The sequence below is a fragment of the Oncorhynchus mykiss genome, chromosome Y (assembly GCF_013265735.2).
Source record: "Oncorhynchus mykiss isolate Arlee chromosome Y, USDA_OmykA_1.1, whole genome shotgun sequence".
Lineage (NCBI taxonomy): Eukaryota > Metazoa > Chordata > Actinopteri > Salmoniformes > Salmonidae > Oncorhynchus > Oncorhynchus mykiss.
This window is the reverse complement of record NC_048593.1, coordinates 30,049,437-30,121,525: the sequence shown is the minus strand read 5'-3', so window position 1 is coordinate 30,121,525 and position 72,089 is coordinate 30,049,437. Positions and strand designations below refer to the sequence as shown.

At 45.2% G+C, this 72,089-nt stretch overlaps 2 protein-coding genes across 2 annotated transcripts in view; both read right to left on the bottom strand.

Moving 5' to 3' along the window:
* The window catches only part of LOC110510005 (stress-induced-phosphoprotein 1), a 7,011-nt gene extending 6,002 nt beyond the window's left edge, over positions 1-1,009 (bottom strand). Inside the window, exon 1 of the mRNA XM_021591264.2 lies at positions 710-1,009. Within this exon, the coding sequence (XP_021446939.1) occupies positions 710-718 (9 nt within the window). The 5' untranslated portion in view covers positions 719-1,009. The remainder of the gene's footprint in view (positions 1-709) is intronic.
* A 13,015-nt stretch (positions 1,010-14,024) lies between these two features.
* On the bottom strand, positions 14,025-71,338 carry LOC110510000 (leucine-rich repeat transmembrane protein FLRT1-like). Its single transcript, XM_021591260.2, has 3 exons — positions 70,703-71,338; positions 45,195-46,513; positions 14,025-20,072 (listed from the first exon to the last, which is right to left on the bottom strand). The coding sequence occupies exon 3, from the start codon at positions 19,968-19,970 to the stop codon at positions 17,877-17,879; it is 2,094 nt and encodes a 697-aa protein (XP_021446935.2). The 5' UTR covers positions 19,971-20,072; positions 45,195-46,513; positions 70,703-71,338; the 3' UTR covers positions 14,025-17,876.
* Positions 71,339-72,089: the final 751 nt, after the last annotated feature.

Sequence of the window (72,089 nt, the reverse complement as noted above, 5' to 3'; positions counted from 1 at the left end):
TAAAGGTGGTTTACTGAGTTGAACTAGCTACTGCTATATGATAGCTAGCAAGTTTGATTGCTGACTGACTTGTAGTCCTGCCCAACGCTTAACTTAACTTGCTGGTTAACTTAGCCGGTTATGTCCTAACTTAGTAGTCAGTTAGATAATTGGAAAAGCTAGCTAGATAGCCATGTTAGTAAACGTGAAAAAGTTAACTAGCAGCATTTCACAGCATGAAGTCATTCGTGCCTGCACTTTGTTTTTTTCTGATGATCGACAGACCATGCGTATGTAATATTAGCTAGGTAACTAGCTAGCTATAATAGCTGATTAGCTAGCTAACTACCGGTAGTTAAATCGGCTGGCTACTAATACACACGGTTCTGGACCAAACATATTTACCGGCTAATTAGCCAACTACAATTGAAAGCTATTTTGTAAGCTAATGTGCTAACATGACCGGTTAGCTACATAGCTAATACGCTAACATTACTGGTTAGCTAGCTAGCCAGCCAACTAGCTACCGTTACATGGCGAGCTAGTAACAATGAAGTCCGCATTGAGTAAAGCGAGGTAGAAAAATGTAACTAGTTTGCTGGCTAGCTATCAATCTTCAAATAGGACAAACGCGTTACAATTGACCAACACACACAAACGGTTCGACAATATTGTAAATATTGCAGAATAAACAGTTTTTTGACCCGAATATCGATGAGTTGCTACTCACTTTCTCCATGGTATAACCATGAGGTTCCAGAAACTACTGTGAGACGAAAGCACCGCCCCTGCACAATATGGATCTAAGTTGCCAGATTATGTCCAAAGAAAGCGAAGAGCTGAGATCAAAAATGTTTTGTGGCAGTTTCCTTTAGGATGTTTTCTATTGTTTGTTAAATATAGATCTGTGTATTAGATAATTTATCAATATAACAGTATTTATGAAGTTGATTGATAACCAAACTGTTACTCTAAGCCCCGGCTTGCATACATGGCAACCCAAGTGCTTACCCATATAGTTCAGTAATATTTATGGCTTTATGCGCACTGGTGTAGGATTGGTTCAGCTTGGTTAATCGAGAAAAGCTCAGCAAATCAAAGGCTAGTTCGAGTTGAGTACGATGAGTAAAACAACAAACGTCGAGTCAAGGAACATTACCATATTCATTCTAGTTCTAGAAGGATCGATCTGATTCATCCCTTTTCTAGAACATTCTGGATATTGGGAAACGCTTGCTGTTGTTTATATAAATCATCAGTTGAGTGTGATATGCTGTCAGTGGACCTGGTATGACAAAAGGAACATAAGGACAAAATGAGTTATGAGAGAAATCTCCCCTTAGAAAGCCATGGGTTATAATAATGAATGGAAGCTGCATACAGTGCATTCTGAAAGTATTCAGACCCCTTGACTTTTTTCACGTTTTGTTATGTTACATCCTTATTCTAAAATGGATTAAATTGTAATTTGTTCTAATCAATCTACACAGAATAACACATAATGACAAAGCAAAAGGTTTAGAAATGTTGGCAAAAAAAAAAAAAAAATTACATTTACAGAAGTATTCAGACCCTTTACTCAGTACTTTGTTGAAGCACATTTGGCAGGGATTACAGCCTTGAGTTTTCTTGGATATGGTGCTACAAGCTTGGCACACCTGTATTTGCAGATCCTCTCAAGCTCTGTCAGGTTGGACATGGGAGCGTCGCTGCACAGCTATTTTCAGGTCTCTCCAGAGATGTTTGATCAGGTTCAAGTCCGGGCTCTGGCTGGGCCAGTCAAGGACATTCAGAGACTTGTCCCGAAGCCACTCCTACGTTTTCTTGGCTGTGTGCTTAGGACCGTTGTCCTGTTGGAAGGTGAACCTTCACCACAGTCTGAAGTCTTGAATGCTCTGGAGCAGGTTTTCATCAAGGATCTATATTTTGCTCCGTTCATCTTTTACCCAATCCTGACTAGGCTCCCAGTCCCTGCTGCTGAAAAACGTCCCCACGGCATGATGCTGGCACCACCATGCTTCACCGTAGCGGGCTGTCATGTGCCTTTTACTGAGGAGTGGCTTCCATCTGGCCACTCTACCATAAATGACTGATTGGTGGAGTGCTGCAGAGATGGTTGTCCTTTTGGAAGGTTTTCCCATCTCCACAGAGGAACTCTGGAGCTCTGTCTGAGTGACCATCGGGTTCTTGGTCACCTCAATGACCAAGGCCCCCGATTGCTTAGTTTGGCCATGCGGCCAGCTCTAGGAAGAGTCTTGTTGGTTCCAAACTTCTTCCATTTAAGAATGATGGATGCCACAGTGTTCTTGGGGACCTTCAATACTGCAGAATTATTTCGGTACCCTTCCCTAGATCTGTGCCTCTACGGACAAGTCCTTCAACCTCATGAATTGGTTTTTGCTCTGACTTACTTATATAGACAAGTGTGTGCCTTTCCAAATCATGTCCAATCAAGTTGTAGAAACATCTCAAGGATGATCAATGGAAACAGGAGGCACCTGAGCTCAATTTCGATTCTCGTAGCAAAGGATCTGAATACTTATGTAAATAAGGTATTTCTATTTTTAATACATTTGCAAACATTTCTAGAAACCTGTTTACACTGTCATTATTGGGGTATTGTGTGTAGATTGATGAGGAAAATTCTTTATTTAATACATTTTAGAATAAGGCTGTAATGTAACAAAATGTGGAAAAAGTCAAGGGGTCTGAATACTTCCTGAATGCACTGTATATGTGATGTTGTTCCTTTCCTATTGTTGTAACGTTAAATAAATTAATGAATAGCAATGAAGTCATTAATAAATATAGTGGTAGCCTATAAACGATCTTAGATTCGTGTTATAAAAAATACAATTTATTTTCTTTAATTCATTAATATGAATGGATACTTACACGATAACATGATCAACTCTATTAATATTATCATACTGCTATACTTTTTTCCACAAGGGATGTTAGAGTATTAAAATATATTCAATATTTCTGAAGGGTGGATATATCATCTTTGCAGTAGACATGGAATCCATAGTAACACACAGTATAATGAGCTTGAACACCAAGTGGTAAGGATTTAATAATAATAGGCAAACAAGTAGCCTACACATATGTTTAATGTAAGGGTTAAGGTGATCTCATTCCCCTTCCATACTCACACCATGATGATTGTAATTACCTGTCCTTGTGAGATGTCCCTGCAGCACCAGAGCTGCCTGATTGAGCTGCAGCTTTTTGTTTTGGTCCCCTTGCTCAGATATTGCATGCATCAAACAATGGTTGGGTGCCACGTCATCGACTGTGTCATTGACTATCAGTTTGCCATAACATATGATGTGGTTACCTGAAACTTAAAATGCCTATCCAGACGTTGTAAGATCTGGCATGCGTCAGCGACGCCTGAGCAAAGGAACATTACCATATCAAATCACATTTATTTATAAAGCCCTTCTTACATCAGCTGATATCTCAAAGTGCTGTACAGAAACCCAGCCTAAAACCCCAAACAGCAAGCAATGCAGGTGTAGAAGCACGATGGCTAGGAAACTCCCTAGAAAGGCCAGAACCTAGGAAGAAGTGGACAGTCCTCTTCTGGCTGTGCCAGGTGGAGATTATAACAGAACATGGCCAGGATGTTCAAATGTTCATAGATGACCAACAGGGTCAAATAATAATAATCACAGTGGTTGTCGAGGGTGCAACAGGTCAGCACCTCAGGAGTAAATGTCAGTTGGCTTTTCGTAGCCGATCACATTCAGAGTATCTCTACCACTCCTGCTGTCTCTAGAGAGTTGAAAACAGCAGGTCTGGGACAGGTAGCACGTCCGGTGAACAGGTCAGGGTTCCATAGCCGCAGGCAGAACAGTTGAAACTGGAGCAACAGCACGGCCAGGTGGACTGGGGACAGCAAGGAGTCATCATGCCAGGTAGTCCTGAGGCATGGTCCTAGGGCTCAGGTCCTCCGAGAGAGAGAGAGAGAGAGAGAGAGAGAGAGAGAGAGAGAGAGAGAGAGAGAGAGAGAGAGAGAGAGAGAGAGAGAGAGAGAGAGAGAGAGAGAGAGAGAGAGAGAGAGAGAGAGAGAGAGAGAGAGAGAGAGAGAGAGAGAGAGAGAGAGAGAGAGAGAGAGAGAGAGAGAGAGAGAGAGAGAGAGAGAGAGAGAGAGAGAGAGAGAGAGAGAGAGAGAGAGAGAGAGAGAGAGAGAGAGAGAGAGAGAGAGAGAGAGAGAGAGAGAGAAAGAAAGAAAGAAAGAAAGAAAGAAAGAAAGAGAATTAGAGAGAGCATACTTAAATTCACACACGACACCGGATAAGACAGGAGAAATACTCCAGATATAACAGACTGACCCTAGCCCCCCGACACATAAACTACTGCAGCATAAATAATGGAGGCTGAAACAGGAGGGGTCGGGAGACACTGTGGCTTCATCCGATGATACCCCCGGACAGGGCCAAACAGGCAGGATATAACCCCACCCACTTTGCCAAAGCACAGCCCTCACACCACTAGAGGGATATCTTCAATCACCAACTTCAACCACCACAAGGCCAAGTATAGCCCACAAAGATCTCCGCCACAGCACAACCCAAGGGGGGGCGTCAACCCAGACAGGAAAATCACGTCAGTGACTCAACCCACTCAAGTGACACACCCCTCCTAGGAACGGCATGGAAGAGCACCAGTAAGCCAGTGACTCAGCCCCCATAATAGGATTAGAGGCAGAGAATCCCAGTGGAGATTCATATTCTACTTGAATCAGACTCCTCTGGAGAAAAACATCAATCAATCAATCACATTTATTTATAAAGCCTTTTTTAGATCAGCAGATGTCACAAAGTGCTTAAACATCAGTCCTAATCCCCAACAAAGCATTGAGTTTCAGGACAACATGTTGATGAACACATTTAAAGTAATACTGATATTTCCGATTTCACTGGATGTTTTGTTGGATTTTTTTTAAAAGTTTATGATTCATCATAAATGATCATATAATCATTACTTAATTAATCTATCTGCTTGCCATCACAGTTCAATGCAGCAACAGTGTGGATTCTCTAAAGCACATGTGATGTAGGATCCTTTTGTTATGTTGTCATTAATCCTTTGCAGTGCCTTGCTGAGTTGCAGTTACCCCTGTATGTCGGCTGATGGCAGCAGGAGCTTAGCATCGCTCAGCGTACACTGCTGGGTGTTGCCGACCCAACCCCTGCATTCTTCTTTGAAAAAATGTTGTTAATTTATGATGACCTTAGTAAGAGATACTGTATGTGTGAATGTGTGTGTGGGTGGGTGGGAAGCTGGGGTGAGCCGGACATAAACCAGCAACCGTGAACAAGGTTGTCTCCCGCTGTTACACGCCAAGTCTAAATCACCTGTCAAACTCATTCAGAGGGCCGAATGTCTCAGTGTTTTAGCTCCTCCCTTGTACTTGATTGATGAATTAAGGTCATTGGTTAGTTAGGAACTCCCCTCATCTGGTTGTGTAGGTCTTAATCGGACACAAATTGAAAGGAAACGCCAAAAACCAGCAGACACTCGGCCCTCCATGAAATGAGTTTGACTCCCCTGGTCTAAATGATCCCATCCTAAATGTGTTTTTGTGCCATTTCCAAGCCCTTTAGAAAACACACTTAATAGCTTGGCAGAAAAAAAATAATGAAAAGGGCAATGAACGTTTGGCTCTGCGTGAGAGAAATATTGTAAAATATATATATATATGTCCATGACTCTGCCTATTCATAAAAATGTCTTATGTCCCATCACCCTATGGCCCAAATGCTGCTGAATCAACCTACATAACTTTTATGTGACAGATAATGAAATTGGAGAGCAGGTGTGTGTATGAGAGTGTCAGCATAAGAACGAGTGTCTATATATACATATCCGTGTATGTGTTTGCGTGTGTGTATATTGGTGTGCATGCATTTGTGAGTAAGGGAGCGAGAGAGAGTCTTTCACAGCTCACTGCACAGCTAGATTGTCTGCAGAAGAGGTGACAAATTAGAGAGGCAGTGTCAAAAGAGAAGAGAGCAACATCACCCAAAGAAGTGGTAAGGATGGGTGGAGAGAATGTGATATGTGAAATTACATGGGATTTGATGTGATGTGATGCTCTGTAATGACATGAAGCAAACACATGAATCACTGAGAGAATAGTGAATACAGGATATTGAAAGCAGTGGTGCTGTCAGAGCAGAAGGGGCGACTGTAATGACAAAGAGGCAGACGAGAGGTCAGCCTGAGCGCTGAGGAGGTGTGGAGCGAAACAACAACAGGGAAGGTTGTGGGTAGGGGCAGGGGGAGAGTCAGTTTGTGTGGCAGTCGCATCAATTGATTTATTCCTTCTGTATCGATCAGCCGACAGCCCTGTCCATGAAGGAAAGCATGAGGATTATTGCATTGGCTTTTGTAATGAATGGGGCTCCTGGAGTGGGGAGAGAGGGGCTGGCACTAAATCAGTGTGGTGTTGATCATCCAGATGGGCCCAAGAAAGCATGAAATAGGTACAGCAAGGTGTGTGTGTGTGTGTGTGTGTATGTAAGAATGCTGTTCATAGACTACAACTCAGCATTCAACACCATAGTCCCCCCCCCAAGCTCATCAAGATGGGGGACCCTGGGACTGAACATCTCCCTCTGCAACTGGACTCTGGACTTCCTGACGGGCAGGCTCCAGGTGGTGAGGGTAGGCAACAACACCTCCGCCATGCTGACCCTCAACGCGGGGGCCCCATGGGTGTGTGTGCTTAGTCCCCACCTGTACTCCCTGTTCACCCACGACTGTGAGGCCCCGCACGACTCCCACACCATCATCAAGTTTGCTGATGACACAATGGTGGTAAGCCACTACAACAACCTTTCCCTCAACGCCAGTGAGACCAAGGAGCTGATCATGGACTGCAGGAGAATGAGGGGAGAGCATGCCCCGATCCACATCGACAGAGATCACCACTAAGGACTTAACACAGTCATGAAAAGGGCACAACAGCGCCACTTCCCCCTCAAGAGGCTGAAACGATTTAGCATGGGCCCTCGGATCCTCAAAATGTTATACAGCTGCCCCATTGAGAGCATCTTGACTGGTTGCATCACCACTTGGTATGGCAAATGCACTGCCTTCGACCGCAAAGTGTTACAGATGGTGGTGTGGAAAGCCCAGTAGATCACCGGGGCCTAGCTCCCTGCTGTCCAGGACCTCTATATCAGGCAGTGTCAGACACCTCAGCTCCAGACACCCCAGCTATAGACTGTTCACACTGATACCGTCCAGCAAACGGTACCGAAGCATCGGCTCTCGGACCAACAGGCTCTGAGACAGCTTCTACTAAATAGCCATCAGACTGCTAAATAGTGAATTAAATTGTTACCTGGACTATCTGCACTGACCATATCTTGCACTGACTATATATACATTCACAAGATTATATATGCACACTATATACACACTCACTCACACACACTACACTGACACTCACACGAACCCACACACATTCATATACACTACATACGCACACACACATAACACACACGCATACGGACACAACACAAATATACATACACACGCACACACAAATACACACACACACCATTACACTCATCATATGCTGCTGCTACTCTGTTTTTATTATACTCTTATTATCCAATGAGTGTACAAAACATTTCCACGACATAGACTGACCAGGTGAATCTGGTTAAAAGCTAAGATCCCTTATTGATGTCACTTGCTCAATCCACTTCAATCAGTCTAGATGCAGGATTGTGTACAGCCAGATCACCCATGATACAAGTCCGTATTCAACATCCATCCATGTCTGACGACGTCGGGAGATGGCATGGAAACGAGCCACTAGGGGCATCAGTGAGCTCCGTTGCCTTAATCGGTTCTGGATTTGCTACGGCGTTGTGTATGGGCGTAAGCATTTGCCTCTGATTCCAATGATTAAGGTAAGAGTTAAGGTTTGGGATAGGGTTATGAATGGTTAAGGTAAGAGTTAAGGTTTGGGATAGGCTTAAAACTAAAATCTCCAAAATGACTTTCTCTCATTGGATTTCAACTAGCAACCTTTGGAATCAGAAGCATTAACAACTTGTTTTAGATTTTCTATCCTAAACCTTAACCCTTACCTTAACCATTTTGAGTTAATGCCTAACCTTAAGATTTCTGAGTTAATGCCTAACCTTAAGATTTCTGAGTTAATGCCAGAACTTAACCCTAACCTTCAAAATTAGGAGTTAATGCCTAAACTTAACCTTAAACAACTTGAAATGTTATGTTTGCAACAACTTCTAAATTTGATGTTTGAAAATCATGGATGACTGTTTAATTCTGACGCAAAGCTGTGAGAGCTAGTTGATTGTGTATGTGTGCCATTCAGAGGGTGAATGGGCAAGACAAAAGATGTAAGTGCCTTTGAACAGGAAATGGTAGTAGGTGCCAGGCGCACCGTTTAGAGTGTGTCAAGAACTGCCACGCTGCTGGGTTTTTCACATTCAACCGTTTCCCGTGTGTATCAAGAATGGTCCACCACCCAAAGAACATCCAGCCAACTTGACACAACTGTGGGAAGCATTGGAGTCGACATGGGCCAGCATCCCTGTGCAACACTTTAGACACCTTATAGAGTCCATGATCCTGACGAATTGAGGCTGTTCTGAGAGCAAAAGGGGGTGCAACTCAATATTAGGATCGTGTTCCTAATGTTTTGTGCATATCCTGATACCTTGTCACTTTAACTTGCCTTGTTCATGTCTATCTCAAATACCCTACCCCTGCACATTGATCTTGTACTGGTACTCCCTGTATATAGCTCCACATTGATCTGGTACTCGTACTCCCTGTATATAGCTCCACATTGATATGGTACTCCCTGTATATAGCTCCACATTGATCTGGTACTGGTACTCCCTGTATATAGCTCCACATTGATCTGGTACTGGTGTAACGGATGTGAAACGGCTAGCTAGTTAGCGGTGGTGAGCGCTAAATAGCGTTTCAATTGGTGACTCACTTGCTCTGAGTCCTTGAAGTAGTGGTTCCCCTTGCTCTGCAAGGGCCGCGGCTTTTGTGGAGCGATGGATAACGATGCTTCGTGGGTGATTGTTGTTGATGTGTGCAGAGGGTCCCTGGTTCGCGAGGGGACGGTCTAAAGTTATACTGTTACACTGGTACTCCCTGTATATAGCTCCACATTGATCTGGTACTGGTACTCCCTGTATATAGCTCCACATTGATCTGGTACTGGTACTCCCTGTATATAGCTCCACATTGATCTGGTACTGGTACTCCCTGTATATAGCTTCACATTGATCCGGTACTGGTACTCCCTGTATATATCTCCACATTGATCTGGTACTGGTACTGGTACTCCCTGTATATAGCTCCACGTTGATCTGGTACAGGTACTCCCTGTATATAGCTCCAAATTGATCTGGTACTGGTACTCAAATCAAATCAAATCAAATCCCCAAAAATTATATAGCCCTTCGTACATCAGCTGATATCTCAAAATGCTGTATAGAAACCCAGCCTAAAACCCCAAACAACAAGCAATGCAGGCGTAGAAGCACGGTGGCTAGGAAAAACTCCCTAGAAAGGCCAGAACCTAGGAAGAAACCTAGAGAGAAACCATGCTATGTGGGGTGGCCGGTCCTCTTCTGGCTGTGCCGGGTGAAGATTATAACAGAACATGGCCAAGATGTTTAAATGTTCATAAATGACCAGCATGGTCAAATAATAATAATCACAGGCAGAACAGTTGAAACTGGAGCAGCAGCATGGCCAGGTGGACTGGGGACAGCAAGGAGTCATCATGTCAGGTAGTCCTGAGGCATGGTCCTAGGGCTCAGGTCCTCCGAGAGAGAGAAAGAAAGAAAGAGAGAAAGAGAGAATCAGAGAGAGCATACTTAAATTCACACAGGACACCGGATAGGACAGGAGAAGTACTCCAGATATAACAAACTGACCCTAGCCCCCCGACACATAAACTACTGCAGGATAAATACTGGAGGCTGAGACAGGAGGGGTCAGGAGACCCTGTGGCCCCATCCGATGACACCCCCGGACAGGGCCAAACAGGAAGGATATAACCCCACCTACTTTGCCAAAGCACAGCCCTCACACCACTAGAGGGATATCTTCAACCACCAACTTACCATCCTGAGACAAGGCCGAGTATAGCCCACAAAGATCTCCGCCACGGCACAACCCAAGGGGATGCGCCAACCCAGACAGGAAGATCACATCAGTGACTCAACCCACTCAAGTGACGCACCTCTCCTAGGGACGGTATGAAAGAGCCCTAGTAAGCCAGTGACTAAGCCCCTGTAATAGGGTTAGAGGCAGAGAATCCCAGTGGAAAGAGGGGAACCGGCCAGGCAGAGACAGCAAGGGCGGTTCGTTGCTCCAGAGCCTTTCCGTTCACCTTCACACTCTTGGGCCAGACTACACTCAATCATATGACCCACTGAAGAGATGAGTCTTCAGTAAAGACTTAAAGGTTGAGACCGAGTTTGCGTCTCTCACATGGGAAGGCAGACCATTCCATAAAAATTGAGCTCTATAGGAGAAAGCCCTGCCTCCAACTGTTTGCTTAGAAATTCTAGGGACAATTAGGAGGCCTGCGTCTTGTGACCGTAGCGTACGTGTAGGTATGTACGGCAGGACCAAATCAGAGAGATAGGTCGGAGCAAGCCCATGTAATGCTTTGTAGGTTAGCAGTAAAACCTTGAAATCAGCCCTTGCCTTGACAGGAAGCCAGTGTAGGGAGGCTAGCACTGGAGTAATATGATCACATTGTTTGGTTCTAGTCAGGATTCTAGCAGCTGTATTTAGCACTAACTGAAGTTTATTTAGTGCTTTATCCGGGTAGCTGGAAAGTAGAGCATTGCAGTAGTCTAACCTAGAAGTGACAAAAGCATGGATACATTTTTCCGCATTATTTAGTTTCTAATTGTTGCAATGTTACGTAGATGAAAAAAAGCTGTCCTTGAAACAGTCTTGATATGTTCTTCAAAAGAGAGATCAGGGTCCAGAGTAACAGTTTTATTTGAGATGACTATACAACCATTAAGATTAATTGTCAGATTCAACAGAAGATCTCTTTGTTTCTTGGGACCTAGAACAAGCATCTCTGTTTTGTCTGAGTTTAAAAGTAGAAAGTTTGCAGCCATCCACTTCCTTATGTCTGAAACACATGCTTCTAGCGAGGGCAATTTTAGGGCTTCACCATGTTTCATTGAAATGTACAGCTGTGTGTCATCCGCATAGCAGTGAAAGTTAACATTATGTTTTCGAATGACATCCCCAAGAGGTAAAATATATAGTGAAAACAATAGTGGTCCTAAAACGGAACCTTGAGGAACACCGAAATTTACAGTTGATTTGTCAGAGGACAAACCATTCACAGAGACAAACTGATATCTTTCCGACAGATAAGATCTAAACCAGGCTAGAACTTGTCCGTGTAGACCAATTTGGGTTTCCAATCTCTCCAAAAGAATATGATGATCGATGGTATCAAAAGCAGCACTAAGGTCTTGGAGCATGAGGACAGATGCAGAGCCTCGGTCTGATGCCATTAGAAGGTAATTTACCACCTTCACAAGTGCAGTCTCAGTGCTATGCTGGGGTTTAAAACCAGACTGAAGTTCCCTGTATATAGCTCCCTGTATATAGCTCCACATTGATCTGGTACTGGTACTCCCTGTATATAGCTCCACATTGATCTGGTACTGGTACTCCCTGTATATAGCTCCACATTGATCTGGTACTGGTACTCCCTGTATATAGCTCCACATTGATCTGGTACTGGTACTGGTACTCCCTGTATATAGCTCCACATTGATCTGGTACTGGTACTGGTACTCCCTGTATATAGCTCCATGTATTTTATTCCTCTTGTGTTGCTATTTTTGTTTTTATTATTATTTTGGGAAGGGCTCATAAGCAAGCATTTCACAAGTCTACACCTATTGTTTTCGGCACATGTGGCAAATACAATTTAATTTTATGTGCTTAGGCAGTAACAATGAGCTGTCTGTCACGATCGTCGTCAAGGAAATGACCGAACCAAGGTGCAGCGTGGTAAGCATACATTATTTTATTTTAAATGTCACCAACAAAACAAACGTGAAGCTCTGCAAGGCTATACACGCCACTAACAAAAACAACAACCCACAAATGAGAAAAGTAAAAAAGGCTGCCTAAGTATGATTCCCAATCAGAGACAACGATAGACAGCTGTCCCTGATTGAGAATCATACCCGGCCAAAAACAAAGAACCAGAAAGCATAGACTTTCCCACCCGAGTCACACCCTGACCAAACAAACATAGAGAATTAAAGGATCTCTACAGTCAGGGCGTGACACTGTCTAAACCAGCGTGCAGTCAGAACAGGCCACAGCCGTCCCTTCCCAGTGAGTCAGTCCCCATGCAGACTGCTTGCTTAGGTCGGGTGACCCTCAACCCGCCTTAGACACCAACACAGCTGATTACACACTTATTATTACAATTGCATTTGATGCAGTTGAGAACTTGTACCTGTGCTTCATTTCTCCTAATTTGACTTCTTTCCAACAAATCGTTTGCCCTGTATCTAAGAATCAAGCAAAATTGCATATCTTAATTTAATCCACGATCACAATCGCAATATGATTTGGAACGTAATTAGACACTGGATTCCATTACTTTTCCAGAGCAATGGCTTGAAGGCAGGTCCGTTGGGCTTTGCTCTGAATAAAATTGGATTGACTGATTGATTCATGTATGTCAAATGAAGGACACACACACAGACAGACAAAGAGAAATTCCACACAGAGCGAGAGAGGGAAAGAGGAGGGGAATCACGGATGGATGGATGAAGCAGAGGCAGTGGATGGGGTGGTTGGGTATAGAAAGAGACAGAGACAAATGGAGTGTGTGAGACAGAGGGAAAGAAGTGAGACGCATGCCTACTGACCTCCCCCTACTCTCAGCTAATCCATACAGAAGAGGGGAGGAGGTGGAGGGGAGGGCTGTTTGTGTCACTCCCAATAAAGATAGGAAATACAGTGACATTGGCTCGCCCCTGTCTCACTCCCCCCCACCCCTCCAACCTTTTGACATGCTTCTATTTAATATGGTGCCCTGGAAATCCTATAAAAGACATGAGGCCTGGAGCACTTAGGCTGTCCTCTAGAGGAGGGGTGGATGGGGGACACAACGTAACTCCTGTACAAATGACTGTTTCCTTGGGCCTGCATGTCTCTGTATATTTGCCCAACTTGTTTCCTTTTGCAGTCAGGATTGTTCAATGGACTAAAACCACAGTAATGCATACCGCTAATGTGTACACCTCTGCCTCAGACTATCCAATCCAAAATGGTTCCTTCCTCTTTCAGACCAGCTAGGCAGACAACTAGAGGAAAGAAACAGCTGCCTTAAAACATAAACAACATTTATTTTCCCAACTAAATGAGTTCATCGGAAGGTTCCTACTGTTCTTAGCTGCTTATTGTCCCAGTAGACTAATTCCTGTGTTACTCATAGTCAGCCAGCACTGCTGTGATAATGTCTCTTCAGTATTAGTGCATCCAGCAGCCATGGACATAGTTTAAAGACGCTCATGAACAGGCCAGTATGAATGTGAGAGCAGGTTAATGCCGGCCCATCTGTTCTAGGAGCTGCTTGTTTTTGAACAGGGGAGGAAATAAAGAACAGCGAGAGAAGACAATGAGTGCAATGGTAATCATTGTAGGTCTATCAGCTGTGTAGATGTGTGTGTGTGTGTGTGTGTGTGTGTGTGTGTGTGTGTGTGTGTGTGTATTTGCCTGTGGGATATGAGGGGGCCAAAGCAGTGGAAATCAATACATCTGTACCACAGCCAACAAGCTGCTTGCTTGGGTTTAGACCCCTGTGTGCTAGGACACAACTTTAACAAGGAACAGGTACACTCAAACAGACACAAACACACTAATGCTAGACAGACAGACTGAAACACACACAGTAACACACACACTCACTCACACAAATACATGGACTCCACACACACACAAATAAATGGACTCCACAAGGCTTTGCACATTTCCCCTTTAATCACATTGAAAAGAGACATCTTTTATACAAAATAGTTCATTTTTTCTCAGTATAACACAGAGTCCAACAAAGGAAGAGAGAGCGATGTTTCAACAGCAGCAACTTACAAAAAACACAGGAACAATATGGAGGGGTAGACAAAAAAATAACATTAAAAGGATTTTTAAAGCATAAAACCACAGACCATTGCCTTGAATTTCGTGTGTTATGCCGTGTTCATGTCATGTTGGAAACTCGGGACCTTAGAGTTAAAATTAACGTAAGTTATTTGCGTAGAACTTCCTGTTGGTTGATTCTGTATCATCTTTCTACAATGAATAAGCAAGTCGGAAATCTCAAGAGTTCCCAAGTTTCCGACATGATGTGAAAGTGGCACAAGTTGGCGCCTGAAACCTGGATCCACTCAGCATACCAAAGGCTTCCAACTCTTGTGTGGGTTGGGTGATGGGCACTCTACTAAGAGAAGGGGCATGAAGAGGGCGCACTGAATGTGGATGGGAATGTGCAATAATTGATGATAATGATAATAATGATGAGCACCATTTCACCCAGAAAGCTTTAGAAAGTGTGCTGGGTGACGGATCCCCAGCTGACCCTGTTTTTCGCTCTCTGTTATTGTGCAGCTAGCATCGATCTGAGCACAGAGAGGAGTGTTTTTTTTTTTTTTTTAGAAACACAGACTATGCAAACAGGGCCTTTCGGTGGAGCCAGGGCAGTCGCAGCAGGGAAGGGAAGACATCTGTGTTAATGGGCTGCAGGTGGAACAACTGCTGGTCTGAGTCGGCAGGAGCCACACAATCTGACACACAAACAAACACCAACTGCTGGTCGAGTCGACAGAGAAGTAAAATCGGCAGATGGTCTAAAAAAATGAAACAAAATTACCGTAAGTGCTCCCTGCGATGACTGTGATGCACACAAACTGCATACTTACTACGGTACTCTCTCTCTCTCTCTCTCTCTCTTTCTCTCTCTCTCTCTCTCTCTTTCTCTCTCTCTCTCTCTCTTTCTCTCTCTCTCTTTCTCTCTCTCTCTCTCTCTCTCTCTCTCTCTCTCAAACATACACATCTAGGCATGCAAGCTCAACTAGAAACAATAATTTAAAAAATATATATATTATCACATAGGTGCAGTGAAATTTGGTGTTTTACAGGGTCAGCCATAGTAAAGCAAATTAGGGTTAAGTGCCTTGCTCATTTTTCACCTTGATGGCTCATTTGAACCAGCGACCTCGCGGTAACTGGTGCAACCCTCTAAGCACTATGCTACCTGCCGTAATAGCTGCATACCAAATAAATACACTATGTTTTATAGGAGAGAGAGGGAGTTACAGTAAAACATGCAGGCCTGGTTTCTGTATGTAAGCTGGTTACCTGTGATATGATTCTTCCCCTCACTATTACCCATACGTGTGGTTACTTTAAAAAATAAAATATATATATTTCAACAGTTATTTGTGCTCTTACATATGGTGAAATGGCGACATTGTTGCTGTAATGTGATAGATTATACTGTATTATTACCACTCTCTGAGAATTGATTTCTAAAAGTGTACACTCAATAGGGACCCTACCACAAAAAATTTGCACACTTTTAAAAAGCTCAGTATTTCGTTTTTCCTGTAGAGACAGGTGTGGATGGTATCTCAATGTGGAAATTAGTGGATGTCATGGTAACAGCATAAGATGAATAAACTAAAAAAAAAAAAAATTATGTTTATCAATATTTTCTAAAATAAAAACCTGCCACCAACAGCATCTTTTGTTCCAGTTTCACATGTTGTATTCAAAATAAAATAAAATGAATGCTCCTTTGACATATTGTTTGACAGTCAACCTACTAGGAAATCCTAACAGACAAAACAGCCAAGGAATCACGATTGGTTTCCACCATGGAAACAGCAAAGTGATAAACAAGCAATGGAGAATATTTAAGCAATGTGGAGTAGCAGGCTATGACAAACAGGTTTATGCATGGGTTAACTCCGTCGTTCCAGAGCCATCATTTCTGTCTTCTGCATTTGAATCTGTCGCTCTCTTTTCCTCTGTGTCTCTCTAGGTCTCCCTGTCTGTCATTATCCCCTCATTCACTGCCTGTTATGTAGCTGTAAGTGCTGATTCATTTACATTTGTAGTGCTGCTGGGTGTAGGGGAAGTGGACTGAGTAGCAGGGTTGGGCTCAATTCGAAATGAAGGCAGTCAATTCAAGAAGTAAACTAAAATTACAATCAAATAATCTAAATAAGGGCATTTATTTTCAATGACTTCTCAAAAAACTGAAAAGCTATTCGAATTGAGCCCAACCCAGCTGAGCAGAGGATTATCATCAGTGCCCACACAAAGGAAAATAGAACTCACCCACTGTCGCCTCACCCCACCTCCTCGGATCCTCGACCTACTCACTCCCTCCCACAGTGCAGGTCCACAGTGTTACGGTTTGATAATCTACCTGATATCCTCTAGCTGTTTACATACTAATTTTCTGGTTCACACTTACAAGACTGCTGTGTCTGTCCACAGGATGCTCCACAGAAGTCCTCTGTCCTGTTGGGAATCGGCCCACTAGTGAACAACTACAAAGCCATCTAGTACCAAGCAGAGGACCCCCTTCTCACCAGAACACCACCACCTTCTAAGGTAACTTGATAACTACACAGAGGGAGAAATGGAGGGTTGACTCTTAAGTCTCAAAGTAGTGATTTGTCAGTCTTGGCAGGGTACTCTGTTATTAACCAAGTCTTGTAAACTGATAATGTCTCTTTTGCTTCAGATAGTTTTCATTGAAGAGGTGTACATAACATAAACATTCACGCTGGTGCAGTCAAGAGAATTCTAATCTTCAGAGTTTTTTATTTATTTTTTAAAATCTTCTTCTTGCTCAAAAATGACCTACAACAAATCCATCATCCCCATCAAGGGTGAAATTAGAGTAATTTCCCCATCAAAAATGTCAAGGCCCAGCTCCAAAAAACCGCACCGGAAACAAAACCAATAAATAAGGGTAGCAATGAGGGACTGGTCAAAGCACCAGCTTTGATTAGTGGATGTCTATCTAAGTAAAGTATCTACAAGCCTGGGCTGCATTGAATTCAATGCATTGTTCCGTTATAGAATTTAGCCAGAGTCATCAAGGATATCTTCAGGGACAGCCACCCCTGGGCCCCGACAATACCCTCACCCTGTGGAACCACTGGATCAGACTACAACTAGTCTGCTTTAAGACAAGCGGTTATGTGGGCCGTTTGAAAAATAACCATTCACAGCTTTAAAGAGCCCTGTCTTCAGGTAACTGATAGGACAAAATGGGCACATCAGGACAGTTGAGGCATTTAAACGGATGAGCCAAGAGGGCAAAATATGGCCAGTGGGCAAGGGATGCATATCAGTCTGTCTCTCTGACCCTTTCTGGACTTTTTAACCTTACAGCTTTGTTAGTGTGACGTTCCACACATATGCCCTGAAATGGAACTGTACTGTATGTGAAAATATCTTGCCGTTTCAACACAGCACATTATTTGACTATGTCTCACTGAGAGAGGGAGCAGTGATGAACAAGTACACTGACCGTTACTAACGGTGTGAAGAAGCAGTCCGTATCTACACCTGTAATGGGACGTTCGTTAGTCCCTGCTGCTGTGTACCAGGAGCGGTTTCCTGCAGGCATCCCAACCAATTCATCAAATAGTGTCAGTGCAGTAAACAGCAGGCTTAGCTGGAATGGGAGACTAGAAGAGGAAGGCACAAAAGGGGGTGCTTCAGAAGAACCCATGCGGACAAAAAAAACTGTGCATCTATACAGTACACCTAGAACAGTGTGGAACTGGCCAGGACTATCACGTGTAACAGTAGTCTATATCTGGGATCCCTCCTTCTCTATAGCCACGGTTGGTGCCATACCCTGCATTGGACACTTGGTGGGCACCTTTGTAGAGACCGGTGCCATTGGAGGGGAATATAGTGTGGATGATGTAATCCTCCCGGAGGGGCATGGGTTGCAGCGGCTGGTGGGTAACCATGGGTGTCATCTGGAACCCTGGGCCTCGGATCTCCAGGATGGTGGTGTCCTTCTTTGTGCCTGACTCAATGTAGTCATCGTAGTGCTTGCTCTTTCTGGAGCTGCCACGGCTGTATTGATCACGAGAAGACAGGCGTCCGGCCCGATGCCTGTACCAGCAAAAGACGGCAACTATGAGCGCCAGAGAGACGATGGCCGTAGCTCCTCCAATGATCCCAGCCAGAGGCAGAGTAGCCATGTGTTCAGGGTTCTGGTTGTCCTCCTGGCCCACATCTGGCTGACTGGGGTCTGACGTCTCAGCTTTAGCGCACACTGGAGCTTCATCTGAGTCAGTGTTTCCACCTGCCATGACTCCTTTACCCCCGGAGCTGGCCGCCAGGGGCACCATGCAGATGATGTAGCTGGAGTGGGGGTGCAGGGAAGTGAGCAGGTACTCTCTACGGTCTCCTCTCACCAGGGTCTCTGTGATGGAGCCCATGGCAGCGCTGGTTCCCAGCCGCAGCCAACTGAGTCTGAAGGAGGAGGTGGGCTGGGCCACGCTCCAGGTGACACGGATGCTGTCGGGGGCCAAGGGCTTGACATTCAGGGCCAGGCTCTTACCTACTCCACTGCTGCCCAGTGTGTAGTCTAGACCTGAGTCTGGTAGCCCCAGGCCGGGCCGCTTGGAGCGCAGGGTGAAGAGGGAGCCCTGTGGAGGGGCGAGGGTGGTGGAGCTAGCAGCAACCCCTCCTACTTCTGCTCCACCCCCTCTGTCTCTGGTCTCACTTCCTGTGGCCCCGACCCCAGCCCCGACAGCCACTATGCCTGGGACTTCACACTCCTCCATCTGACTGGTCAGGTCCCTAAGGGCCATGTCTCGAACCTTGTCAGGCCCCTGGCAGGTGAGGCCCCTCACCGTGATGGAGTTACCCCTAGCATGAAGCCAGTCATGTAACCAGCGCAGGTTACAGCCACAGTGCCAGGGATTCCCCCGCACCAGCAGTTGTCCCAGGTTGTCCAGGTCTTTGAACAGGCCCCGAGGCAGGGTGGTCAGGTTGTTGCCAGATAGGTCCAGTCTTTGGAGCCTCCTCATGCCATCCAGGGAGCCACGGGGAATGTGGATCAGAGCGTTGTCCTGCAGAGAGAGACGCTGCAGGTGGGTACTGGGCAGGTTGAGTGGCGGGGTCAGGAGGGAGTTACGCACCAATGAAAGCTCTGTCAGGTTGGAGAGGCGGGAGAAGGTGTCGTCTGCGATGCGCTGGTTGGCCAGGAGATTCCCGTCCAGAACGAGGCGTCGCAGGGAGGAGAGGCCACGGAAGGCGTGGGTGGGGATGGTGGAGATACGGTTGTCGTCCAGCCTCAGTTCCTCCAGAGAGGCCGGGAGCCCAGAGGGGATGCTGGACAGGTGGTTACGTGACAGGAAAAGCAGGCGCAGCCGTGGGTTGTCAACGAAGGCCTGGTCCTCGATGCTGACGGTGGAGACAGAGTTGTCGTCCAGGTGCAGCTTCTCCAGTAGAGGCATGCGGGCCAGGGTGGAGCGGGGAAGCGTACGGATGTTGTTGTCCTGCAGGTGCAGCTCCCGGAGGGAAGGGGGCAGGTGCATGGGGAAGTCATCCAGCTCGTTATCGTACAGGTAGACCACTCGGATGGTGAGTTGACGCTCTAGGGAGGTGGGGAGCCCGGCGTTGTCTATGTGGTTGTTCTGAAGGTAGAGCACAGTGGCAGAGGGGGGCAGAGGGGGGATAGAGCTCAGGCCACGGTCGTTGCAGTAGATGAAGTCCTCGTCACATCGGCAGACAGAGGGGCACACTGGGTCTCCCTCCTCATCGTACCCTGTGGCTGCAGCAATCTCCAGCACCTCGGCCAACAGAGTCAGGCAGAGCATGAGCAGGAACAGCCAATCACGCAGCTCGACCACTCCCTCAGACGCCATGGTGCTGATGACGAACGTCCTTTCCTCTCGATCTCAACTTCCTGGATCCTTGAATCCTAAGGATAAACTCAAACCAGGCCGGCTCCTTCAGCCCTAGATAGACTGAAAAGGATACAGGTTTTAGTTAACAATTCGCTCAAGTGACCAGATCACTAAGGTTTAATTGAAATTCCCAAATCACTGAAATGCCAGAATACAACAAGCTTGACAATGTACCCTTATTTCATTATGCCTAAACCATATCCCACAAATTATACATGGTCACATGGAAATTGAACCGCTACTGTATACTAATCCCTCTAAGGGTCTATATCTCGACTTCAATCCCCTTGTCATGGTGAAGTGGCAGTAATCTGCTTCCAGCAGGAGTTGGAGGAAAGGAGAGGATTTTTCTTCAAATCAATTTCAGTAAAATAAACCGTGGCCAAACCTGTTTGAAAATATTGAACATAATTAAATATATCAAATCATTTTTTTGTCAAACAGTGTTCCTAGAGGGAAATTACTATTCCAAAAATACAGTTTCTCCAGTCTGTCCACTGAAAGAATCCAAAAACTAGGGCCTAATATTCAACATAAAGTTGATTTCACATGTTTGGTGAAATCTCCTGGCCCTATAACAGTGTAATAGAGTATTTATTTGAATTCTCCCAAATACTAAGCAGATTAGGTATACAGTACATCCCACTCTTTCTGCATTCACTACGGAATATTGATAAACTAAGCTACGAGTGTGCATATGTGCATATGTGTGTATATGCATGAGCATATTGTATGTATGTGTGTATATATGCTGTGAGTGTACTATATGTGTGTGTGTGTGTGGCAGAGTAGAGTGAGGGATTGAGTGTGTTTTTTTAGTCTGAGCAGCTGTGCAAAGAAGTCCGTCAAACAGAGGGGAGTATTTGGGTCAGTTCCTTCAAAGGCAAGATAGAAGGAGAGTGAGATCGATGTGGTGGGGAGAGTGGGAGGGATTAGAGGAACATATGGAGTTGTGATTGGGTGGATTAACAAAGAATGGCACATAGATAGATCTTAAACACTTTCTACAGTTACTTTAGTTTCTCCCTCCCATGGTTACTCATTTGGCTTACACTAGCAGGGCTGGTCTAATCCACAGACATTATGACATCAATTACAGTGCCTTCAGAAAGTATTCATACCCCTTGATTTATTCAAAAGAAAAATTGTGTTACAGCCTGAATTTAAAATTGATTCAATATTTTTTTTTTCTCAGCCATTTACACACACTACCCCATAATTAGAAAGTGAAAGCATGTTTTTAGACATTTTTGCAAATGTATTGAAAATGAAATACAGAAATAACTCATTTACATAACTATTCACACCCCTCAGTCAATACATGTTAGTATCACCTTTGGCAGCGATTACAGCTGTGAGTCTTAATGGGAAGACTCTAAGAGCTTTGCACACCTGGATTGTACAATATTTGCACATTATTCTTTTTAAAATTCTTCAAGCTCCCTCAAGTTGGTTGTTGATCATTGCTAGACAGCCATTTTCAAGCCAATTTACGTCAAAACTGTAACTAGGCCACTCAGAAACATTCACTGTCTTCTTGGTAAGCAACTCCAGTGTAGATTTGTCCTGTTTTAGGTTATTGACCTGCTGAAAAGTGAATTTGTCTCCCAGTGTCTGGTGTAAAGCAGACTGAACCAGGTTTTCCTCTAGGATTTTGCCTGTGCTTATCTCTATTCTGTTTCTATTCTTTGCTGATTACAAGCATACTCATAACATGATGCAGCCACCACCATGATTGAAAATATGAAGCGATGGTACTCAGTGATGTGTTGTGTTGGATTTGCTCCAAACTTAACGCTTTGTATTCAGGACATAAAGTTGATTTATTTGACCATTTTTTTGTACAGTTTTTCTTTAGTGCCTTATTGCAAACAGGATGCATGTTTTGGAATATGTTTTATTCTGTACAGGGTTCCTTCTTTTCACTCTGTCATTTAGGTTAGTATTGTGGAGTAACTACAACACTGTTGATCCATTCTCAGTTTCCTATCACAGCCATTAAACTCTGTAACTGTTTTAAAGTCACCATTGGCCTCATGGTGAAATCCCTGAGCGGTTTCCTTCCTGACCGGCAACTGAGCTAGGAAGGACAACTGTATCGGTGTAGTGACTGAGTGTATTGATACACCATCCAAAGTGTAATTAATAACTTCACCATGCTCAAAAGGATATTCAATGCCTGCTTTTTTACCCATCTACCAATAGGTGCCCTTCTTTGCGAGGCATTGGAAAACTTCCCTGGTCTTTGTGGTTGAATCTATGTTTGACTGCTCACTGCTCAACTGAGAGACTTTACAGATAATTGTACTTTATGTGTGGGGTGTAGAGATGTGGTAGTAATTTAAAAATCATGTTAAACACTATTATTGCACACAGAGTGAGCCTATGCAACTTATTATGTGACTTGTTAAATACATTTTTACTCCTGAATTTATTTAGGTTTGCCATAACAAAGGGCTTGAATACTTGTTGACTGAAGACATTTCAGCATTTTATTTTTAATTAATTTGTAAAAATGTCTAAAAACATCATTCCACTGACATTATGGAGTATTGTGTGTAGGCCAGTGACACAACATCTCAATTGAATCAATTTTCTATGTGCCATTCTTTAAATTCAGGCTGTAACCCAACAAAATGTGAAAAAAGTAAAGGGGTATGAATACTTTCTGAAGGTATTATATGTCTATGGTGCAGATGCATTGAGGGTGTGAGTGTGTGTGTGTGGATGTAATTGTAGAGTACAGTGACAGAAGTATATAGACGTGTGTGTGCGTGAGCCAGACTGTACAGGACGCGTGTGTGTCCCCACAAATTGTTGCAGTCAAAGTTGCAGTTATCTGTATTCGGGAGATGTCAGACAATGCAGGGCTGTGTGGAGGGGATGAGGAGGGGGTTGGTGTGGAAATGGTCTGGCCAGACAGACAGTCGCCAAAGGCAGGGAGGGTACAGTACACAAAACAGCCCTACACTTTCCAATACTGGAGCAAGAAGTAGAGGATCAATTTACATAGAGAGATAGAGAGAATGAGAGAGGGGTGGTGGAGAGAGAGAGAGAAAGAGAGAGAGACAGAGAGACACTGAGAGAGAGAGAGAGAGAGAGAGAGAGAGAGAGAGAGAGAGAGAGAGAGAGTAGATCTGAAATGACAGCATTGACTGTTGCTACAGTATCTTCACCATGAAATCCACTACAGAAACCGTAACTGGCAGCACTCATATCCACATATTTATTATAAAAGAGGAAAATCCGGGAATGATTACCAAAGCGGGTGCTGGTGTATCGGGGAAATCCACTCTATTGATGGCATGGTAGAGATAACACTGGCACAAAGCTTATCTTACATGCCTATGTCCATGAATGTCATTTAAAATGTAGTGATTGGTGCTTGGGAAGGAGTGATGCAAGCAAGAGATGGCCATGGTGCTGAAGGGGATAAATGAAGGGATCAAAGGATGAATAAATGAAACACAAAAATAGAGGATGAAGAGTCTGAGGATGGAAAAGAAATATATACAAGAAAAAAATTATGACCTATTTACTTTAATTGTGCTACAATACGGCCATGCTCAATCATTGTTGTTCTATCAACTCTCCAAAATGTTATTTCCGTATATTATTATTTGTATGTATCTCAGTGTACAGTGCATTTGGAAAGAATTCAGACCCTTTGACTTTTTTACATTTTGTTATGTTACAGCCTTATTCTAAAATGAATTTTAAAAAAAAAATCCTCATCAATCTACACACAATACCCCATAATGACAAAGCAAAAACAGTTTTTTTTTTACAATTTAGCAAATTTATTAATTTTTTTTTAACGAAAATATCACATGTACATACAGTACCAGTCAAAAGTTTGGACACACCGACTCATTCAAGGGTTTTTCTATATTTTTTTACTATTTTCTACATTGTAGTATAATAATGAAGACATCAAAACTATGAAATGACACATTTGGAATCATGTAGTAAACAAAAAAGTGTTAAACAAATCAAAATAGATTTGATATTTGATATTTTTCAAAGTTGCCACCCTTTGCCTTGATGACAGCTTTGCACACTCTTGGCATTCTCTCAACCAGCTTCACCTGGAAAGGACAGATTTCTACTCGTCTAATGTCGATTGCTCGTGTTTCTTGGCCCAAGCAAGTCTCCTCTTCTTATTGGTGTCCTTTAGTGGTGGTTTCTTTGCAGCAATTCGATCATGAAGCCCTGAATCACGCAGTCTCTTCTGAACAGTTGATGTTGAGATGTGTCTGTTACTTGAACACTCTGAAGTATTTATTTGGGCTGCAATCTAAGGTGCAGTTAACTCTAATGAACTTATCCTCTGCATCAGAGGGAACTCTGGCTCTTCCTTTCCTGTGGCGATCCCCACGAGAGCCAGTTTCATCATAGTGCTTGACGGTTTTTGCGACTGCACACAAAGTTCTTGAAATTTTCCGTATTGACTGACCTTCATGTATAAAGGAAAAAATGGACTGTCGTTTATATTTGCTTATTTGAGCTGTTCTTGCCATAATATATATATATATTATTTTTTATTTTAATTGAACCTTAATTGAACTAGGCAAGTCAGTTTAGAACAAATTCTTATTTACAATGATGGCCTAGGAACAGTGGGTTAACTGCTTTGTTCAGGGGCAGAACGACAGATTTTTACCTTGTCAGCTCGGGATTCGGTAAAGATCTGTCGTTCTGCCCCTAAACAAGGCAGTTAACCCACTGTTCCTAGGCCATCATTGTAAATAAGAATTTGTTCTTAACTGACTTGCCTAGTTAAATAAAGCTTAAATTAAAATGTACAAATAAATAATAATATTATGGCAAGAACAGCTCAAATAAGCAAAGAGAAACGACAGTCCATGGACTTGGTCTTTAACCAAATAGGGCTATCTGTATACCACCCCTACCTTGTCACAACACAACTGATTGGCTCAAACGCATTAAGAAGGAAAGAAATTCCACAAATTTACTTTTAACAAGGCACACCTGTTAATTGAAATGCATTACAGGTGACTACATCATGAAGCTGGTTGAGAGAATGCCAAGATTGTGCAATGCTGTCATCAAGGCAAAGGGTGGCTACTTTGATGAATGTCAAATATAAAATCTATTTTGATTTGTTCCACACGTTTTTACGTTTTTACTACATGATTCCATATGTGTCATTTCATAGTTTTGATGCCTTCACTATTATACTACAATGTAGAAAATAGTAAAAAAATAAAGAAAAACCCTTGAAGGAGTAGGTGTGTCCAAACTTTTGACTGGTACTGTATGTATTCAGACCCTTTACTCAGTAATTTGTTGAATCCCCTTTGGCAGCGGTGACAGCCTAGAGTCTTCTTGGGTATGACGCTACAAGCTTGGTACACCTGTATTTGGTGAGTTTCTCCCATTCTTCTCTGCAAATCCCCTCAAGCTCTGTCAGGTTGGATGGGGAGCGTCGTTGCTCTTTTCAGGTCCCTCCAGACATGTTCGATGGGTTCAAGTCCGGGCTCTGGCTGGGTCACTCAAGGACATTCAGAGACTTGTCCCAAAGCCACTCCTACCTTGTCTTGGCTGTGTGCTTAGGGTCGTTGTCCCGTTGGAAGGTGAAGATTCACTCCAGTCTGAGGTCCTGAGCACTCTGGAGCAGGTTTTCATCAAGGATCTCTCTGTACTTTGCTCCATTCATCTTTTCCTCGATCTTGACTAGTCTCCCAGTCCTGCCTCTGAAAAACATCCACACAGCATGATGCTGCCACCACCATGCTTCACCGTAGGGATGGTGCCAGGTTTTCTCCAGATGTGACGCTTGGCATTCAGGCCAAAGAGTTCAATCTTGGCTTCATCAAAACAGAGAATCTTGTTTCTCATGATCTGAGAGTCTTTAGGTGCCTTTTGGCAAACTCCAAGTGGGCTGTCATGTGCCTTTTACTGAGGAGTGGCTTCCGTCTGGTCACTCTACCATATAGGCCTGATTGGTGGATTGCTGCAGAGATGGTTGTTCTTATGGAAAGTTCTCCCATCTCCACAGAGGAACTCTGGAGCTCTGTCAGAGTGACCATCGGGTTCTTGGTCACCTCCCTGACCAAGGTCTTCCCCCGATTGCTCAGTCCAACTCTAGGAAAAGTCTTGTTGGTTCCAAACTTCTTCCATTTAAGAATGATGGAGGCCACTGTGTTCTTGGGGACCTTCAATGCTGCAGAAATGTTTTGGTACCCTTCCCCAGATCTGTGCCTCAACACAATTCTGTCTCGGAGCTCAACGTACAATTCCTTTGACCTCATGGCTTCATTTTTGCACCGACATGCACTGTCAACAGTGGGACCTTATATAGACAGGTGTGTGCCTTTCCAAATCATGTCCAAACAATTGCAATTACCACAGGTGGACTCCAATCAAGTTGTAGAAACATCAAGGATGATCAATGGAAACAGGATGCACCTGAGCTCAATTTTGAGTCTCATAGCAAAGGGTCTGTATACTTAGGTAAATAAGATATTTCTGTTTAAAAAAATGTTACAATGTGCAAACATTTCTAAAAACTTGTTTTCGCTTTGTCATTATCGGGTATTATCTAGATTGATGACGGAAAAAAAAATCTATCCGTTTTAGAATAAGGCTGGAAAATGTAGAAAAAGTCAAGGTGTCTGATACTTTCCGAATGCACTGTTGGACCATTCTGCAAGACTTTTAATAGTTTAAATACTGTGTCTTTGGCAGTACTGTATATAGTCGTTTCTGTGAGAGAAAAACTATTAGAAGCAGTCCATTGTGCTTGAGTCAGCAGAGTGCAATCAGTGAGCTTCATTGCTTGTCTGGAACAGACCCTAGGCCTCTTCAAAGTCATTAGCTCTGAACTGATGTTACCGCTACTAAATCTGAATCAGCTGCCTTCAAAATGTCCAGTAGGGTACAAACCAACCTAATGCTGTAAAACACATGATTGTATTAAAAACAATTAAACTAATTATTAATGGCTTAAAAGATAATAATCATCAATTTATCAATAATGACGTTAACATATTACCTAATCCACTCAATCTATAAATTCAGAGCAGATGCTTTAATCAAAGTAACGTACAAACAGTACTGTTACCATATTGTACATCTGAAAACTCCATTAGGGCCGTATCCTAAAATGAGATGCACGCATCATAATGTAAACTTTAACTCAAATCTCCGAGGGACATCTATACATGATTTCTGTGAATGTTTCAGTAACAGCCGTGAATGTTAAATTAGAAGGTTACCCATGAGCCATTGAGGTTAAGTGCCTTGATATGAGCACTACATCACTATGACATGTTCCTCCTGGGATTTGAGACAGCATCCGTCTTGTCGCTAGTCCATTTTCCTACCCACTCTGCTGCTACTGCTACTACTGTCGCTGCTGCTGCTGCTACTACTGTCGCTGCTGCTGCTGTTACTACTGTTGCTGTTACTACTGTTACTACTGTTGCTGTTACTACTGTTACTACTGTCGCTGCTGCTGCTGTTACTACTGTTGCTGCTGCTACTACTGTCGCTGCTGCTGCTGCTACTACTGTCGCTGCTGCTGCTGTTACTACTGTTGCTGTTACTACTGTTACTACTGTTGCTGTTACTACTGTTACTACTGTCGCTGCTGCTGCTGTTACTACTGTTGCTGCTGCTACTACTGTCACTGCTGCTGCTGCTACTACTGTCGCTGCTGCTGCTGCTACTACTGTCGCTGCTGCTGCTGTTACTACTTTTGCTGTTACTACTGTTACTACTGTTGCTGTTACTACTGTTACTACTGTTGCTGCTGCTGCTGTTACTACTGTTGCTGCTGATGTTACTGCTGTTGCTGCTGCTGCTGCTATTACTACCGTTGCTGTTGCTGCTTTTACTACTGTTGCTGTTGCTGCTTTTACTACTGTTGCTGCTGCTGCCCTTACTACTGTTGCTGCTGCTGCTGTTACTGCTGCTGCTGCTTTTACTACTGTCGATGCTGCTGTTGTTACTACTGTTGCTGCTGATGTTACTGCTGTTACTGCTGCTGCTGCTGTTACTACTGTTGCTGCTGATGTTACTGCTGTTGCTGCTGCTGCTGCTATTACTACCGTTGCTGTTGCTGCTTTTACTACTGTTGCTGCTGCTGCTCTTACTACTGTTGCTGCTGCTGCTGTTACTGCTGTTGCTGCTTTTACTACCGTTGCTGTTGCTGCTTTTACTACTGTTGCTGCTGCTGCTCTTACTACTGTTGCTGCTGCTGCTGTTACTGCTGCTGCTGCTTTTACTACTGTCGATGCTGCTGCTGTTACTGCTGTTATTGCTGCTGCTGCTCTTACTACTGTTGCTGCTGCTGCTGTTACGGCTGTTGCTGCTGTTGCTGCTGTTACTACTGTTGCTGCTGCTGCTGTTACTACTGTTGCTGCTGTCACTACTGTTACTGCTGCTACTGTTACTACTGTTGCTGTTGCTGCTGTTACTACTGTTGCTGCTGTAGCTGTTACTACTGTTGCTGTTACTACTATAACTACTGTCGCTGCTGCTGTCACTACTGTCGCTGCTGGACTACTGTTGCTGCTGCTACTGTTACTACTGCCGCTGCTGCTGTTACTACTGTTGCTGTTACTACTATAACTACTGTCGCTGTTGCTTCTGTTACTACTGTCGCTGCTGCTGCTGTTACTACTGTTGCTGCTGCTGTTACTACTGTTGCTGTTACTACTATAACTACTGTTGCTGCTGCTACTGTTACTACTGCCGCTGCTGCTGTTACTACTGTTGCTGTTACTACTATAACTACTGTTGCTGTTACTACTATAACTACTGTCGCTGCTGCTGTCACTACTGTCGCTGCTGGACTACTGTTACTGCTGCTACTGTTACTACTGTTGCTGTTGCTGCTGTTACTACTGTTGCTGCTGTAGCTGTTACTACTGTTGCTGTTACTACTATAACTACTGTCGCTGCTGCTGTCACTACTGTCGCTGCTGGACTACTGTTGCTGCTGCTACTGTTACTACTGCCGCTGCTGCTGTTACTACTGTTGCTGCTGCTACTGTTACTACTGCCGCTGCTGCTGTTACTACTGTCGCTGTTGCTTCTGTTATTACTGTTGCTGCTGCTGTTACTACTGTTGCGGTTACTACTATAACTACTGTCGCTGCTGCTGCTGTTACTACTGTTGCTGCTGCTATTACTACTGTTGCTGTTACTACTATAACTACTGTCGCTGTTGCTTCTGTTACTACTGTTGCTGCTGCTGTTACTACTGTTGCTGTTACTACTATAACTACTGTCACTGCTGCTGCTGCTGTTACTACTGTTGCTGCTGCTGTTACTACTGTTGCTGTTACTACTATAACTACTGTCGCTGTTGCTTCTGTTACTACTGTTGCTGCTGCTGTTACTACTGTTGCTGTTACTACTATAACTACTGTCACTGCTGCTGCTGCTGTTACTACTGTCGCTGCTGCTGCTGCTGTTACTACTGTTGCTGCTGCTGCTGTTATTACTGTTGGGGATGCTGCTGTTACTACTGTTGCTGCTGTAACTACTGTTGCTGCTGCTGTTGCACTACTGTTGCTGCTGCTGTCACTACTGTTGCTGCTGCTGTTATTACTGTTGCTGCTGCTGCTGTCACTAATGTTGTTGCTGCTGTTACTACTGTCGCTGCTGCTGCTGTTACTACTGTTGCTGCTGCAGCTGTTACTACTGTTGCTGCTGCTGCTGTTACGGCTGTTGCTGCTGTTACTACTCTTGCTGCTGCTGCTGTTACTACTGTTGCTGCTGTTACTACTGTCGCTGCTGCTGCTGTTACTACTATAACTACTGTCGCTGTTGCTGCTGTTACTACTATAACTACTGTCGCTGCTGGACTACTGTCGCTGTTGCTGCTGTTACTACTGTTGCTGCTGCAACTGCTTCTGCTGCTGTTACTACTGTTGCTGCTGCTGCTGTTACTACTGTCGCTGCTGCTGCTGTTACTACTGTTGCTGCTGCAGCTGTTACTACTGTTGCTACTGCAACTGCTTCTGCTGCTGTTACTACTGTTGCTGCTGCTGCTGTTACTACTGTTGCTGCTGTTACTACTGTTGCTGCTGCTGCTGTTACTACTGTTGCTGCTGTTACTACTGTTGCTGCTGTTACTACTGTCGCTGCTGCTGTTACTACTGTTGCTGCTGCTGCTGTTACTACTGCCTCTGCTGCTGTTACTACTGTCGTTGTTGCTTCTGTTATTACTGTTGCTGTTGCTGTCACTACTGTCGCTGCTGCTGCTGCTACTACTGTCGCTGCTGCTGCTGCTGTTACTACTGTTGCTGCTGCTGCTGTTATTACTGTTGGGGATGCTGCTGTTACTACTATTGCTGCTGTAACTACTGTTGCTGCTGCTGCTGCACTACTGTTGCTGCTGCTGTCACTACTGTTGCTGCTGCTGTTACTACTGTCACTGCTGCAGCTGTTACTACTGTCGCTGCTGCTGCTGTTACTACTGTTGCTGCTGCTGCTGTTACTACTGTCACTGCTGCAGCTGTTACTACTGTCACTGCTGCTGCTGTTACTACTGTTGCTGCTGCAGCTGTTACTACTGTTGCTGCTGCTGCTGCTGTCACTGTCACTGTCGCTGCTGTTACTACTGCCGCTGCTGCTGTTACTACTGTTGCTGTTACTACTATAACTACTGTTGCTGTTACTACTATAACTACTGTCGCTGCTGCTGTCACTACTGTCGCTGCTGGACTACTGTTGCTGCTGCTACTGTTACTACTGCCGCTGCTGCTGTTACTACTGTCGCTGCTGCTGTTACTACTGTCGCTGTTGCTTCTGTTATTACTGTTGCTGCTGCTGTTACTACTGTTGCTGTTACTACTATAACTACTGTCGCTGCTGGACTACTGTTGCTGCTGCTACTGTTACTACTGTTGCTGTTACTACTATAACTACTGTCGCTGCTGCTGTCACTACTGTCGCTGCTGGACTACTGTTGCTGCTGCTACTGTTACTACTGCCGCTGCTGCTGTTACTACTGTTGCTGTTACTACTATAACTACTGTTGCCGCTGCTGCTGTTACTACTGTCGCTGCTGCTGTTACTACTGTCGCTGTTGCTTCTGTTATTACTGTTGCTGCTGCTGTTACTACTGTTGCTGTTACTACTATAACTACTGTCGCTGCTGCTGCTGTTACTACTGTTGCTGCTGCTATTACTACTGTTGCTGTTACTACTATAACTACTGTCGCTGTTGCTTCTGTTACTACTGTTGCTGCTGCTGTTACTACTGTTGCTGTTACTACTATAACTACTGTCATTGCTGCTGCTGCTGTTACTACTGTCGCTGCTGCTGCTGCTGTTACTACTGTTGCTGCTGCTGCTGTTATTACTGCTGCTGCTGTTACTACTGTCGCTGCTGCTGCTGTTACTACTGTCGCTGCTGCTGCTGTTACTACTGTTGCTGTTACTACTATAACTACTGTCGCTGTTGCTTCTGTTACTACTGTTGCTGCTGCTGTTACTACTGTTGCTGTTACTACTATAACTACTGTCACTGCTGCTGCTGCTGTTACTACTGTCGCTGCTGCTGCTGCTGTTACTACTGTTGCTGCTGCTGCTGTCACTACTGCTGCTGCTGTTACTACTGTCGCTGCTGCTGTTACTACTGTTGCTGCTGTTACTACTGTTGCTGCTGTTACTACTGTCGCTGCTGCTGTTACTACTGTTGCTGCTGCTGCTGTTACTACTGCCGCTGCTGCTGTTACTACTGTCGTTGTTGCTTCTGTTATTACTGTTGCTGTTGCTGTCACTACTGTCGCTGCTGCTGCTGCTACTACTGTCGCTGCTGCTGCTGCTGTTACTACTGTTGCTGTTGCTGCTGTTATTACTGTTGGGGATGCTGCTGTTACTACTATTGCTGCTGTAACTACTGTTGCTGCTGCTGCTGTTACTACTGTTGCTGCTGCTGCTGTTACTACTGTCACTGCTGAAGCTGTTACTACTGTCACTGCTGCAGCTGTTACTACTGTCGCTGCTGCTGCTGTTACTACTGTTGCTGCTGCAGCTGTTACTACTGTCGCTGCTGCTGTTGTTATTGCTGCTGCTGCTGCTGTCACTGTCACTACTGTTGCTGCTGCTGCTGCTGTTACTACTGTTGTTGCTGCTACTACTGTCGATGCTGCTGTCACTACTGTTGCTGCTGCTGCTGCTGCTGTTACTACTGTTGCTGCTGCTGCTGTTATTGCTGCTGCTGCTGCTGTTACTACTGTTGCTGCTGCTGCTGTTATTGCTGCTGCTGCTGCTGCTGTTAATACTGTCGCTGCTGCTGCTGTCACTACTGTTATTGCTGCTGCTGCTGTCACTACTGCTGCTGCTGTTGCTGTCACTACTGTTGCTGCTGCTGCTGTTAATACTGTCGCTGCTGCTGCTGTCACTACTGTTGCTGCTGCTGCTGTTACTACTGTCGATGTTGCTGCTGTTACTACTGTTGCTGCTGCTGCTGTTATTACTGTTGGGGATGCTGCTGTTACTACTGTTGCTGCTGTAACTACTGTTGCTGCTGCTGCTGCACTACTGTTGCTGCTGCTGTCACTACTGTTGCTGCTGCTGTTATTACTGTTGCTGCTGCTGCTGTCACTAATGTTGTTGCTGCTGTTACTACTGTCGCTGCTGCTGCTGTTACTACTGTTGCTGCTGCAGCTGTTACTACTGTTGCTGCTGCTGCTGTTATGGCTGTTGCTGCTGTTACTACTGTTGCTGCTGCTGCTGTTACTACTGTTGCTGCTGTTACTACTGTCGCTGCTGCTGTAACTACTGTTGCTGCTGCTGCTGCACTACTGTTGCTGCTGCTGTCACTACTGTTGCTGCTGCTGTTATTACTGTTGCTGCTGCTGCTGTCACTAATGTTGTTGCTGCTGTTACTACTGTCGCTGCTGCTGCTGTTACTACTGTTGCTGCTGCAGCTGTTACTACTGTTGCTGCTGCTGCTGTTACGGCTGTTGCTGCTGTTACTACTGTTGCTGCTGCTGCTGTTACTACTGTTGCTGCTGTTACTACTGTCGCTGCTGCTGTTACTACTGTTGCTGCTGCAACTGCTTCTGCTGCTGTTACTACTGTTGCTGCTGCTGCTGTTACTACTGTTGCTGCTGTTACTACTGTCGCTGCTGCTGCTGCTGGACTACTGTTGCTGCTGCTACTGCTTCTGCTGCTGCTGCTGTTACTACTGTTGCTGCTGTCACTACTGCTGCTGCTGTTACTACTGTCGCTGCTGCTGCTGTTACTACTGTTGCTGCTGTTACTACTGTTGCTGCTGTTACTACTGTCGCTGCTGCTGTTACTACTGTTGCTGCTGCTGCTGTTACTACTGCCGCTGCTGCTGTTACTACTGTCGTTGTTGCTTCTGTTATTACTGTTGCTGTTGCTGTCACTACTGTCGCTGCTGCTGCTGCTACTACTGTCGCTGCTGCTGCTGCTGTTACTACTGTTGCTGCTGCTGCTGTTATTACTGTTGGGGATGCTGCTGTTACTACTATTGCTGCTGTAACTACTGTTGCTGCTGCTGCTGCACTACTGTTGCTGCTGCTGTCACTACTGTTGCTGCTGCTGTTACTACTGTCACTGCTGCAGCTGTTACTACTGTCGCTGCTGCTGCTGTTACTACTGTTGCTGCTGCTGCTGTTACTACTGTCACTGCTGCAGCTGTTACTACTGTCACTGTTGCTGCTGCAGCTGTTACTACTGTCACTGCTGCAGCTGTTACTACTGTCACTGTTGCTGCTGCAGCTGTTACTACTGTTGCTGCTGCTGCTGCTGTCACTGTCACTGTCGCTGCTGGACTACTTTTGCTGCTGCTACTGTTACTACTGTCGCTGCTGCTGCTGTTACTACTGTTGCTGCTGCAGCTGTTACTACTGTTGCTGCTGCTACTGTTACTACTGCCGCTGCTGCTGTTACTACTGTTGCTGTTACTACTATAACTACTGTTGCTGTTACTACTATAACTACTGTCGCTGCTGCTGTCACTACTGTCGCTGCTGGACTACTGTTGCTGCTGCTACTGTTACTACTGTCGCTGCTGCTGTTACTACTGTCGCTGCTGCTGTTACTACTGTCGCTGCTGCTGTTACTACTGTCGCTGTTGCTTCTGTTATTACTGTTGCTGCTGCTGTTACTACTGTCGCTGCTGCTGTTACTACTGTCGCTGCTGCTGTCACTACTGTCGCTGCTGGACTACTGTTGCTGCTGCTGCTGTTACTACTGTCGCTGCTGCTGTTACTACTGTCGCTGCTGCTGTTACTACTGTCGCTGCTGCTGTTACTACTGTCGCTGCTGCTGTTACTACTGTCGCTGTTGCTTCTGTTATTACTGTTGCTGCTGCTGTTACTACTGTTGCTGTTACTACTATAACTACTGTCGCTGCTGCTGCTGTTACTACTGTTGCTGCTGCTATTACTACTGTTGCTGTTACTACTATAACTACTGTCGCTGTTGCTTCTGTTACTACTGTTGCTGCTGCTGTTACTACTGTTGCTGTTACTACTATAACTACTGCCACTGCTGCTGCTGCTGTTACTACTGTCGCTGCTGCTGCTGCTGTTACTACTGTTGCTGCTGCTGCTGTCACTACTGCTGCTGCTGTTACTACTGTCGCTGCTGCTGCTGTTACTACTGTTGCTGCTGTTACTACTGTCGCTGCTGCTGTTACTACTGTTGCTGCTGCTGCAGTTACTACTGCCGCTGCTGCTGTTACTACTGTCGTTGTTGCTTCTGTTATTAATGTTGCTGTTGCTGTCACTACTGTCGCTGCTGCTGCTGCTACTACTGTCGCTGCTGCTGCTGCTGTTACTACTGTTGCTGCTGCTGCTGTTATTACTGTTGGGGATGCTGCTGTTACTACTATTGCTGCTGTAACTACTGTTGCTGCTGCTGCTGTTACTACTGTTGCTGCTGCTGCTGTTACTACTGTCACTGCTGAAGCTGTTACTACTGTCACTGCTGCAGCTGTTGCTACTGTCGCTGCTGCTGCTGTTACTACTGTTGCTGCTGCAGCTGTTACTACTGTCGCTGCTGCTGTTGTTATTGCTGCTGCTGCTGCTGTCACTGTCACTACTGTTGCTGCTGCTGCTGCTGTTACTACTGTTGTTGCTGCTACTACTGTCGATGCTGCTGTCACTACTGTTGCTGCTGCTGCTGCTGTTACTACTGTTGCTGCTGCTGCTGTTATTGCTGCTGCTGCTGCTGTCACTACTGTTGCTGCTGCTGTTACTACTGTTGCTGCTGCTACTGTTATTGCTGCTGCTGCTGCTGCTGTTACTACTGTCGCTGCTGCTGCTGTTACTACTGTTGCTGCTGCTGCTGTTACTACTGTCACTGCTGCAGCTGTTACTACTGTCACTGTTGCTGCTGCAGCTGTTACTACTGTCACTGCTGCAGCTGTTACTACTGTCACTGTTGCTGCTGCAGCTGTTACTACTGTTGCTGCTGCTGCTGCTGTCACTGTCACTGTCGCTGCTGGACTACTTTTGCTGCTGCTACTGTTACTACTGTCGCTGCTGCTGCTGTTACTACTGTTGCTGCTGCAGCTGTTACTACTGTTGCTGCTGCTACTGTTACTACTGCCGCTGCTGCTGTTACTACTGTTGCTGTTACTACTATAACTACTGTTGCTGTTACTACTATAACTACTGTCGCTGCTGCTGTCACTACTGTCGCTGCTGGACTACTGTTGCTGCTGCTACTGTTACTACTGTCGCTGCTGCTGTTACTACTGTCGCTGCTGCTGTTACTACTGTCGCTGCTGCTGTTACTACTGTCGCTGTTGCTTCTGTTATTACTGTTGCTGCTGCTGTTACTACTGTCGCTGCTGCTGTTACTACTGTCGCTGCTGCTGTCACTACTGTCGCTGCTGGACTACTGTTGCTGCTGCTGCTGTTACTACTGTCGCTGCTGCTGTTACTACTGTCGCTGCTGCTGTTACTACTGTCGCTGCTGCTGTTACTACTGTCGCTGCTGCTGTTACTACTGTCGCTGTTGCTTCTGTTATTACTGTTGCTGCTGCTGTTACTACTGTTGCTGTTACTACTATAACTACTGTCGCTGCTGCTGCTGTTACTACTGTTGCTGCTGCTATTACTACTGTTGCTGTTACTACTATAACTACTGTCGCTGTTGCTTCTGTTACTACTGTTGCTGCTGCTGTTACTACTGTTGCTGTTACTACTATAACTACTGCCACTGCTGCTGCTGCTGTTACTACTGTCGCTGCTGCTGCTGCTGTTACTACTGTTGCTGCTGCTGCTGTCACTACTGCTGCTGCTGTTACTACTGTCGCTGCTGCTGCTGTTACTACTGTTGCTGCTGTTACTACTGTCGCTGCTGCTGTTACTACTGTTGCTGCTGCTGCAGTTACTACTGCCGCTGCTGCTGTTACTACTGTCGTTGTTGCTTCTGTTATTAATGTTGCTGTTGCTGTCACTACTGTCGCTGCTGCTGCTGCTACTACTGTCGCTGCTGCTGCTGCTGTTACTACTGTTGCTGCTGCTGCTGTTATTACTGTTGGGGATGCTGCTGTTACTACTATTGCTGCTGTAACTACTGTTGCTGCTGCTGCTGTTACTACTGTTGCTGCTGCTGCTGTTACTACTGTCACTGCTGAAGCTGTTACTACTGTCACTGCTGCAGCTGTTGCTACTGTCGCTGCTGCTGCTGTTACTACTGTTGCTGCTGCAGCTGTTACTACTGTCGCTGCTGCTGTTGTTATTGCTGCTGCTGCTGCTGTCACTGTCACTACTGTTGCTGCTGCTGCTGCTGTTACTACTGTTGTTGCTGCTACTACTGTCGATGCTGCTGTCACTACTGTTGCTGCTGCTGCTGCTGTTAGTACTGTTGCTGCTGCTGCTGTTATTGCTGCTGCTGCTGCTGTCACTACTGTTGCTGCTGCTGTTACTACTGTTGCTGCTGCTACTGTTATTGCTGCTGCTGCTGCTGCTGTTAATACTGTCGCTGCTGCTGCTGTCACTACTGTTATTGCTGCTGCTGCTGTCACTACTGCTGCTGCTGTTGCTGTCACTACTGTTGCTGCTGCTGCTGTTAATACTGTCGCTGCTGCTGCTGTCACTACTGTTGCTGCTGCTGCTGTTACTACTGTCGATGTTGCTGCTGTTACTACTGTTGCTGCTGCTGCTGTCACTACTGTTTCTGCTGTTACTACTGTTGCTGCTGCTGCTGTTACTACTGTCGATGCTGCTGCTGCACTACTGTTGCTGCTGCTGCTGTTACTACTGTTGCTGCTGCGGCTGTTACTACTGTTGCTGCTGCTGCTGTTACTACTGTCGCTGCTGCTGCTGTCACTACTGTTGCTGCTGTTATTACTGTTTCTGTTGCTGCTGTTACTACTGTTGCTGTTGTTACTACTGTTGCTGACGCTGCTGTTACTACTGTCGCTGCTGCTGCTGTCACTACTGTTGCCGCTGTTATTACTGTTTCTGTTGCTGCTGTTATAACTGTTGCTGCTGCTGTCACTGCTCTTGCTGCTGCTGTTACTACTGTCGCTGCTGCTGCTGTTATTGTTGTTGCTGCTGCTGTTAGTGCTGTTGCTGCTTTTACTACTGTCGATGCTGCTGCTGTTACTACTGTTGCTGCTGTTACTACTGTTGCTGCTGCTGCTGTTACTACTGTTGCTGCTGCTGTTACTACTGTTGCTGCTGCTGCTGTCACTACTGTTGCTGCTGTTACTACTGTTGCTGCTGCTGCTGTTACTACTGTTGCTGCTGCTGTCACTACTGTCGCTGCTGCTGCTGTTACTACGGTTGCTGCTGCTGTTATTACTGTTGCTGCTGTAGCTGTTACTAGTATCGCTGCTGCTGTACTACTGTTGCTGCTGCTGCTGCTCCTTCTCCTGTTGCTGCTGCTGTTTCTACTGTTGCTGCTGCTGCTGGACTACTGTTGATGCTGCTGTTACTACTGTTGCTGCTGGTACTGCTCCTGCTGATGCTGCTACTGTTACTACTGTTGCTGCTGCTGTTACTACTGTTGCTGCTGCTGCTGTTACTACTGTCGATGCTGCTGCTGTTACTACGGTTGCTGCTGCTGTTATTACTGTTGCTGCTGTAGTTGTTACTAGTGTCGCTGCTGCTGTACTACTGTTGCTTCTGCTGCTGCTCCTTCTCCTGTTGCTGCTGCTACTGCTCCTGCTGCTGCTGCTGCTGCTACTACTGTCGCTGCTGCTGTTACAACTGTTGCTGCTGCTGCTATTACTACTGTTGCTGCTGCTGTTACTACTATTGCTGCTGCTACTACTGTTGCTGCTGCTGGTACTACTGTTGCTGCTGCTACTACTGTTGCTGCTGCTATTACTACTGTTGCTGCTGCTGTTACTACTGTTGCTGCTGCTACTACTGTTGCTGCTGCTGGTACTACTGTTGCTGCTGCTGTTACTACTGTTGCTGCTGCTGCTGTTATTACTGTTGCTGCTGCTGGTACTACTGTCGATGCTGCTGATGTCACTACTGTCACTGCTGCTGCTGTCACTACTGTCACTGCTGCTGCTGTTACTACTGTCGCTGCTGCTGCTGTTACTATTGTCGCTGCTGCTGCTGTTACTACTGTTGCTGCTGCTGCTGTTACTACTGTTGCTGCTGCTGCTGTTACTACTGTTGCTGCTGCTGCTGTTACTACTGTTGCTGCTGCTGCTGTTACTACTGCTGCTGCTGTTACTACTGTTGCTGCTGCAGCTGTTATTGTTGCTGCTGCTGCTGTTACTACTGTTGTTGCTGCTACTGCTGTTACTACTGTTGCTGCTGCTGCTGCTGTTACTACTGTTACTGCTGCTGCTGTTATTGCTGCTGCTGCTGCTGTTACTACTGTTGCTGCTGCTGCTGCTGTTACTACTGTTGCTGCTGCTGCTGCTGTTACTACTGTTGCTGCTGCTGCTGTTACTACAGTTGCTGCTGCTGTCACTACTGTTGCTGCTGCTACTGCTGTTACTACTGTTGTTGCTGCTACTACTGTCGATGCTGCTGTCACTACTGTTGCTGCTGCTGCTACTACTGTTGCTGCTGTTACTACTGCTGTTGCTGCTGCTGCTACTACTGTTGCTGCTGCTACTACTGTTGCTGCTGTTACTACTGTTGTTGCTGCTACTACTGTCGATGCTGCTGTCACTACTGTTGCTGCTGCTGCTACTACTGTTGCTGCTGCTGCTACTACTGTTGCTGCTGTTACTACTGCTGTTGCTGCTGCTGCTACTACTGTTGCTGCTGCTACTACTGTTGCTGCTGCTGCTACTACTGTTGCTGCTGCTACTACTGTTGCTGCTGCTGCTACTACTGTTGCTGCTGCTACTACTGTTGCTGCTGCTACTACTGCTGTTGCTGCTGGAGCTTTTACGACTTTCGCTGTTGCAGCTGTTACTACTTTCGCTGCTGCTGCTTTTACTACTGTTGTTGTTGCTGCTGCTGTTACTACTGTTGTTGTTGCTGCTGTTACTACTGTTGTTGCTGCTGCTGTTACTACTGTTGTTGCTGCTGCTGTTACTACTGTTGTTGCTGCTGCTGTTACTACTGTCGCTGTTGCAGCTGTTACTACTTTCGCTGCTGCTGCTGTTACTACTGTCGCTGCTGCTGCTGTTACTACTGTTGTTGCTGCTGCTGCTGTTACTACTGTTGTTGCTGCTGCTGCTGTTACTACTGTTGTTGTTGCTGCTGCTGTTACTACTGTTGCTGCTGCTGCTACTACTGTTGCTGCTGCTACTACTGTTGCTGCTGTTACTACTGTTGTTGCTGCTACTACTGTCGATGCTGCTGTCACTACTGTTGCTGCTGCTACTACTGTCGATGCTGCTGTCACTACTGTTGCTGCTGCTGCTACTACTGTTGCTGCTGCTGCTACTACTGTTGCTGCTGTTACTACTGCTGTTGCTGCTGCTGCTACTACTGTTGCTGCTGCTACTACTGTTGCTGCTGCTGCTACTACTGTTGCTGCTGCTGCTACTACTGTTGCTGCTGCTACTACTGTTGCTGCTGCTGCTACTACTGTTGCTGCTGCTACTACTGTTGCTGCTGTTACTACTGCTGTTGCTGCTGCTGCTACTACTGTTGCTGCTGCTACTACTGTTGCTGCTGCTACTACTGCTGTTGCTGCTGGAGCTTTTACGACTTTCGCTGTTGCAGCTGTTACTACTTTCGCTGCTGCTGCTGTTACTACTGTTGTTGCTGTTGCTGCTGCTGTTACTACTGTTGTTGTTGCTGCTGTTACTACTGTTGTTGCTGCTGCTGTTACTACTGTTGTTGCTGCTGCTGTTACTACTGTTGTTGCTGCTGCTGTTACTACTGTCGCTGTTGCAGCTGTTACTACTGTTGCTGCTGCTGGTACTACTGTCGATGCTGCTGATGTCACTACTGTCACTGCTGCTGCTTTCACTACTGTCACTGCTGCTGCTGTTACTACTGTCGCTGCTGCTGCTGTTACTATTGTCGCTGCTGCTGCTGTTACTACTGTTGCTGCTGCTGCTGTTACTACTGTTGCTGCTGCTGCTGTTACTACTGTTGCTGCTGCTGCTGTTACTACTGCTGCTGCTGTTACTACTGTTGCTGCTGCAGCTGTTATTGTTGCTGCTGCTGCTGTTACTACTGTTGTTGCTGCTACTGCTGTTACTACTGTTGCTGCTGCTGCTGCTGTTACTACTGTTACTGCTGCTGCTGTTATTGCTGCTGCTGCTGCTGTTACTACTGTTGCTGCTGCTGCTGCTGTTACTACTGTTGCTGCTGCTGCTGCTGTTACTACTGTTGCTGCTGCTGCTGTTACTACAGTTGCTGCTGCTGTCACTACTGTTGCTGCTGCTACTGCTGTTACTACTGTTGTTGCTGCTACTACTGTCGATGCTGCTGTCACTACTGTTGCTGCTGCTGCTACTACTGTTGCTGCTGCTGCTACTACTGTTGCTGCTGTTACTACTGCTGTTGCTGCTGCTGCTACTACTGTTGCTGCTGCTACTACTGTTGCTGCTGTTACTACTGTTGTTGCTGCTACTACTGTCGATGCTGCTGTCACTACTGTTGCTGCTGCTGCTACTACTGTTGCTGCTGCTGCTACTACTGTTGCTGCTGTTACTACTGCTGTTGCTGCTGCTGCTACTACTGTTGCTGCTGCTACTACTGTTGCTGCTGCTGCTACTACTGTTGCTGCTGCTACTACTGTTGCTGCTGCTGCTACTACTGTTGCTGCTGCTACTACTGTTGCTGCTGTTACTACTGCTGTTGCTGCTGCTGCTACTACTGTTGCTGCTGCTACTACTGTTGCTGCTGCTACTACTGCTGTTGCTGCTGGAGCTTTTACGACTTTCGCTGTTGCAGCTGTTACTACTTTCGCTGCTGCTGCTGTTACTACTGTTGTTGTTGCTGCTGCTGTTACTACTGTTGTTGTTGCTGCTGTTACTACTGTTGTTGCTGCTGCTGTTACTACTGTTGTTGCTGCTGCTGTTACTACTGTTGTTGCTGCTGCTGTTACTACTGTCGCTGTTGCAGCTGTTACTACTTTCGCTGCTGCTGCTGTTACTACTGTCGCTGCTGCTGCTGTTACTACTGTTGTTGCTGCTGCTGTTACTACTGTTGTTGCTGCTGCTGTTACTACTGTCACTGCTGCTGTTACTACTGTTGTTGCTGCTGCTGCTGTTACTACTGTTGTTGCTGCTGCTGCTGTTACTACTGTTGTTGCTGCTGCTGCTGTTACTACTGTTGTTGCTGCTGCTGTTACTACTGTCACTGCTGCTGTTACTACTGTTGTTGCTGCTGCTGCTGTTACTACTGTTGTTGTTGCTGCTGCTGTTACTACTGTTGCTGCTGCTGCTACTACTGTTGCTGCTGCTACTACTGTTGCTGCTGTTACTACTGTTGTTGCTGCTACTACTGTCGATGCTGCTGTCACTACTGTTGCTGCTGCTGCTACTACTGTTGCTGCTGCTGCTACTACTGTTGCTGCTGTTACTACTGCTGTTGCTGCTGCTGCTACTACTGTTGCTGCTGCTACTACTGTTGCTGCTGCTGCTACTACTGTTGCTGCTGCTGCTACTACTGTTGCTGCTGCTACTACTGTTGCTGCTGCTGCTACTACTGTTGCTGCTGCTACTACTGTTGCTGCTGTTACTACTGCTGTTGCTGCTGCTGCTACTACTGTTGCTGCTGCTACTACTGTTGCTGCTGCTACTACTGCTGTTGCTGCTGGAGCTTTTACGACTTTCGCTGTTGCAGCTGTTACTACTTTCGCTGCTGCTGCTGTTACTACTGTTGTTGCTGTTGCTGCTGCTGTTACTACTGTTGTTGTTGCTGCTGTTACTACTGTTGTTGCTGCTGCTGTTACTACTGTTGTTGCTGCTGCTGTTACTACTGTTGTTGCTGCTGCTGTTACTACTGTCGCTGTTGCAGCTGTTACTACTTTCGCTGCTGCTGCTGTTACTACTGTCGCTGCTGCTGCTGTTACTACTGTTGTTGCTGCTGCTGTTACTACTGTTGTTGCTGCTGCTGTTACTACTGTCACTGCTGCTGTTACTACTGTTGTTGCTGCTGCTGTTACTACTGTCGCTGCTGCTGCTGTTACTACTGTCACTGCTGCTGTTACTACTGTTGTTGCTGCTGCTGTTACTACTGTTGTTGCTGCTGCTGTTACTACTGTTGTTGCTGCTGCTGTTACTACTGTCACTGCTGCTGTTACTACTGTTGTTGCTGCTGCTGCTGTTACTACTGTTGTTGTTGCTGCTGCTGTTACTACTGTCGCTGTTGCAGCTGTTACTACTTTCGCTGCTGCTGCTGTTACTACTGTTGCTGCTGCTGCTGTTACTACTATTGTTGCTGCTGCTGTTACTACTGTCACTGCTGCTGTTACTACTGTTGCTGCTGCTGCTGGTACTACTGTTGCTGCTGCTGCTGGTACTACTGTCACTGCTGCTGCTGTTACTACTGCTGCTGCTGCCATATGAATTAATTTGGCTCCGTGTCTCTTCCACAGGAATCCCAGATTAAAAGTAAATCCTCTAAGCATTAACAGAGGAATCGTGGCCCCCTGCAGCAAAATGCTGTTGCATGGAATGGAGGGCCACTCTGCCACATAAGAGGAGACGATTACCAGATACATCAAATTATATAAAATAGGGATATATGAACGTGAAAATGGGGCGTGTGATTTCTGGGTCTGATGATTTCAGTGAATATCTGACTGTAATATCTCAAGGTTGGCTGTCAGATTAGATCTGACATGAAAGAGGTGCTACATCATCATGTAAGAGGTGCTACATCATCATGGAAGAGGTGCTACATCATCATGAAAGAGATGCTACATCATCATGGAAGAGGTGCTACATCATCATGGAAGAGGTGCTACATCATCATGGAAGCTTTGCCATGTTGGCATTTCACTCTCCCTGTTATTGCATTTCTCAGTCAGTCTATCGGTACTGTAGTGGATTCACACAGCCTGCTATAGAATCGACTAGCTTGCAAGGCAATACTGCACACACATTATTTTTTTAAAACTCAATATACATGCATTAACCTTTTTTATACAGTTATATTACTTGGCAAATACAGGAAAGACTTAAAACACTTTAAATTCCCTTTCTTCCTTGCTCCGTTTCTATAACAATATTTCCATCTCAATCATTTCTATTTACCCTATAACTAGCCATGTTGATATTACCTCAAAATGGTTCAGGAAATACGGGAGTACATTTTTTATAAGTTGATTTGGCCCCTACAACACATCCAGTTGAACTAAAGTATAAATTAAAAGCAGAGAATACCCATTAATAAATAAAAATCCACAATTAGAATTGAGGACAAGGTTTGTTTAGCTAGCACTGGGTAATTGTTGGATGTGGCAGCATATCTATTTTAAATGGATTAGTGTACTTGGAATAGTTTTTTGCTACTGTCACTCTGTTCTTGCTTCTCAGTTAGAGCATGGTGGTGGTTGGGAGTGAAGTTGAAATGGACATGCAGACGCGAGGCGAGGCCGAGCCAGCCTGTATCATCTGTTGAGACCATAAGCCACCCACTCCTCCTGCTCACGCTCCCTCCCTCCTCTCTCTGTTGGAATTATGTGCACATCGTCACATACCCTGGCCGGTATCACAGTTTAGAGATACAATAGGCTCTTCTTTCTGTTGCTGTTATTGTTTGTGTATTGTTGTATTGTACATGTGTGTGACTGTCCTTGTCTATCAGTGGTTTGTTGCCTTAGGAAGAGTAGCTGCTGCTTCTGCAAAAGCTAATGCGGATCCTAATAAGCAAACAAATAAATACAAATAGCACAGGAAATGACCTCTCCACCTGCATGCACATTTATATTTGCCTTTGTTTATGTAAGTGTGGGGAGGACTGAATTTGTATTCAGGCCAATATTCTAGTGTGCAATATAATGAGTTAGCTTTGTGTATCACTTCAAATTGAAGACGCCCTCTCTCTTTTTTCTCTTCCTGCCTCTCGGCCTCCCTTCCTTGTCACACTCTCCTCTCCTCTCCTGCACTTGTCCTGCGTGAACAATGAGGCAGCTGATTGAGTCACAATTTCTCCCCTCTCTCTCTCTCTCTCTCTCTCTCTCTCTCTCTCTCTCTCTCTCTCTCACTCCCTCTCCCACACACACACATACACAAGCCCTTCCATTCCCTCTGTTGCTTCCCTGTTTCACAACCTCTGTCTCGTCCTTTTCCCTTAGGCTGCTATTCACTCTGCTTTCTCTCCCTACACTTACATGTATTTCTTTATTTCAAAACATTTCCTAATCTTTCCTTCTCTCTTAGTAAGTCTCTCCTTCCCCTCTTCCTTTGATTCGTCCATGTCATCTGCCTCTCTTCCTCTCTCTGCATATTTCTCTGCATCTTTTGGTCTGTGAGCAGTGCACTACTCGCTCCTCTCTTCCTCGCTCTCTTTTTCTCTCTCACTTTTTCTCATTCTCTCTCTCTCTCTCTCTCTGGTCTACAGCAGTGATTCTTTAATCCCTTCTTACACGATCTCTTTCTCCTTCAGCTGATGAAAACCTAAAAGAGTAAGAACATGGAAACCCTCCCTATGACAAACCCTCCCAGTAAACAAACGCTGGATAATAACCTTCAGAATCTCGTACAGTCCTGTATACTAATTGTTATCGCACCAATGAGGAAATCACAACACAATTCATCCTTCTATTAGCTGACTACAGGACGATTTTCTATATAAATGTGTATAAATGTGAATAAAAACACACCTTGTGTTGTAAAAGATACAGATCGGAAGCTGTAAGTCTGTCTCTTCTGGAGTTGTGAGTCTGTCTCCTCTGGAGTTGTGAGTCTGTCTCCTCTGGAGTTGTGAGTCTGTCTCCTCTGGAGTTGTGAGTCTGTCTCCTCTGGAGCGTGTGGGTCCTGCAGCGTGTGGGTCCTGCAGCGTGTGGGTCCTGCAGCGTGTGGGTCCTGGAGCGTGTGGGTCCTGGAGCGTGTGGGTCCTGGAGCGTGTGGGTCCTGCAGCGTGTGGGTCCTGGAGCGTGTGGGTTCTGGAGTGTGTGGGTCCTGGAGCGTGTGGGTCCTGCAGCGTGTGGGTCCTGCAGTGTGTGGGTCCTGGAAAGTGTAGGTCCTGGGGCGTGTGGGTCCTGCAGCGTGTGGGTTCTGGAGTGTGTGGGTCCTGGAGCGTGTGGGTCCTGGAGCATGTGGGTCCTGGTGCAGTGGATGAAAAGAACAGTTCACCTCGAGGATTCAGACCACCACGCTTGTGGGTTCTGGATGGTGTGGGTCCTGGAGCGTGTGGGTCCTGGTGCAGTGGATGAAAAGAACAGTTCACCTCGAGGATTCAGACCACCACGCTTGCAGGCAGCCCTACTGTACACTTGCCTTAGGCCTTGGTGTGGACTTGAATTTTCCCATTAAAAAAATCACTGAGTAAATGCTGCTGGCTGTGTGAGTACCAGGGTATGCTCTATCCCAGTAGAGCCCTCGCGTTGATTCCCGGAATGTCTGATCTCAAAGCCATATCCAGATCGGAACTGAGACTCCACATTCTCAGCTGAGTCCACAATTATCTTGTCCATTTCCCTCTCAAAGCTGGGCGGAATGGGCTGGAATATATTTAGGAGACTGGATATTTTTGACTGATCTAAAAAGAGAAGAAGTGGGTTGCTATATCAGGGTTTAGCCTCGGGTAAGATCCTGTTGCCCCATTCTATACCTCAGTTCCTTTACCAAAAATGAATCCCACCAAGTACTTTAATCTTCTACGAAGACAGAAATGTGTTCTTGAATTAACAGCATTGGGAGCATTAAACCCTGGCCGTGTCAACCATTGGACTTGATATTCTAAAAACAAACTGAGGCCAATCACAAGACATGATACTCAGTCTACTTCAAAGACTTGATATCTTCAGCCTTGCTTGTATGAGGGTAGCGTTCTTGAAACTTTTGTGAAAGTTTATTTTAGGTCGTCTTGTTCTGACATCAGTAGAGACAGCTCCCTCTCTGTGTTGATCAGAGTGGCTGAAATGTCTCTCCAGTCACACCTGTGGTTTGGTACTATGCGGAAGCGTCAGTCTCTGACAGTCTGTGAAGGAAACAGACACAGGCATGTGTGAGCGCTGTACTAATAATAAAGTACAATCATAATATAAAATAAAAATACATTTAATTTACATAGCGCTTTTCATTACAGTCTTATCTCAAAGCTCTACATAGGCAAAAAGAAAAAATAATGATCAAAAATTAATATACTATAAATACATCATACATTTAGAATGAAGACAGACAATGTCATCCAATCATGGTCAAAATCCTGCTAGAACTTGAGAAGGGGTCACAGGTTAGAATTTGTATTGTGACAAAATGACGTGTTACGATGATTAATGAATGGTGAAAAGCGCAATAAGATACTGCATTAATCGGAATAAATGCTAGAGAATCATTTGACCATCTATCCCTCCATTCATTGATCATTGGTTGTACTTACAGTGTGAACCCTTCCAGGTGTCGGTTATAACACTCAGTAATAATACCACACGGAGCTCTGGAGGAAGCTATTGGTGTGAGAGCAGAACCAGTCTTGATGCAAGAACTCTTTAAATCTTTTCACATAGGTTTGGTCCTTTATAATTCAGAGATTTAGCAGAAGTAAATGCACGTAAATGCCTTTTATGCACCTTTTAATACGGTGAACAGCATTTAGCCAACGCTCCTATGGGTAATGGGTCATGTCGAGCGGGAAACGATGAGCACATTGGAGAATTAGCATTTAAATGTATTCAGAATGCAGACCCATGTCTCACATTGGACTGCAATGATGTGTGAGAAACACCTGTGATAACACCCTTTCTAAGTAGTGGGAAGCATGAAAGAGACTTGAACAACATTCACATATATGTGTGTGAATAAAACTGCATTTATGTAGGGCTATAGCTGTGAGGGTGTATGTGAATATGTGAGTGTGTGTGTGTGTGTGTGTGTGTGTTAGTGCACGACTCAAGAGTGTGTGTGATCCTTGCTCTAGCAGTTGAACTATTCTGCACACACCACCGCCTCATCTCTGCCTCTCAATTGATCATTTAGTGAGGGATGGAAGGGAGAAGGAGGTGGAGTGAGAGAAGGAGTGACAGAGGGAGTGACAGAGGGAGAGAGAGCGAGGGAGTGACAGAGGGAGAGGGAGTGACAGAGGGAGAGAGAGAGAGGGAGTGACAGATGGAGAGAGAGGGAGAGAGGGAGAGAGAGAGGGCGAGAGAGGGAGCAGGAAAGGGAAAGGGAGATGACAGGGAAGAGAGTCGGGGGTCATGAACTCATTGGAGAATAAGTTGGAGGCAGGAATTGCTGTCAGCTTGAGCAATGGTTCACCTAATTGGAGACTGAGGTCAACCAGGGACAGGGAAGGGGCACTGGTCAATTCTGAGGAGAACCTAACGCTGCTCAAACACAATCCTTAACACGTTCTGCTGTGTGTGAAGGGGTATTATCAATGTGATTTTGTGGAAGATTGCTTTGGTATTTGTTGAGTATATGTGCTCTAAATGTGTGATGGAGATGCTGTGAATGCTTACATATGTTTTATATGTGGGGCTTCTGTACAGTATTTGATTGTGAATTCATGTGAATGTGATAATGTTGTGATTGTCTGAATTAGTCAGTCCAGAGTCATATACTGTATATATACACTCTTAGAAAAAAAGGTGCTATCTAGAACCTAAAAGGATTCATTAGCTGTCCCAACACGAGAACCCTTTGAAGAACCCTTTTTGGTTCCATGTAGAACTCTTTTGGTTCCAGGTAGAACTCTTTTGGGTTCCAGGTAGAACTCTTTCCACACAGGGTTCTACCAGGAACCCGAAAGGCTTCTCCTATGGGGCAGCCGAAGAACCCTTTCAGAGCCCTCTTTTCTAAGAGTGTAGAGAGCTCAGCCAGGTGGTAGAATGGCTGCCATGTTATTATCAAAATGTTTGTAATGTAACAATATGAAAGCACCTCTGACAGTTCCCTATGAAAGGACCAATGATGTATATAAACCCTGGATTGCTGATGCTATGTATTGGCCATTGAGGCTTTGAAGCCACCGATCGGCCATATTGGCCCACCCTAGTAGGAGCAGTCCTCCATAGGAATGAATGGAATTCTACAGTACTTCAATTAAATGTTTCAAGCACAAAATTACATGTTACAGTTTGTAGTGGGGACAGTAACATTAGTAATCTCAAAAAATGAGACTTTCAGGGAAATGTTGTTCTATATTTTTTCATCTGTTTTTTTTTTAATGTTTAGCTCACATAATATAATTTCAAAGTAGGCATTAAGATATCTGTTATATAGTAAATGTGACAAAAAATGAAAGTAGAATAATAAATGCATTTCTATTGCTTACAAAATATTTTGTACAATGCTGAGGAAGATTTCAACACAGCGGCCACTATCAGTCGTCTAGTGTACATATAAATCATCGTAAAGGAGCCGCTGTAAACAAACAAAACAGAGCAGCGAATTGAACAGATTATCCATTAATTGGCATTGGGGAGAATGTGTATCCAAGTCTGTACTGTGTGGTTGTGTCAACAAATTGCATATCCGCTTTCACTGGACATCATCATAGGTTTTGGAAACTACCAGAAATAAACAGCACAACGCAGAAGTGTCAATTATCACTTCGCAACCGTGATGGAGGAGAAAGGGGCTCTCTCGAAACATTCAGACAGAAACCTCATTGGCCCAACTCTCTCTATATGGTTTGAAGGATGTGGATGATGTGTGGGTGATGTGTGGATGATGTGTGGGTGATGTGTGGATGATGTGTGGATGATGTGTGGGTGATGTGTGGGTGATGTGTGGGTGATGTGTGGATGATGTGTGGGTGATGTGTGGATGATGTGTGGATGATGTGTGGATGATGTGTGGATGATGTGTGGATGATGTGTGGGTACTGTATGCAGAACAGCCACCCAGAGACAGTTAGTCGTCAACTGTCAGCAGTAAAATGTGAAGATGTGCCGGTTTTATTACTCAGTGTTTAATAGCTTATTCTATTATTAAAATTCCATTATAAACTGGGTAGTTCCAGCCCCGAATGCTGATTGGCTGACAGTCGGGGTATACAGGTATGACAAAACATTTATTTTTACTGCTCTAATTACGTTTATAATAGCAGTAAGGCACCTCAGGGGTTTGTGGTATATGGCCAATATACCACGTTGCGTTGTGCCTAAGAACAGCCCTTAGCCGTGGTATGTTGGCTATATACCACACCCCCTCGGGCCTTATTGCTTAATTGAAGCATCACAGCCCTCTCTTCCCTTCTGTCTGCCTTTCTCTTCCCCTCTCTCCTTCCTGCCTATATTATTCCCGAGGGGTATTACAGAAGAGTAAAATCCTTTATGTGTCGAGTACATACATTGACAATACAATACAGTGTGCGTCGATTTGTGTGTGTGTGTGTGTGTGTGTGTGTGTGTGTGTGTGTGTGTCCGTTTATTAGTCACTCTGATTTAATATGAATCAATGACTGGAGACAGAGGAGGCGCAGTAACCTGAAATTATTGGACACACAGACAATACTCTCACACACAGACAATACTCTCACACACAGACACGCTGCGATGTGACTGGACTTTTAACACTGTGTTACACATTACATCTATTCACTGGCAGTGGAGTAAGAGAGAGGGAGAGGGAGAGGGAGAGGGAGAGGGAGAGAGGGATGGAGGGAGGAAGAGAGAGAGAGAGAGAGAGAGAGAGAGAGAGAGAGAGAGAGAGAGGGAGAGGGAGAGATAGAGATAGAGAGGGATGGAGGGAGGAAGAGAGAGAGAGAGAGAGAGAGAGAGATAGAGAGGGATGGAGGGAGGAAGAGAGGGAGAGGGAGAGGGAGAGGGAGAGGGAGGGAGGGAGGGAGGGAGGGAGGGAGGGAGGGAGGGAGGGAGGGAGGGAGGGAGGGAGGGAGGGAGGGAGGGAGGGTGGGGGGGGTGGATTGGGGGATTTATAAAAGGATAAATACAGAGCAAAGTGATAACCTAAGTTAGATGAACTGACATTAAAAGATGGCCTCAGACTTTTCTTCTTTCCTGCTAAAGACAACATTTCCTTCTGATTCCCTGTCTCTCCCCTTTTCTCTGTGTCTGTGAAGCTGGGCTGAATGTGCAGCTGAAGGAGAGTGTTTTCTCTTCCTCCCTCCACTGTAGAGCATCAGTCCTAATAAGAAAGCTTTTAACACAGTTAATTAAGAGACCCATATGCAGTGCATATGCAGTACATCTCATTTTACCCTCTCTCATTCTCTCTGTCTCCCACCCTCTCCAGCTCTCTCTAAACTCATTCAGAATCATCATCGCTGACTCCCTTTCTCCTCATCTGTGGATTTCTCTCCATAAAATGATATTTCCATCCCCCTGCTCTGTCTGCAGCCCCTTTGTCCCGGTACCATTTTCAGCCCTTCAGACGGTTCCATCCTCTATTCCCCTCTCCGATCAGTCGCCTCTCTAAACGTTCAACTGGATGATCTTTGACGTGCCTAATTCAGGTAGAGGAGAGAAGAGAGGGGGGGAAGGAGAGAGTGGTTGCGGGAGAGATGTGAGGAACGAAAGAGGTGGGAGAAATATTAAGTGATGAGATAGCGGCAGGAGAGCAGTCTTTGTCGGAAACACAAATATTGGTGCGAACTGAGCCAAGTGGAGTAGCCAGTGAGACTCATGTAAAGACAGGAGGGAGGATAGAGGAGGAGGAAGAGAGAAAAAAGAGGGAGTGAAAATAGAGGGACAAGGAATGATGAGGGTGTGGGTTTTGAGGGTCAAGAAGGCAAGACAGGCCATGTTCTAAAGGATATGAGAATGGAGAGATTGATAGAAGAGGAGAGAAACGGAGGGGGTGATAGAGGGGGAGCTGTTTAAACGTTCCTCCTTGTGATGGAGCTCTAATTAACAGTCCCAGGTTCATTATCAGATGATTCATTATTTCACTGGTCATAAAAGAGCTGTGTGTGCATCCCTGGGGGACGAAGACAGGTCAATAAACCTGTCACACACACACGCACACACACACGGTCCATGTACCACGAGCTAATATACTGTACACAGAGAGCAGTGGAGGCTGCTGAGGGGAGGACGGCTCATAATAATGGCTGGAATGGAGCGAATGGAATGGCATCACATGGAAACCATGTGTTTGATGTATTTGATACCATTCCACCTATTCCGCTCCAGCTATTATCACAATCCCGTCCTCCCCAATTAAGGTGCCGCCAACCTCCTGTGACACAGAGGTAAGCCAACCAGTAAGATTTGTGGTTGAAGAGACCATCCCCCTACTAAAAGAATCAGCGTGTGATTGCGTTACTCCAAGCATGTGATCAATAAAGTTATTCTAATCTAATGAGCATGTTTCCTCTATCTTACAGGACTGAGCTGTTTCTGAAGACTATTTCTGTCTATGATTGGCTATTCACTAGTTGATTAAAAGCACTGCTTGTTTTGACGTTTTCAAGACAGGGTTCAAACACAATGCTGTCAAATCCTAGCTTCTTTACAAAGAGATTTCTCAAACATGAATTTTGCTAAGACTGTTTGGGAGGGGTCTGAGTGGGGAGGGGGAAACTGAAAACTAGCCGTTATTGGCAAAGGTTTGGAACTCTCTTTATTGGTCTATTAACTAATTTACCGGCTGATGATGTCACCAGCACGGTCAAAGATCCCTCCCACCAAAACAGGCTGAAATTTCATGCAGTCATTTGAAACAGCTCTCACACTAAAAGTGAATTATCCTCATTATTCCAACCTCATAGTGTGTATAGAAAACACCGGAAAATATGTTTTGACTGCACTGGGCCTTTAGCATATCAGCTGCTTTTTCACCCCCTAATAACAGGCATCATCACTTGCCAATGTGCTGAATGATTGCACTCAGCAAAGTAATTAAGTAGTATTCATTAAGAATCCCTAATGCACCTTCCTTCTCAGATGATGGGTTCAGCTCCTGTCATCTCCTTCTGTCACAAGAGGTAAGTCAGAAGATCCACCATTCCCTTTGCATTTACTTGCTCTTATACCTGTGTAGTAACACTGTAATAATACTATAGTAGCAACAATAAACTATCAACATGTTCTTACATAAAAATATATGTAGCTAAGTACATGAGAAAAAGATCATTACCAGTCATACATGTAACCCTATGAGAATACACATGACTGAAAAGTGCACAAACCCCATTTGTACCTATATGATGTGTAGTGGGAGACAAATTGCAGAGTTGCAGGCAAAAATTGTTCATGCCCTCGGCTGAGTTGGATAAATGCTGTCCGCTGAGCTCTACTAATCACTGCAGCCTGTCACACAGCACAGACACGCCCCTTCTCCCCTGAGAGGAGAGATTCTGCTGCCGATCTCAGGGCTGCCACACACTGGCACCCCCTTCAACACACACGCACGCACGCACAAACACACACACACACACAGTGTAATTGATGCGATGACTGGAAATAAACAGGCAATTTAAGTGCTAGACACCTCACTGCTCTCTCTCTCTCTCTCTCTCTCTCTCTCTCTCTCTCTCCTCACTGCTCTCTCTCTCCATCCTCACTGCTCTCTCTCTTTCTCTCTCTCTCTCTCTCTCTCCCTCCTCTCTGCTCTCTCTCTCTCCCTCCTCTCTGCTCTCTCTCTCCCTCTCTCTCTCTCTCTCCCTCCTCTCTGCTCTCTCTCTCTCTCCCTCCTCTCTGCTCTCTCTCTCCCTCCTCTCTGCTCTCTCTCTCCCTCCTTACTGCTCTCTCTCACCCTCCTCTCTGTCTCCCTATCTCTCCCTCCTCTCTGCTCTCTCTCTCCCTCCTAACTGCTCTCTCTCTCTCCCTCCTCTCTGTCTCCCTATCTCTCCCTCCTCTCTGCTCTCTCTCTCTCTCTCCCTCCTCTCTGCTCTCTCTCTCCCTCCTCACTGCTCTCTCTCCCCCTCCTCTCTGTCTCCCTATCTCTCCCTCCTCTCTGCTCTCTCTCTCCCTCCTAACTGCTCTCTCTCACCCTCCTCTCTGTCTCCCTATCTCTCCCTCCTCTCTGTCTCCCTATCTCTCCCTCCTCTCAGCTCTATCCCCTCTCTATACATCTCTGCTTCCTCTCTACCTCCCTCCTCTAATGCTGAAGTCACACAGTCACACACAGGTGGAGCGAGGGAGGGGACAGGGTCAACGCACAGAGAAAAGATTGGGAGGGGGAGACAGAGACAGAGGGAGGGATGGAGCAAGAGGGAGAGAAGCTGGGAGGGTGGCACTGGAAAACGGAGGTAGGGGGAGAAGGAGGGAGCGAGAGCAGAGAGGAGGTAGAGAGAGCAGAGAGAAGGGAGAGAAGCTGGGAGGCAGGCACTAGGGGAGGGAGGGAGGGAGGGAGGGAGGGAGGGAGGGAGGGAGGGAGGGCGTGCAGAGAACACAGGCTAATCTCATCTGTGACTCATATTTGGATGACACCTTTAAATTACAACTTTCAACCCCTCAGGAGGGTGACAGGGTGTCATCCACTGAACCATAGTTGCCGCCTGTGTTCACAGGTTATTTGATCAATACAGACACTGTTTTTGGTCAATTCCACATTTTGGAGGGTGTGAAAAATGACATATCGGCTTCGATTGATGGTGCAGCAAGGTAGAGTGGGAGGAGAGCTGAGTGAGCAGCACTGTCTGTGAGGTCCATTTAAAAGGTTGCATCCTCAGCTGTGTGTTATTCTGACTTAATAATAAATGGGCTCTAATGATTTAATGGGTTTGCATGTTGACACATCCCATAGGCTTTGGGCTACTTGAGCCACCATACTGTACAATACACGCACTAACAGAGAAAGAGAATGAGGGATAGAAAGAGGCAGCAAAGAGAGACAAATAGAAGGAGATGGCAGTAAAGAGAGAATAGGGGGACATTGGGCAGAGTCCCTGTTTAATTCTCGAGGTCCTGATTCTCTCCCTCTGACGTAAAACATCCCTAATGTTTCTACATCTCAGTCTCCACATGCCCACTTGATTGACTTTTTGTCACTCTCCATCTGTCTCTTGTTTCGCTCCCTTTACTCTCCTATTTTTCTCTTTCAATTCCTTTTCTCTCTGCGGTCTACTCCAACAACCCCCCACTCCACTCTAACACTCCCTCTCTCTCTCTCTCTCTCTCTCCCCCCCCCCCCCCCCCCTCTCTCTCTCCCCTGTCTCTCTCTGTGTCAACTTTCGTCTTGTGGGTCCTTTCCCACACTGACTACAAGGCAATATTCCATTAGCTATATTGCAGATTTTACAATTGAAAGTGAGTGCAGCTCTTCCTTTAGTTCTTGAAAAGCTGCTAGTCATAAACCCACTCCCTTAATAACACCGCCACAAAGGCAATGACTTCACTTCAATGTTGAGACAACTTCGTATGTTTGCTAAGCTAGTATTTCTCTAATATTTCCAGACAGTTTCCTGGAACAAGTTCACACTCATATGGCTGACTATGAGTCCTCTACTGAAGCCTGTTGGCTGTCTGACACTTTGGAGAATTGTATATCAAGAATTCAGGTGGCACTCTGTATTATTTCTGTAACATTGAGAATAGACATCTGCTATAGTGACACCACCCCCTCCCACCCCAGCAAGATGAGCTGCACAGTGACAGGCCTGTACAATACATTCTCATAGGTATTCTGGTGATCCACTTTGGTTTTTACCAACGTGTCTCTCTGTGTGACAATAGTATTCACCTGAACATGACTACACACTGGAACCTTTGTATTAGAGTATTAACAGAAATGCAGCATCCGGGGCCTCCAGAGTGGCGCAGCGGTCTAAGGCATTGCATCGCAGTGCTAGAGGCGTCACTACAGACCAGGGTTCGATCCCGGGCTGTGTCGCAGCCAGCCGTGACCGGGAGACCCATGAGATGGCGTACAATTGGCCCAGAGTCGTCCGGGTTAGGGAATGGTTTGGCCTGCAGGGATATCCTTGTCCCATTGCGCTCTAGTGACTCCTTGTGGTGGCCGGGAGCATGCACACTGACTTCATTGGTGCGGCTGGCTTCCGGGTTAAGCGAGCATTTGGCACAGATGTCTATTTCACGTTGGTTCAATTGAATTGAAATGACGTGGAAACAAACGTTGATTGAACCAGTGTGTTCCCAGTGGGTATGGAATAGAGGTTCAAAAAGTTGTTCCGAAATTAACCTGGGGCTTTCCTACCTGGACCCGATACGCATAAATACATTTTTAAATAGAGACACCCATTCCGAATGGACCCGAGGACAAGTTTAGACCTGACTGGAGCCAGATCCAATCCAAGTGTGGGAAGCAGAAGAAACATACATTTTTAAGCTACTTTATTAACCAGAGCTGATAAAGAGCGAGAGGAGGGAGAGAAGTGCAGTTCTAGCAAGCGGGAAGGGACTATACTGTGAGCGAGTGACACAGGGAGGAGGGAGCAAGAGACGAGAGACAGCAACCAACCATGACTCACGCTACAGTAGACTAATAGCTGCCACAGCTAGGTTATTTAACATCAAATATAATTACGTTGTAACTGTCTTGACTGCATCAAACCGGGAGAAGCTAGTTAAGCTAGCTAACGTTAGCTAGCTAGCTAGGCTAACTGAGGCTGCAGTGCACGCGCTTTCTCATCCTACAGTTACAAATAACAACAACTCCATTCAGAATATTACGTAGCACCCTACCTGTTGGCTCCTGGTCATTGTAGCCTGTCCTTCTCCTTTAACTTTTAAATCCATCATTTTGATTCCATTTTCCATTGATTAGATACAGGGTAGGTTACTCTCTGAATATAATCCGTTACAGTGTCCAAAACTGTAATCAGTAACGTCCTTTTTGGACGACCCCAACTCAGTAACATAATCTGATTGCATTCCGTTACTTTTGGATTACGTTCTCCTTAATTAAGAGGAATTAGAAGAAGACCAAAATGTATGTTACCTACTGAACGACATCTATTGCAGGATAAATACATTTTAAGAGTTTACATAGCTGGCCATATATGGATGTTACATTTGACTATATGGTTTGGTTATGTAGGCTTTTTCTAACCCATCGCTTTCTACTACATATAATAATATGATTAAATGATATCTTTACATGAAAAACCAAAGTCAATCAGAATTCCAGTCTTTCCATAAATGTTATACCTCTTGATTTTCAAGAATAGGACTTGGAAATATGGAAGTATAGATTAGCAAAATTGTTTTACATGAGAATGACCCCAAAACTAAGGACTTATTAGCCAGTCCTACTCTGTTGTTTATGATTTTGTTGTCATGGAGGACTGATTGGGCTCAATGATTCAAGTTCAAAATAAATGCTATGCTCATAAAAAACAATGATTGACAGGCATCTTAAGCTTCTTGAATTCAACCATTATTGGGTTCAAATACACATTTAGATTTGTGAGCAGCCATCCTCAACAACCACAATCCGTAAGGCGCAAATAACTAAATGAGAGAGCAGCACCATGTAGATATCAATCATTAGTGATATCCGTATCGCTGTAAAATACACCACTGCTGTCATCCTTACCTCCAAGCATATATTCAAGTTGAATAATCTTTGGATGCCGCCAGCAGTCTCATCATTGGAAGACATGGCTTGGACTGTAGCCTACAAAAGCCTATTCCTGCACTTTTCCCGCGATCTATCAAAACAAATTGGTGTGTCATCAATAGTGGTCTCTGACTTTTTCAATGTTGATTTGAATGTCATTTTTCGCAAACATCCTTTCTGAATTTAAAAGTAATCCTCGAAGTAATCATCTAGTTTTTCAAAAGTATCTGTAATCTGATTACAATATATTTGCTGGTAACGTAACGGATTACAGTTACCGTTTTTTTGTAATCCCTCACATGTAATCCATTACTCCCCAACCCTGATTAGATATCTCCTAACTTTTGCCACACACGGAGCTAGGCTCTATGACTGTAGCCTATTGCCGCTTTGATGACTCATGATTGGCCAACAACAAGCTACACGTGCCACGCTCCACTCTCGTGAAAAGCAAGAGCAGCAGCATAAATTATGAAATTTGTCTCTCTGTCTCTGCTGCAGTAGTCGCATTCGGATCTGTACGGGCCCTTTCAGACAAGTCAGTTAAAACCATATCGGATCCGACCCAAACCTGTGACATTATTTACAATTGTGGATCCGGACCCGCTCGGGTCCCAGATCGGGTCTCGGGTACAGGTGGTTCCGTGAAGACCTCCAGTATGGATACACACCAGACTGAGAAATAATTCATTAGTGGTGGGACATTTCATCCCAAGCCTCGTCCACATTTCACTCCGGCTATACAGGACAGAGAGCAACAAAAAACATCCAGGAGACACAACAGTGCCAATGAACTCCATTTGAACTCTGCGACATTTTCTGCACAACTGATCATTGTACTTCATTTCACAAACAAGACGAGAGAGTCTGAAGCATAAAAGATGACCAGAGAGTCTGAAGCACAGAGATGATTTCTCAATGGGTGGAGGGAACTTGGGATGGATGGAGGGAAAGAGAGAGGAATGAAGCTGTCCAAGGTGCAGGAGGGACAGGTCTGTGTGGACATGGACCTGTTTCTACTCGTCACACACACACACATACGCCTCTCGGCGCTGCTTTACGGAAGGCCATCCACCTGCACCTGATCCAGTCTCATCTTCACAACAAACTGTGTTTGAATGGGACTTATTTAATTCAGGCCTGTCTTTGTTGTTGTGAATGCGATCTACTAATGTAATCCAATTAGGTGCGGTCCTCTGCTTTATCTCATTATGTTAAGCTTCCTGTGACGGCTCGTCTACAGCTTAACACACATCATCCACTAAAACATGATTGATCGAGGGGTTGAATTGAAGGAATGATTGATTGGTTGGTTGGTAGAGAATATATCCCCATATGGCAAGTAAAACACAATTGTGTGTATAATTTATTTAGGGTTCAGATCAAGGGCGTAATTTGAGGTAATCCACACAGATGTCTCAGGGGGAAAACATCTGGACAGGCTGTGGGCTCAGTTACCTCGAAATAGCTCTCTAGTCTACATTCAGTCTACTGCCATATCCTCAAACTGTGGCTCAGAATGGGTCTCTCTGGAAAATGGCTGAGAAATAACCAGCTATATAGGGTAACTGATGGATTCCAAGAAACCATTACTCTACACTGCTCACCTTATTTATGAGTACAGGAAAATTAACTTTGTGATTGGTTGAATGCATTCTTCTTTTCTTTATAACCAAGCATAGGGAATAAATAACTATTATCTACAATTTCCTTAGAACCCCCCCCAAAAGACATAGCAAATATAATAGTTTTATGAACACAACCTTTGAGTGTTGATCTGTAAGTGTTATAAACATCAGCATTTGATCTATGTTTTTAACCTAAGAACCTATAGAGGTACTGAAGGAGTAGAGGTACTGGAGGAATAGAGGTACTGGAGGAATAGAGGTACTGGAGGAGTAGAGGTACTAGAGGAGTAGAGGTACTGGAGGAGTAGAGGTACTGGAGGAATAGAGGTACTGGAGGAGTAGAGGTACTGAAGGAGTAGAGGTACTAGAGGAGTAGAGGTACTGGAGGAATAGAGGTACTGGAGGAGTAGAGGTACTGGAGGAATAGAGGTACTGGAGGAATAGAGGTACTGGAGGAGTAGAGGTACTAGAGGAGTAGAGGTACTGGAGGAATAGAGGTACTGGAGGAATAGAGGTAGTAGAGGAGTAGAGGTACTGGAGGAATAGAGGTACTGGAGGAGTAGAGGTACTGAAGGAGTAGAGGTACTGGAGGAGTAGAGGTACTGGAGGAGTAGAGGTACTGAAGGAGTAGAGGTACTGGAGGAGTAGAGATACTGGAGGAGTAGAGGTACTGAAGGAGTAGAGGTACTGGAGGAATAGAGGTACTGGAGGAATAGAGGTACTGGAGGAGTAGAGGTACTAGAGGAGTAGAGGTACTGGAGGAGTAGAGGTACTGAAGGAGTAGAGGTACTAGAGGAGTAGAGGTACTGGAGGAGTAGAGGTACTGAAGGAGTAGAGGTACTGGAGGAATAGAGGTACTGGAGGAGTAGAGGTACTAGAGGAGTAGAGGTACTGGAGGAGTAGAGGTACTGGAGGAGTAGAGGTACTGGAGGAATAGAGGTACTGAAGGAGTAGAGGTACTGGAGGAATAGAGGTACTGGAGGAATAGAGGTACTGGAGGAGTAGAGGTACTAGAGGAGTAGAGGTACTGGAGGAGTAGAGGTACTGAAGGAGTAGAGGTACTAGAGGAGTAGAGGTACTGGAGGAATAGAGGTACTGGAGGAGTAGAGGTACTGAAGGAGTAGAGGTACTAGAGGAGTAGAGGTACTGGAGGAATAGAGGTACTGGAGGAATAGAGGTACAGGAGGAATAGAGGTACTGGAGGAATAGAGGTACTGAAGGACTATAGGTACTGGAGGAATAGAGGTACTAGAGGAGTAGAGGTACTGGAGGAGTAAAGGTACTGGAGGAATAGAGGTACTGGAGGAATAGAGGTACTGGAGGAATAGAGGTACTAGAGGAGTAGAGGTACTGGAGGAGTAAAGGTACTGGAGGAATAGAGGTACTGGAGGAGTAGAGGTACTGGAGGAATATAGGTAGTGGAGGAGTAGAGGTACTGGAGGAGTAGAGGTACTGGAGGAGTAGAGGTACTGGAGGAATAGAGGTACTGGAGGAATAGAGGTACTGGAGGAATAGAGGTACTAGAGGAGTAGAGGTACTGGAGGAGTAGAGGTACTGGAGGAATAGAAGTACTGGAGGAGTAGAGGTACTGGAGGAGTAAAGGTACTGGAGGAATAGAGGTACTGGAGGAATAGAGGTACTAGAGGAGTAGAGGTACTGGAGGAGTAAAGGTACTAGAGGAATAGAGGTACTGGAGGAATAGAGGTACTGGAGGAATAGAGGTACTAGAGGAGTAGAGGTACTGGAGGAATAGAGGTAGTAGAGGAGTAGAGGTACTGGAGGAATAGAGGTACTATAGGAGTAGAGGTACTGGAGGAATAGAGGTAGTAGAGGAGTAGAGGTACTGGAGGAATAGAGGTACTATAGGAGTAGAGGTACTGGAGGAATAGAGGTACTATAGGAGTAGAGGTACTGGAGGAATAGAGGTAGTAGAGGAGTAGAGGTACTGGAGGAGTAGAGGTACTAGAGGAGTAGAGGTACTAGAGGAGTAGAGGTACTGGAGGAATAGAGGTAGTAGAGGAGTAGAGGTACTGGAGGAATAGAGGTACTAGAGGAGTAGAGGTACTGGAGGAATAGAGGTACTAGAGGAGTAGAGGTACTGGAGGAATAGAGGTACTGGAGGAATAGAGGTACTAGAGGAGTAGAGGTACTGGAGGAATAGAGGTACTGGAGGAATAGAGGTACTAGAGGAGTAGAGGTACTGGAGGAATAGAGGTACTAGAGGAGTAGAGGTACTGGAGGAATAGAGGTACTGGAGGAATAGAGGTACTGGAGGAGTATAGGTACTGGAGGAATAGAGGTACTAGAGGAGTAGAGGTACTGGAGGAATAGAGGTACTGGAGGAGTAGAGGTACTGGAGGAATAGAGGTACTAGAGGAGTAGAGGTACTGGGGGAATAGAGGTACTAGAGGAGTAGAGGTACTGGGGGAGTAGAGGTACTAGAGGAGTAGAGGTACTGGGGGAGTAGAGGTACTAGAGGAGTAGAGGTACTGGAGGAATAGAGGTATTGGAGGAGTAGAGGTACTGGAGGAATAGAGGTACTAGAGGAGTAGAGGTACTGGAGGAGTAGAGGTACTGGAGGAATATAGGTAGTGGAGGAGTAGAGGTACTGAAGGAATAGAGGTACTAGAGGAGTAGAGGTACTGGGGGAGTAGAGGTACTAGAGGAGTAGAGGTACTAGAGAAGTAGAGGTACTGGAGGAATAGAGGTATTGGAGGAGTAGAGGTACTAGAGGAGTAGAGGTACTGTAAGCCTCAGGGGAGAAATCCGTGAAATGCAACTCACAACATCTGAATGCCAAGCAAGCCAAATTAGCTCAAACATGCCAGCTCGCCTGTCATTAATTAGTGTTGATGATAAAAATTGCGGTCACAATGATATCCAACTGATAGGGCAACTGGAAGGCATGCAAACTGTCTCACATCCCCATAGAGCCCTGGTAAATCCTGTTTTCTCTCTCTCTCTCTCTCTCTCTCTCTCTCTCTCTCTCTCTCTCTGTATTGCTCTCTCTCACTCTCTCTCTCTCCCTTTCTCGCTCTCTTTCTTTCTCTCTCTCTCTCTCTCTCTCTCTCTCTCTCTATCACTCTCTCTTTCTCTCTCTCTCTCTCTCTCTCTCGCTCTCGCTCTCTCTCTCTATATGTCTCTGTATCCATCTATCTCACAACAAGTCCTCCTCCCTCTTTGTCTTCATCACTGTCTCTCCTCTCTTATCCCTCCATGTTCATCTTGATCCTGTCCTGTACTTCTTTTAATTTCTATTCCTGCCTCCCTCTAATCTGCTGCTGCATTGTGTGGTGGCTTTAATATGAAGTGTCTGACAAGCACTGCCTCTCTGTACTGTAATAATCCCGGATTACACATAGCTATTGAGTTCATGTGTTTACGTGTGTGTGCATTTTACGAGTGGGAACTCACGTGGGTATGTTTCTGGGCACAACTGTAACAATGTATTAATGTGTGTGTGGGAAAGAGAGAGGGGGGTGGGAGGAGAGAGAGCAAAAGAGCGAGAGAGCGAGAGACAGTGTGAGGGCATGCATATCCATTTATGTGTGGGCGCATGCATGGCCTAATCTTGTACTATAATCTTGTCTGCTGCCACTCTACATTTGTGTAGCCATAATCTCATGTGTTTGCAATGGCTGGCATCTGTACTTTCATAATCTGGTGGAGAGGTCTGTAACCCAGCCCTCCAGAAAGCCCAGAGAGATCAAATCCACGTTTTTAATACTGTTGTTAAGCCTCCAGCCCCCTCACTAACATCAAACCAACCCAAATGTCAGGTCCCATTTGTGGAAGAGGGCTGAACATATCTCTGAGAATCTGAATCAACAGTCTGTCAGAATTGTGATATTAAAACCTTGCCATGAAGAGTTGATGAAATATAATTATCAGAACCAGACAGTCTATGGAGAACATTCCTTATCAATACCTTCCAGAGTTGTCTGCAAGTTTAATCGATGAAACTTGCAACTGTATTCATGTATGCTTTATGGCAGCGAACTCAGTTTGATTTGTAGTACTTTACTCTAGGTGTTGATCACTTCAGATAAATTATGGGGCTTGAGGAAATTCTGCCTGAAATTATTCTAGCTGGTCCAAATAACTGAACGTTCAGTTCCTCTTTTACTGTTAAATCGTTAAATCATTCTGTAGACTAGCTGTTTGTTACACATGTTTACAAATCTAAAAAAACATCTTATTGAGCTTTGCTTCTTGGTTTTGTGTGAGCAACAGGTGAGTAAATGTCTATTATGTTGCTGTGTTATATCAATATATATAAACTGGGTGGTTCAAGACCTGAATGCTGATTGGCTGACTGCCGTGGTATGGCAAAACATTTATTTTTACTGCTCTAATTACGTTGGTAACCATTTTATAATAAAGCAATAAGGCACTTCGTGGGGGTTGTGATAGATGGCCAATATACCACGGCTAAGGGCTGTATCCAAGCACTCAGCGTTGCGTCCTGGATAAGAACAGCCCTTAGCCGTGGTATATTGGCCATATACCACACCCCCTCGGGCCTTATTGCTTAAACGTCTTCCTCTTACTTTTTGTGGTCACTCGGGAGCATCTAAAATAGTATGCCATTATACAGAATTTCTTCTTATCTGTATGCAAGTCTCAAAACTCTTGAGGGTTTCAGAGTCAAAATGCAGAATTTCCACTTCAGGCCAACATGCACTGCTGATATGCATTTAAGCTAATTATGGAAATATATTCTCACCTCTGCAGCAATAGTGATGGCTAGGTCATTGTAATGTACAGAAAACAACAAAACACCCATTTTCATTAGCAACAACTATATATCTTCCGAAAGTCTTCTTAAAACCAGCTGTAAGTGCGACACACCAATTAAAAATGAACAACCAACTGCATGTTCTGTTTTTAATCCTACCCTTAATAACCAGTAATTATGCATTCTTCAAAAGTCTCATGTGACTTTCCTGGACCAATTAACTAGTATGGCGGTGCTCCAATAAATCTAAGGAATAAGGTAAAAGGAGCTTTACTGTTCAACTTAAAGGACCTGAGTTGCTACATGCTGTACAGAAGGGTCTGTAGCATGCTAAAGTGATCTGAGCATGTGTTCCTTGTATAAATTGTTGAATTAATGGGGTCAATGCACTAAAGGGCTAGACCAGGAGATCAGGGATTCAAATCGACTGTACTCTCTAATGTCGGGGCTTTTGAGGAAGCAGACACTCAGCTCAGCCAGTGTGGTCTTCATATACTGAGTCTAATTTATCAATAATAGAGTTCTGAATCCAGTTACTATAATCCAGTTTCTCAATAGGGTGCAGTGTATTTATTGTGAACTCTGACTGCATACAGGACTGCATGTACGTAATACAGTCACTTATAAGAAATCCAGCTATGCCCTCCGACGAACCATCAAACAGGCAAAGCGTCAAAATGAGACTAAGATCGAATCGTACTACACTGGCTCCGACGCTCGTCGGATGTGGCAGGGCTTGCAAACTATTACAGACTACAAAGGGAAGCACAGCTGAGAGCTGCCCAGTGACACAAACCTACCAGATAAGCTAAATAACTTCTATGCTCGCTTCGAGGCAAGTAACACTGAAACATGCATGAGAGCATCAGCTGTTCCGGACGACTGTGTGATCACGCTCTCCGCAGCCGATGTGAGTAAGACCTTTAAACAGGTCAACATTCACAAGGCAGCAGGGCCAGACGGATTACCAGGACGTGTACTCTGAGCATGCGCTGACCAACTGACAAGAGTCTTCACTGACATTTTCAACCTCTCCCTGTCTGAGTCTGTAATATCACCATTGTCCCTGTGCCCAAGAACACTAAGGTAACCTTCCTAAATGACGACTGACCCGTAGTTCTCACATCTGTAGCCATGAAGTGCTTTGAAAGGCTGGTCATGGCTCACATCAACACCATTATCCCAGAAACCCTAGACCCACTCCAATTTGCATACCGCCCTAACAGATCCACAGATGATGCAATCACTATTGCACTCCACACTGTCCTTTCCCACCTGGACAAAAGGAACACCTATGTGAGAATGCTATTCATTGACTACAGCTCAGCGTTCAACACCATAGTGCCCTCAAAGCTCATCACTAAGCTAAGGACCCTGGGACTAATCACCTCCCTTTGCAACTGGATCCTGGACTTCCTGACGGGCCGCCCCCAGTTGGTAAGGGTAGGTAACAACACATCCGCCACGCTGATCCTCAACACGGGGGCCCCTCAGGGGTGCGTGCTCAGTCCCCTCCTGTACTCCCGGTTCACACATGACTGCATGACCAGGCACGACTCCAACACCATCATTAAGTTAGCAGATGACACAACAGTGGTAGGCCTGATCACCGACAACAACGAGACAGCCTATAGGGAGGAGGTCAAAGACCTGGCCGTGTGGTGCCAGGACAACAACCTCTCCCTCAACGTGATCAAGACAAAGGAGATGATTGTGGACTACAGGAAAAGGAGGACCAAGCATGCCCCCATTCTCATTGACAGCGCTGCAGTGGAGCAGGTTGAGAGCTTCAAGTTCCTTGGTGTCCACATCACCAACAAACTAACATGGTCCAAGCACACCAAGACAGTCGTGAAGAGGGCACGACAAAACATATTCCCCCTCAGCAGACTGAAAAGATTTGGCATGGGTCTTCAGATCCTCCAACGGTTCTACAACTGCACCATAGAGAGCATCCTGACTGGTTGCATCACTGCTTGGTATGGTAACTGCTTGGCCTCCGACCGCAAGACACTACAGAGGGTAGTGCATACAGCCCGGTACATCACTGGGGCCAAGCTTCCTGCCATCCAGGACCTCTATACCAGGCGGTGTCAGAGGAAGGCCCTAAAAATTATTAAAGACTCCAGCCACCCTAGTCATAGACTGTTCTCTCTGCTACCGCATGGCAAGCGGTACCGGAGTGCCAAGTCTTGGTTCAAGAGGCTCTTAAACAGCTTCTACCCCCAAGCCATGCGACTCCTGAACATCTCGTCACATGGCTACCCAGACTATTTGCATTGCACCCCCTCACCCCCTCTTTTACACTGCTACTACTCTCTGTTATTATCTATACATAGCCACTTTAATAACTCTACCTACATGTACATATTACCTCAATTACCTCGACTAACCCCGCACATTGACTCTGTACCGGTACCCCCTGTATATAGTCTCCACATTGACTCTGTACCGGTACCCCCTGTATATAGTCTCCACATTGACTCTGTACCGGTACCCCCTGTATATAGTCTCCACATTGACTCTGTACCGGTACCCCCTGTATATAGCCTCGCTATTGTTATTTTACTGCTCCTCTTTAATTATTTGATACTTTTATTTCTTATTTGTATTTTTATTTGTTTGAAAAAAAAAATTCTTAAAACTGCATTGTTGGTAAGGCTTGTAAATAAGCATTTCACTGTAAGGTCTACTACACCTGTTGTATTTGGCGCATGTGACAAATACCATTCGATTTGATTTGTATGCTCCATTAAGTGTGTACAGTTTGAGTGTGTGTGGAAAAGGGAGAGTGAGTGAGCGATAGAGAGCTGTGTATGAATTAGTTATGTTCTATGTGTATGTCTCTGGGAGTTGGCAAATGTCTGCACTTGTGCTGGCATGTCCACTGTGCCCTACTGGCTGCCAGCTGTCACTGAGTGAGAGAAGAGGATGGAGGAGAAGAGAAGAGAGGGATAGAGGGAGAGGTGGCAATGTGAAGACACAAACCCTAAGTCTCTCGTTCTCTCTTTCCTCTCATTTTTCACCTTCCTGATGACATCAGCAACAAGGCTGCTCAGAGGCAGATAGAGAGAGAGAGAGAGAGAGAGAGAGAGAGCGAGAGAGAGAGAGAGAGAGAGAGAGAGAGAGAGAGAGAGAGAGAGAGAGAGAGAGAGAGAGCAGACAGACAGACAGACAGACAGACAGACAGACAGACAGACAGACAGACAGACAGACAGACAGACAGACAGACAGAGAAAAATAGGGAAGAAGTTATGAGAGGAAGAGAGAGGAAGGGGGGAGAATGGTTTGACAGAAAGTTGCAACTGCCTATTACTGCTAATGCTAATATAAGGGCGGGGTAAGGAATGATTATGCATGGACACTGCCACTTCAGATATGTCTCAAGGTTTAATTAGAGTAAGCTACACAACTTCAGGGGACAAATAAAATATAAGGAGAAATCATATGAACAGAGAGCTAGTACCTGTTATGGCATCAAACCCTAAACTGAAGAGATATCCCAGAAACCACTGATCTTTATACCCAGGGCAATGGCATCCGGTATCACAACGAAGGTCATCCAATAGCGGTCCCAGAGTAACAATACTGAACATTGAGTAGTAATGTAATTAGCATATCATAGTACTGGTAAATGCAGATGCTGATTCAACTGATGGCTACGTTTATGCATGCAGAGGGACTCAGTGACATTTAAAGATAATAATAATATGCTATTATTCATTATGCACACATTTGCATCACTGTGTTTGCATGGGGAACTAGGTGTTCACCTCTCTCCGTTAAAATGCCCATATTCAGATGTCTTCACTGAGTAATAAGGACAAACGGTCCGAGAATAAATGTGGTTCCACTCTCTGTATAAATAGAAAAAAACAGGATTCTCTAAAAGACCCAAATGACACCAGGAAAACTCAGCCATAATAACACAGCTAAAATGGGAGGAATTTATATTCTGAGTCGGAGAGTTAAGAAAGGTACATTTGCATGAAAAATCAAGACCCATTCCCAAAGCGATTCATTCCTGCGTGCCTCCAGCCCCATTCTAGTATAGTCCATTTAGCGAAGGAAAGAAGGAGTGTGATTGATGGCTCATAATGATGCCTGCTGTTCTGCCACTCAATGGATGAGGTGCTGTACTTTAGCCATTGTCAATACCTGGGGAATTTCTCTCTGATTTTAATACCATCCTCCAACAGCCATAAATGATGCAAATGCCCATCTATGGAGGAACAGACAGAGGTAAAGGGGGAGAGAGGAGAGAGGGAAGGACATGGATCAAATGAGAAAGAGAGAAATGGAGAAGGAAGGCTGATGGGGTCCAGTAGAGAGAAGGGGCTCAGGAGGGAACTGAGCCTCAAAAAGACTAGAAAAATCATTACACTGCAACTAATACACCTACAGGCATTAAGAGCTGCTTTGTTGTGATGGAAAACCTTAAGAAGAACCTAAACTCTCACCACGTAAAAATGTCAAGGAAAAGCAATCTCACAAAGAATGAGTTCCTCGATGGCCTGTATGTATCCTTGTTTTCCAAAGCTAAACCTGTTGGGGCCAGTGTCAGTCAATCTCCCCGATGTGTTGCTGTATGAAATAACACACGTTGTTGAGTAAACGGGTGGGACTAGAGTTGAGTAAAGGGGTGGGATTAGGGTTGAGTAAAGGGGTGGGACTAGAGATGAGTAAAGGGGTGAGACTAGGATTGAGTAAAGGGGTGGGACTAGGCTTGAGTAAAGGGGTGGGACTAGAGTTGAGTAAAGGGGTGGGACTAGGTTTGAGTAAGGGGGTGGGACTAGAGTTGAGTAAAGGGGTGAGACTAGGGTTGAGTAAAGGGGTGGGATTAGGGTTGAGTAAAGGGGTGGGACTAGAGTTGAGTAAAGGGGTGAGACTAGGGTTGAGTAAAGGGGTGGGACTAGGCTTGAGTAAAGGGGTGGGACTAGAGTTGAGTAAAGGGGTGGGACTAGGTTTGAGTAAAGGGGTGGGACTAGGTTTGAGTAAAGGGGTGGGACTAGAATTTAGTAAAGGGGTGGGACTAGGCTTGAGTAAAGGGGAGGGACTATGGTTGAGTAAAGGGGTGGGGCTAAGGTTGAGTAAAGAGGTGGGACTAGGGTTGAGTAAAGGGGTGGGACTAGGGTTGCAAAAGTCTGGTAACTTTCCCAAAAATCCCAGAAATCCCGGTAGCGGATTCCCAGATTTTCAGTTTAATCCATCCCTAATCCAGGGATCGTCCAACTGGTATTTCTGGAAAACTGGGAAATTTACCACCCTAATTTATATTTAACCTTTATTTAACTGGGCAAGTAAGTTAAGAACAAATTATTTCTTAGAATGACAACCTAGCAACAGTGGGTTAACTGCCTTGTTCAGGGGCAGAAAGACAGATGTTTTTACCTTGTCAGCTCTGGGATTCAATCTAGCAATCTTTCGGTTACTGGCCCAACACGCTAACCACTAGGCTACCTGCCAACCCTATAAGGTCTACACTCTAGGTAGGACTGACACTGAGCAGAGGATATTTGCTGCGAGGCTGAAATACACTTTATATACAAAAGTATTTGGACACCCCTTCAAATTTGATTTGGCTAGTTCAGCCACACAGTTACCAACAGGTCTATAAAACCAAGCACACTGCCATGCAATCTCCATAGACAAACATTTGCCGTAGAATTGCCTTACTGAAGAGCTGCCTCTGGAAGCAACGTCAGCACAAGAACTGTTCGTCGGGAGCTTCATGAAATGGGTTTCCATGGCTGAGCAGCCGCACACAAACCTAAGATCACCATGCGTAATGCCAAGTGTTGTCTGGAGTGGTGTAAAGCTCACTGCCATTGGGCTCTGGAGCAGTGGAAGCGCGTTCACTGTAGTGATGAATCACGCTTAACCATCTGGCAATCCGATGGAAGAATCTTGGTTTGGCGGATGCCAGGAGAACGCTTCCTGCACCAATGTATAGTGCCCACTGTAAAGTTTGGCGGAGTAGGAATAATGGTCTGGGATGTTTTTCATGGTTCGGGCCCCTTAGTTCCAGTGAAGATAAATCTTACAGCATACAATGACATTCTAGACAATTCTGTGCTTCCAACTTTGTGGCAACAGTTTGGGGAAAGCCTTTTCCTGTTTCAGCATGACAATGCCTCCGTGCACAAAGCGAGGTCCATACAGAAATGGTTTGTCGAGATCAGTGTGGAAGAACTTCACTGGCCTGCACAGAGCCCTGACCTCAACCCCATCAAACCCCTTTGGGATGAATTGGAACCTCGACTGCGAGCCAGTCCTAATCACCCAACAGTCCTAATCAGCCCGACCTCACTTATGCTCTTGTGGCTGAATGGAAGCAAGTCCCTGCAGCAATGTTCCAACATCTAGTGGAAAGCCTTCCCAGAAGAGTGGAGGCTGTAAAGTGGGGACTAATCCATATTAATGCCCATGATTTTGGAATGAGTTGTTCGACGAGCAGGTGTCCACATAGTTTTGGTCATGTTGTGTATATATGGGCTTCAATCTTTAAACCACAAGAGAGCCTGCAGAATCGAAGGGATAGCCCTATGATTTATATTCCAATGGTATTTATCATCATTACACATTGATATTTCAGTTAGTTGGTTTAGTCAAGAAATGTAAATATGTATATTTGGGCTGTTGCTGGCCTGAACACTTGTAAGTGGGATATTCTAAAGGCGCTATGTGCCAGGTCGTCGAGCCTTTCAACCTTTACTGGTACCCCCATAGGGCCTGTCATAGACGGGAGTATGCCTAAAAGGATACAACAGTATCACAGAAAATGTGTTCCACTGACACAACCAACTTCATCGTTACCATGGTCTACAGCACCCTGGTTGACTGTCTTCTCCGCTAATATGCCGCATTAATAAATAAAAAAAAACGCGCGCAAACATAAACACACAAGGAGAATTTGTCACGCACAGGTAACCTACACGGGAAGTAACCGCTCTCCACTATCGCAACTTGTTCCTGCGGCCATTACCGCCTGTATAGGCGAAATTAAATGTAATTTAAACGTTCTATGGGCTATTCAAGTGTGCGTGAATTTGTAACCTTAGCCGTGGTATATTGGCTATATTCCACACCCCCTCGGGCCTTAGTGCTTAAGTTAGTCATATGGAAAAAGCATACGTTTGAAAAAATCGCTTGATTTTTTTGTTAATATGCCAAATGTGCAAGAGGCTCACCACATTTACTGCATTTGTGTATTTAGTAGCCTAGCCTACTTTATCAAGACAGACACCACTGGTAGCTTTGACTTGTCAAGACAGTCTATAAGCAAGCCTCACCCAAACTGATGCACAATGGAATAAGTGCAATAGCTAGGCTACTGACAATCCTCCCCTGGCAAAACGATCAACATTCACCTTACCGCCTTTACACCAGTCGTCTTTTTCTCCCAGGCTTTCTTTTGTGCGCCTCTCATAGCGTTGTTCAGGCAATTTGCAGGTTCGTCCCGATGCCCTCCAGAAGCAGACGAAACGACAAAATCGCCCTTGCTTGAGTTCCAAATTAAGTCGCCAGCGTCAAGTGTGGATCAGTCACTCACCATCATTATAATAATGTGCTGCCAAGTCTCTATCTCTCTCTCTTAGCAACCTACCTCCCTCTGCCCTTTTCAAATATCCTCCCGCTGCGACATAGCCTACAGTAAATGTGCAGTCATAATGGAAATACATTAAATAGGTTATGTCAAGACAGCTGGACCGCTCTGATCAACTTGTGCGTTAGGTGATAAGAATGTGTGATTACTCATTAACCGTCTTCAGTCCCTAGATTATTTTCCTCGAAGTTCTCAGCCCCCGTAATTTTTCGATGGCATAGCCGAAATTGCAATGAAACGTGATGTATTTACCCTCTTCATCTCTCTGCACTGACCATTGTCGCTGACGCTAGCTGGTAAGGGTTTCAGGGATGTAGAGCGGGAGAATAGGGTGGAAGGGGTGCTGAAGGAAAGCTGTTGAGACTGACTCTGCTGTTGCGAGGATGGTCAAAGGAGAAAGATGACTTTGTCTCTGCCTGAAAAGAGATGTGACCTCTCTCGCTCGCTCTCTCTCGATGGCTCTCTTTCTCTCTAACACGATGTCAAATGTGGTTAATCATTCCCATATCTATAGTATTTTCCTCCCACATAGACCTATATTTATTTATTTACGTGTGTGTACTTGAGTAAATTTGCGTCTGCTGTTTTCAGAAGGAAATTACAAAAAAGAAAGACACAAATGGAAAACATGCACACCATAATATCTCATTCATTCTGACCACAATGACCGACTTTCCTTTGAAAATAATAAAATACAAACTTCACATTGTAAACATCGGCATACCGTTCGAAAGAGGAAGGGCTGAAGGAGGGAAGAGTGCAGTTTGAGAGTATTGGAACAGGACAGAGCCGTTTTGGAGGATGAATGTGGATGATAGATTCACCAACATGGCGGTCAGTCAAAGCTGGAACAGGGTGTTTTCGAGGTTAACAAGAGGTTGGACATCTGTTGCAGTCCACTGATTAGGGTGGACCTCAGAACACCTAAGACTCTGTTTGGCTCACAGGGTGGGCTCAGCCTCCCCCTTGGAAAACGTCATCCTGTGATGTTTTTGCAAAAAGATGTGATGTCTATAACAATAAATTGCAGTCAATGGTAAAAGATGAGCTTCAACCAATTGACTACATTATGGATGCCTATGGACATGACACCCTCCTTCTCTGTCTTTCTCTCTCTCCCTCTCTCTCTCTTTCTCTCCCTCCCTCTCTCCCTCCC

Bases quoted from the DNA above. Each gene is read 5' to 3' on its own strand.
- LOC110510000 (XM_021591260.2), bottom strand. From the start codon at position 19,970: ATGGCGTCTGAGGGAGTGGTCGAGCTGCGTGATTGGCTGTTCCTGCTC.